This window comes from Triturus cristatus, chromosome 3_1 (genome assembly GCF_964204655.1).
Source record: "Triturus cristatus chromosome 3_1, aTriCri1.1, whole genome shotgun sequence".
NCBI classification, from domain to species: Eukaryota; Metazoa; Chordata; class Amphibia; order Caudata; family Salamandridae; genus Triturus; species Triturus cristatus.
Genome location: NC_140583.1, coordinates 301,940,863 through 302,012,951, shown reverse-complemented (window position 1 = coordinate 302,012,951; position 72,089 = coordinate 301,940,863). Strand labels below are relative to the sequence as shown.

General features: G+C 43.7%; 1 long non-coding RNA gene across 2 annotated transcripts; it reads left to right on the top strand.

Moving 5' to 3' along the window:
- The first annotated feature begins 22,168 nt into the window (after positions 1-22,168).
- Positions 22,169-70,643, top strand: LOC146860139 (uncharacterized). 2 transcript variants are annotated; one of them, XR_014979105.1, is made up of 4 exons: positions 22,221-22,343; positions 40,035-40,118; positions 63,555-63,614; positions 64,209-70,643. It is a non-coding gene; the product is annotated as an uncharacterized LOC146860139 (long non-coding RNA). The 2 variants fall into 2 exon arrangements; XR_014979104.1 differs by lacking the exon at positions 63,555-63,614 and having other exon boundaries at positions 22,169-22,343; positions 64,209-66,251.
- Positions 70,644-72,089: the final 1,446 nt, after the last annotated feature.

The following is a 72,089-nucleotide window of genomic DNA, read 5'->3' as shown; positions in this document are numbered from 1 at the left end:
GCTGACAGCAGGAGTCCATTGCAGTAATCCAGGCGACTCAACACTAGTGCCTGAACCAAAGTTTTTCTAGTGGAATCAGATAATAGTGGAAACACTTTGCGTAAGAGTCCAATAACATGAAAGCATTGGCCGATAACCCAGTTGCCATGTTGTTTATAGGTGAGCTCACGATCAAGACGGACCCCTAGGTTTTTTACGACCAATTTGGGTTCAGGTACTTGACCAAGCTCACATGGCCACCACTCTGAAGTCCACAGATTTCTAACCTCCCCAAAGAGCATTACTTCGGTCTTATTTACGTTGCATTGGAGGTAGTTAGATTTCATCCAATTTGCAACAGCTTTCATGCCATCTGAGAAAGCCACCCTCACTTCGTCGGTAAGATGTTTAAAAGGGAATAGGAGCTGCGTATCATCAGCATAGGAGACAGGGACAAACCCAAAGTCTCTCAATATGCTGGCCAGGGGTGCCACATAGATGTTGAACAAGGTAGGGCTTAGACAGGAGCCCTGTGGCACCCCCTTGTGATATGAGTTTCCGTTGACCGAAATGTGCCCATGCTGACAGTTTGGGTGCGGTCAGACAGAAAACTCTTTAGCCAGGTTAACGCTGTGCTCTCAATTCCAATTGCGGTCAGACGTTCGATTAAGATATTGTGAGATATTGTGTCGAACGCCGCCGATAAGTCCAACAGTACCAGGATCGCCGAATACCCTCGATCCTGATACATGTGAAGGTCATCTGTCACCGATAGCAGAGCGGATTCAGTACTGTGTTTGGGTCTAAAGCCAAACTGAGAACTGTCAAGCTTGCCAAACTGTTCTATGTACTGTGAAACCTGCTTGTTAACATGTTTCTCTATAACCTTCCCTAAAAAAGGGAGTAGTGAGATAGGCCTCAGATTGGATGTCAGTCCAGGGAATGGAAGAGTTTTTCCTAATGGGCCTTACCAGCGCTTTTTCCATTCCCTGGGAACTTGCCCCTCAGTCAGGGAAAGGTTAATGAGACTTTGAATCTGTGGACTCATACTTTTTCCTACAATCGGGATGATTCTGGCTGGAATAATATCTGAGGGACTTCCGCTTTTAATCTGACCCAGATAACATTCTGTATCAATCAAGGAGATAGGGGAGAAGGATTGCAGATGCGTGATTCCTGTCTCTTTTTCCTTTTCCACAGGTGGTAGAGTGTCATCAATGATGGGTAGATAGGAATTTAAAATATCATCATGAATCTTATTTATTTTATTTGTGAAAAACTGAGCAACTTCCTTACAGAGTTGTTGTGAAGCTAATTCAAGAGTTTCACAAGCTGCTGGTTTCACAAATGAGTGTAAAGTTTGATATAAGATCCTGGGAGTGTTTCCTGCAGCTAAAAGAAGGGCCTGTATATGGGATTTCCGGGCATTACGAATTTCCTTGTGATATTTAGAAAGAGCTGCCCAAAAGTGTTTCTTATCCATGTTGTCATGGGTCAATCTCCACACCTTTTCCAGTTTCCTCGCCTGCTGTTTAAGAGATCTCAGGTGTTCCGTAAACCATACTTCTTGTTTACGGGCTAGACGAGGTTTATAGGTTTTCATGGGAGCAATCCTGTTTACCACCTGGAGTATCGCCCGATTATAACGGTCCAATGCTTTATCAACATTCTCTCCAGGAAAAATGGGGCATCCAGCAAAGTGTTCCTGAAATATTTCTGGAGTAATCTTATGCCATGGTCTACGCCTAGTGGGAAGGGCTTGTGCCTGAAGGGGGCTTTACCTGAATGTAGGGTAGAAAATTCCAGGACAAAGTGATCTGTCCAATTGACCTGAGTGGAAGAGACACATAGCAGGGTATTAGGTTTATTTGAGAAAATGAGATCCAAAGTACGTCCTGCCAAATGAGTAGGACCAGTATTCATTAAAGTTAATCCCAGCACGGACATGTCAGTTAGTAAAGATTGTGCCTCGGCATTATCCTTGAGGTCACAGTGCATGTTAAAGTCTCCTGAAAGTAAAAACTCGTTCTCAGTGTCAATATGTCTGGTCAGTATCTCCAGCAACAAGATGTTAAAGCTGGTATAAGGTCTGGGAGGTCGATAAACCAGTGCCCCTTTATAGCAAATTTTCTTAGAAAAGCTGATTTTAAATACAAGAATTTCTAAGTCCGGAGTACTCATTTCCTCTAAGATGGTTACTAATAAATTATTTTTATACACAATGGCAATGCCTCCTCCTGTCTTGGCGGGCCGATCAAGTCTGGCTATTTTATAGCCCTCTGGGATCCCTAATGTGATGGCTGGGACAGAGTGCGGTTTTAGCCATGTTTCTGTCAGATAACAAAGTTCAGGCTGAGTTGAAGCAATCATATCCCACACTTCACTATGATGTTTAGACAGCGATCTAATATTGCAGAGAAGATTACAACTCTTACGGGAGTCATGTGGGGGAGTAGTTATGAATGGTGTTTCATGCGGTACAATTTGCAAGTGATCAGCAGAAGCTTGATATTGACATTTCCTGCTTGTGCAGTGCACACTCTGGAGGACACAGTTCTGCAGTTTTTGTGTGCCGCCCCCTCCCCACGGTGCACACTTCACCTGTCAGCATGAGCAGTGCTTTCTGCTTGTGCAGTGCACACTCTGGAGGACACAGTTCTGCAGTTTTTGTGTGCCGCCCCCCTCCCCGCGGTGCACACTTCATCCGTCAGCATGAGCAGTGCTTCCTGCTTGTGCAGTGCACACTCTGGAGGACACAGTTCTGCAGTTTTTGTGTGCCGCCCCCCTCCCCACGGTGCACACTTCATCCGTCAGCATGAGCAGTGCTTCCTGCTTGTGCAGTGCACACTCTGGAGGACACAGTTCTGCAGTTGTTGTGTGCCGCCCCCTCCCCGCGGTGCACACTTCATCCGTCAGCATGAACAGTGCTTCCTGCTTGTGCAGTGCACACTCTGGAGGACACAGTTCTGCAGTTTTTGTGTGCCGCCCCCTCCCCACGGTGCACACTTCATCCGTCAGCATGAGCAGTGCTTCCTGCTTGTGCAGTGCACACTCTGGAGGACACAGTTCTGCAGTTTTTGTGTGCCGCCCCCTCCCCGCGGTGCACACTTCATCCGTCAGCATGAGCAGTGCTTCCTGCTTGTGCAGTGCACACTCGGGAGGACACAGTTCTGCAGTTTTTGTGTGCCGCCCCCCTCCCCGCGGTGCACACTTCATCCGTCAGCATGAGCTGTGCTTCCTGCTTGTGCAGTGCACACTCTGGAGGACACAGTTCTGCAGTTTTTGTGTGCCGCCCCCCTCCCCACGGTGCACACTTCATACGTCAGCATGAGCAGTGCTTCCTGCTTGTGCAGTGCACACTCTGGAGGACACAGTTCTGCAGTTTTTGTGTGCCGCCCCCTCCCCGCGGTGCACACTTCATCCGTCAGCATGAGCAGTGCTTCCTGCTTGTGCAGTGCACACTCTGGAGGACACAGTTCTGCAGTTTTTGTGTGCCGCCCCCCTCCCCGCGGTGCACACTTCATCCGTCAGCATGAGCTGTGCTTCCTGCTTGTGCAGTGCACACTCTGGAGGACACAGTTCTGCAGTTTTTGTGTGCCGCCCCCCTCCCCACGGTGCACACTTCATACGTCAGCATGAGCAGTGCTTCCTGCTTGTGCAGTGCACACTCTGGAGGACACAGTTCTGCAGTTTTTGTGTGCCGCCCCCTCCCCGCGGTGCACACTTCATCCGTCAGCCTGCGCAGTGCTTCCTGCTTGTGCAGTGCACACTCTGGAGGACACAGTTCTGCAGTTTGTGTGTGCCGCCCCCCTCCCCGCGGTGCACACTTCATCCGTCAGCATGCGCAGTGCTTCCTGCTTGTGCAGTGCACACTCTGGAGGACACAGTTCTGCAGTTTTTGTGTGCCGCCCCCCACCCCACGGTGCACACTTCATACGTCAGCATGAGCAGTGCTTCCTGCTTGTGCAGTGCACGCTCAACGCTGTACATCTCCCGAGTCCGCTCTGGCTCCACTGCATTGTCATCGAACCCCGAGGCTGCCCGGGCATCCTTATGTCAGCGCCATCACCACGACTTGTCCGCGTGAGATCGATGAGCGTCGCGAGCACATTCTCTGAATGTCAGTGGCTGGATGTGCACAGCGCTGTGAATCAGCCGCCTGGCCTTGGCCTGCTGCTCTTCAGACTCCAGGAATGAAGCGAGTCAGCCTGGCTTCCCGTGGGGTTGTCCTGCCATTTTCAATAACAGAGACTCCGTGTGAAGCATCCAAACTGCAAGTGAGGACTCAGACCTTTGCTGAGTTTGTCCTTGAGTCCTTGGCACTTACAGGGCCCTTTGTTGCATGTTGCCTTCAGTCCAGCACAAATATGAAAACTATGCCAGGAATCTGCCTTCTCTGCTTATAACAGATTGTCTTTTATGGAAGTGTAGCATTTGGTCCTGAGTAAGACGTCTTCGGGGTGGTGCTGCTGCTGGCGGGGGTGTGTAGAGACCCCGGGGGAGCTCTCTAGTAGCGCCCGAGTGTTTCTCATGTGGGTAGGCACTTCGATTCAGAAGTTTGGTGGCACTTCAGAACTTTTTGCAGGACAATCATCACCAGATTAACACTAAGTGCTTAACATACAAAGTGATTTTTTCTGTGGGATGTGCTCCCCCGCAGATCTCTTACATCAACCCTCTTCCCAGCAGCCAGATTACCGTATCCATCCGAAAACACTCGTGAAGATGAGGAACTTGTTATTTAGGCTTCTATTGAGAGCAGCCTGTCCAGCTGCACACAGGCAGGTGTGATATCAAAATATAATCAATCACTCATCCAAGTGGATTTTTGTAGCACCCGAGAGGGTTTCCAGGCGCTTGAGGGTCATGATGGTTCAGGTGACTCAGTGGAACAGCCAGGTCTTCAGTGCTCTCGGGATTCCAGGAGAGAGGGGGAGGTCTGGAGCTGCAGGCGGAGGTCGTTCCAGGCTTTCTCTGCGAGGTAGGAGAAGCAGCGTCCTCCGCTGTTGCTTCGGTGGATGTGTTATTATATGCACTATTAGAGACAGGCACAAACTAGGAGGACTGAAAGCACAGCGCAGACTCAGCAACCAATCTAGACGTCGATGAATCTATTCATTTAGAGACGGACTAACATCAAAGGGCTCTCGGAGGCTCCTCGGTGGCGAGGGACGCGGCAGCATCCATGAACCCTTACCATGTCATTTGCACCAGGGTTTCTGGTTGAACTTGAATAGCCTGTCCGAGTCTGCTGTCGTTGTACCCTGCTCTGCCTAGTAATAGTTGCCCAAGCGCGTTTTATTCACAATGGCTTGGGGAAAGCAAACAGGTCCATCATAACTGCTAGATTCCTTTGTCGCGGTCCAATAAATACTCAACACAAAGAAGGTGGCAATTGTTTTTGCTCCAACCCACTCAAAGATTCGCTGTTTAACTCTACAGAGCATCCACCCAAGGATATTCAAACTGAGGCCAAGTCAATAAGCTATTATGAAGAAAGTGGTGGGGGACACTCGATAACAGTCCACTTATTTCTTACCCCAGTTCAAACCCAACAAGGGCATACCGAAAGAATAACAGCAGAAAGAAACTGGATGCCCACTAGGAACTGAGAAATAAACTTTTTTTTTATTCAAGTGGATTGAAGGGTTATACTTTGTCAGGTGGGAGGGCTCTTCTGTGCTTGATGATGCATGTGAGACTTCCAATGAGCTGCCTAGCTGTGAAGTGGATTTCAACTTTTTTTGGTGTCACTAAAAGCCATTGGTGAACTTTCCAGATGCAACCTAATGATGTTGCTATTCCAAGTAACGATGAGAGATGCACCAACTGAATCTCTCATAGAGACAACAAGTGATAAAAAAAACCTCTGTTTGTCAGACTTGGTTGTGATGTTTTTCTGGCCAGCACCTACTGGCCAACTCCAAAGACACCAGATGAGGGTAAAAATCCAGTCCAATGAAGTTGACCCTTAAGTCAGAAGAAAACTGATTGTAGAATAGGGGAGTGGGATGGATCAATAGGGACAAAGAATGTGTCATGGCCTTGTAATTTCCACCCCACTGACCCAATGCTTCTCAGTCATACACATGCTCTTTCTGTTCCTGGATGGTGGTTGGTCCAGCCTCACTGCTAAGGGTACTCAAAGCCATGTACTAAAAAGTCACTGCCTCAGTACAGGATTCACATTTAGAGCCTCATTACGAGTTAGGTGGTCTGCGAATTGCCGTACCAGTGGTCGCAGTCCGACCGCCGAGACCTCACCGGTCTGACCACCGTATTACGAGATGAGTGGATTGCATTTGGAAAGACTGCGGCTGAACTGCCGACACCACCAGCACACCACAGACCGCCGGGGTCGCAGTCGGACAAACGCAGCTGCCATAGGGCGGTACAAGGGAGTTTCACCACCGTCTGTATTATAAGTTGGCTTTTCGATGAGCTGACCGATGAGGGGTGAGTGCCAACTTGAGCGGACCACCAGCTTCAAGTCGGCACTCACCCCTTTCCTGTTCTTTCTGTCAGAGTTTGACGTGAATACCTTTCTTCAGCCTCCCCTTCACAGCAGCATCTTCACCCCGAGGATTATGACCCTGTTAGTGGCAATATACAGGTGAGTTCTTTCGTACCAACATAGGGGCCAGACTCCGGCAATGGGTAAGTGGTATATTTCCACATGTATCATGCATATGTGTGCATCCAACAAATATGTAGTCTAAATGCTCACACAGGCATCAATGCATATGGAAAAGTTATCACCACCGCTGCAAGATCTCCACAGATCTCCACAGCCACACTGTAGGCACTCCAGTAAATTCGTAATATGGCGGTCAGAAGACCGCTGGCGCTGCAGTCTCTTAGAGACCACGGCCATGGTGTTAGGGCGGTCGGTCTGCCAAACTCGTAACAAGGTCCTTAGAAGGGATAACAGACCAATATTAACACACGTTGCAAAGGCAATAGTTTCTGTGTTGCATATTGAAAAAGGGTTCTTCAAACTTCACAACTGCACACAATATAAGTGTAGTATTGATAGCTCCAGTGCAAGTGCGTCTCGCACATAAAAAAATTGTAGCATAGACAACAGCAATTCAAGTCCCTCATACCGAAAAGATATAGCAAGCGCAGAAGTCATGGAAGGTTACCTCTCGAAGAATAGTTATACTATGAAAATAATTAATATGTACTTGGTGAAACAAAGGACAGGTGCAGTACCGCCAGCAGCATTCAAGCCTCCCTGACATACATAATAACCCTGGCCGTAGTTCGGGTAGTAGCACTATGCGTAGCTACGCGAAGTGCACTTCGCACTACGTCAGATACGCGTAGCACTACGCGAACTGCGAAGTGCGCTGTTCGCGATGATTGCATAGTGCCAGATGCTTGTCCGCACTGTGCAATCATTAAAAACGGCATCTTGTACAGAGCGAGCTGTCGTTTTCTGCCGCTCGAGTAGATTTTTACTCGAGCGGCAGCTTTCTCAACGCGGACTTATAGTTTCTCATCGCGAGCGGTTGCGAGCATACGCGACCACTTGCAATGAGAAATGCGTTATCATAATTTTATTTTTCCTTTGTAAACTGCTCGCAGAGCAGTGGGACGCATCAAATCCGCTCCTCCACCTTAGCGGATGTGCCGTCGCTAAATGCAGGCAACAGCAATAATAATAATCCACATTTGCGTGATACACTCTTTGAATACTAGGACAAAACATAAAGCATACAGTACCTCTTGTCCTATACCTACCTCGTGTATTACCGATGCAATAGTTTTCTTATAGTAGAGCTAAACTGTCATCATGCCAAAAAGTATAAACAATGATTGGCTGGTGGCACTATAAATAAAACCATACTATATTCTGCAAGCTTCCACTGTACAAGTATAACTAAAGATCCTTCCAGTGACAAGCATTACAACTACAAGCATTGGCAAAGCCAAGAGTTCTAGCCTTGGCACACTGGTGCACTGGATATTCTCTATTTTTCTTACTGCAAGCATATGACACAACGGTAAAATGTATAAATAAAAACATGCTGCCTTCTAAACGTAGTGGCCATATGCTTGCAATAAAATTTTTACATTTAAAAATAAAGGACCAATAACGTACACTTTTCATGGAAAATACGGATGCTTCCTAGCAGACTTGCACTCAGATCAAGTATAGAACCTGTTTTTAGGTCGAAACCTACCTGTCTGGTTGCAAAGACATAATGGGGATATCAGGGGTGGCTCCTCCGCTAAGGTGGGGGAGCATCGACCCACTGCTCTCAGAGCAGGAAAAAGGAAAAAACGAAATGATAATAACGTTGTTATCATTATTTTTCATAGGTTCGGGGCTGCGTTTGAGCAGGGCTGGTGGCACAGGGAAGAGGAGTGGTTCATGCACTTAAGTGAGCATGACTGTTTAGCCAGCTGTCTTGGGCCGGCCAAACAGTCATGAGCACTTTGCTTATTCCCCACCAGACTGTAATGCACAGCATGGTGGAAAACATGCACAGGCTTACAGTCCCCGTCTGAGCGCTGAACCACGGAGCTCAGACCAATCACAACACTGCACTGCAGTGTTGTGATTGGCTATGGGGAGCCTGGGTGCTTCCTGCTTTCGGGACTCGCCCGAAAAGCAGAGAGGCGACGATGACGATGGTGGTGGAATGGTGGCTGTGAGGAGGTTAAGTGTTTCTTTTGGGGGGGTATTTTGTCCCTTCCATCCCTCGCCACCCCACTGCCCTGCTACACCAGTTCCCTGCCATCTGCTACTGGGTGATATGCTGAAAGCTTTCCTAGGAGTACATTCCACCCATTGATTACCATTGGAGGGTGTTTTGTAATTTATATTTGCTTTATTTCCATTTGCTGGCTTTATTTGTTTTAGGCTGTCCAGCATGTCTTTGTTCCTTCAGTGGAGCGTAGCTTGTTTACAAACTCTCTGAGTAGCTCCTTGTATTCTTCCTCAAGTGCAATTTCCGGGAGCTTTCTTTTCTTTGTCAGGCACTCCAGGAGAGTATATGTGTGTGTGTAAATATATCTATATCTATCTGTCTATACATATATATATTTTGTAGAACTCACTGACATCAGTTAACGAGTCTGTCTACAATGTCCTTTGACAGGGTTTTGTCTCAGTCATGAGTCATTAACATGTGACCCTCTGGGACCTGGTCAAAACTCACGTTGTGTTGAAAAAATGTAAACATGGTAGAAACACTTACCTGACTATTTAAGTTGTTACTTGCACGTAGCGCGTTGTGTGATCAAGGCTGCAGTCCGGCGTCCGAAACGCGTCATTTGGACCTTGTTCTGTTGGATTAAATAACTTACTTATCAACTTGGAGTCTGTGCCCGTGTTTTTCTCCAGTGTGGCTGAATCTTGGGATTTTCTTGATATATATATTTTTTTTTCTTCAGCTGTCTATTGTATGCTAGTTCACAGCAGTAAACATGCTATATTTCTTTGAAAAGTATTTCTGCATCCTGTCTTTCTACTTGACTGATTCTACTTATCTCTGACATTACATCATTCTTGCAGGCCCAATTTTCTGTCTGCAAGCTTGATCATTTTGGTGGGCTCTTTACTAATAGTGCAACATAAACAATCCTCTTCCTCAATTTCCCACCCATGCTGGAAGTAAGGGAGTGGGGGTCCTGAAGCACCGCCAAAATAACCTTGCTAGAGTTCAGAAGTGAATGAGCAATAAACAAGCCTTTACATTTTGTTTTCATCTTGTTACAGTTGCTGTGCAAAGACAGAAGTCAAAGGTTGTGCTTGGTCTTCCAGGAAGCTTGGTGTTTACTTTTCTTTTTCTGACTGCAAAATGAGAGAATTTGACAATCTTGTTGGGAACTGGGGATGTCAAAAGAAAGGCTTTAGTTTGGTATTGTTTTCTTGTATACAAAATTTAAATGCCAGTAAATGAACTGTACAAAAATTTCAGAATATATCAGAATTAGGAAAGCACAAATGAAGCACATTTTTTTGCAACTGTGAAGTGTGGTGGAAACAAATATTTTAATACGATCAAAACAAAGCAATGAACTAGGTGATTGTGATTGTGCACTGTACAGGCCTATCAGTAAAAGTGTATGAAGGCAAATGTAATTTGATTGAAAATGTGTTGTTTGTAATGGCAGTGCACTACCACACCATGCATACTCCACTCTATGCAACTGTACACCATTCCACTCTACAACACTCCACTCAATGCCCCACCACTTTACACAACTCCACTCTACGCCACTAAATGTCACTCCACTATAAGCAGCACCACTCTATGCAACTTCACTCTGGGCAGCTTCACTCTGCCAACTTCACTCTACACCACTCCACAATCTATGCCACTCCACTCTATGCCATGCCACTCTAGCTGCCAGCGGTTTTGCCCAGGTTTATTTATAGCACTTATGAGTTGGGCCAGAAATGATTTTGGACTTATTGCTGTGTAAGAACCTGCAGACTATGGAATACACCTTGTACCTGAAAAAGGAATATTTTTTGTCATCAAAGGATGAGCAGTCGTAGACTGAATGTCCAGGTGGAAGCTGTAGTGGTACAAAGCCAGTCGTATCCAGAATGCATGTAAAAGAAAACATTCTATTTGGCTGCATGGAAATAGCATTAAACAACAGAGAAAAAACACAACACTATAAAGACAATACTAATACATAGAATTATTGATTAGTAACAGTGAATTAGAGGGGTGTTTTTCACCAGAGGGTTCTAAGTGACTTGAAATATACAATTAGAGTGAAGCCTGTGTTCTCTATGTTGACAACCAGAATCAAATTTTACTCATTTATAATTTTTTAAGTTATGTATCCCCTCCAAATCATCTGTCCCTACTTTTAAAATCTATGCAGGGCAAAAGGAGTAATTGGGGAGCTACACAAAACATGGCCTCCCCTCCCAAATATAAAAAATGTGTCTCCTGCTAACCACCAATGAACAAAGAGAGAGGGGCCCCACAAACCAAGGGGACGGAGCACCGTTTTAAACAGTAAAATAAAATCTCCCCTTGGGGGGCCAATGATTCCCACTCACATACCACTCAACCAATTGCTCACCATCAAACGTACAGCCCAGCTCAACCTACAATCAAAACCAGTACTACATGAGTATCAGAAATGCATAGAATTTTAATGACTTGTTCGCTAACAAGGTGCCCAATTTGCAGATTAAAATATATTTCAACATTGAAGTGGTAATCCTACTGACATAAACAGGTTAAAAACATTTGACTTTGCATCACTTCAAAACATAAAAATTTAGCCCAACAATACGGCGTAAAGAATATGGAAAGATAAAAAACTCAAGAAATAAGAAGGGAGAAACAGGTAAGACAACACACATAAGTCTATTCAAATGATTCTAATTTGTTATGAATATTTAAGCAAGATATGTGTTTTAAAATAAAAATCATCAGTTGTATCGCATTGTTGAACAGATTTAATACACAGAGTACGTCAACACATTTCGGTGGAATGTGTAGATAGTTGCCACATTCTTCAGAACTATACATAAAATACTGTCTCCCACAAGTATTCAGAATAGACATTGTTGAAAAATTATATGGAGAATAACAATAATTATTACAATGCCCTATAATCCCAACAGGGGTTCAAAAACATTGAATCAAATCTCAGCGCATACAGCGCTACAGTGGTACTGTGGAAAATCAATACTATCTCCTCATTTCATTTTATGGCACTCAATCTACATGCCCATCCTATTTTGGGATGGCATCTCCATTCAAGCTATTCACCTCAACATTCTGGCCACTATCACAAGTATCATCGTTGTATAAAACCCAAGACACCAATCTTCTAGGTGTCCTTATTCAGATATAACCATTACCAAACATATCCACTCAAAACATGAATGTATCTCACTCGCCAACTGATGTGGGAAGAAATTCCTAAACAGGACCCATTTGGAAATATTTGAGTCCTGCGAGGAATAGATGTTAATTATACTTAAGATTAGGAGGCACAAGTATAGGGCCAGGAGTCAAAGGACCACTATAAAGAGAGAGAAAAAATCAAGGTTTGCAGGAGGACCTTGAACAGATATGATTATAAATACATAACCTGCCAACATTCCACTACTCTTCTAGGTTACATTCAGCACCATTGCTCAATTTCTTACCTCTTGCATGTGATTCACCTTAATTCATACAAATTTAACTACCCATGGACTGATATCCTGGTAGGGTTCTAGACCAAGGTAAATCAATCCTCCTTGGATGTTAAAATTGTTGAGTCCAATGTTTAGAAAATCTAAACATAAGAGAGGAAAATAAATTATACTTAACTTTATAAGAGTCTCTACCCCTTGTTAAATAGGGACACTTATATTCAAGGATTCGGCCTATTAGGCATCTTACCTATAAACAGAGGTACATCAAGAGCCTTGTCTAATAACTACATTGATGGTAGAGTGGCATGTGCAATAGCTTCTCGCCTCAAAATGAAAGAACAAATGTACGGGTGGCTATTTTTTACCTGTCTGGCCATGAACTAACACTCAAAATATTATCCGCCATGATCACAGCCTAAAGGATTCTACCTCATTTGGTTTATGCCAAACCTGAGTGCCACAAGTCTGTATGGTTTTTAATAGTTTAGATCAGTGGTCTCAAACCTTTTCTGTAACAAGAGCTACTAATGTCCAATGAAAATGATCATGAGCTACTAATATCATTAGTGTTGTAATAGTAACATCATCAAACAATATTATAATCAGTGGCCATCTTTTGCACGTTTACCAGCAGTGATCACTGAAGTGCATCAGGAAGTGTTACCAGCAGCAAATGTAACCAAGCATGTGCAATGCAAACGGTCTCGCCTTTGGGACCTTATATGTTTTTAGCTGTGCAGCACATTAGCCTAGGTGCTGAAACATCTACTGTTCTTTAACATGGAGGGAAAGTAAGCACCAAACTGCGTAACACACCAGGTATAGGAACACATGGAGAGAAATATTGCCTTTTAGCGGGAAATGGTATAGTCCAAAGCTGTTTTTAATATAAAATCAGGGCCTCCGGTGGTGATATCACTGAAAATACAAGATTTGAAAAAAATGTTGTGTACGGGTGCTTGTGGAAGACAATTTCTATGGACTGGAATCTAGAGAATGCTAAAGTGATTCTGGTATTTTACTGACCTCTGCTGGTCGTTTTCTATCAAGACAGTTAAACAGAAAAAAAAGTCGCTAAGCTGAAGCAGACAAGTCCTAGGGCTGATCTCCAGAGCCCACAAAGTACATACACATATAAGTATATACTAAAGTATATACAAGAGGTCTCGAATACTTCACCTAAAAAGGTGCTGTTAATTTGGAATGTCTTTACAAAGGTAATATTTAGCTGCAATGCACGTGGACCAAGGTAATATTCGTAATAAAAATCTCCCCAACACCACAAGATTTATCACTCAAATATCAGCTTTAAAATTATTTTGTAAATTCAAACATTTTTGATAAACACATTTTTATCTGCAATACATACTTTCAAATGTTGGTATAAATATATTAATTCTCTCAACAAAACCTTCTAATTTAGTACCCTGCCCACAAACAGGAGAGCTACTCCAAGTTATATGGAGAGCTACCAGTAGCTCAGGAGCTACTCGTTGAAGAAGCCTGGTTTAGATGGTTCCAATATCGCACCAAAAAGCTGTTAAAGACTGGAGCCCAACAATTAGAATAAAGAGCTTCTGCTATTTGGCCTTACTTATTTAGCTGCCTTATATCGCCTCACATGTTGATTGAAGATAGAAAAACCAGTTGGAGTTAAAAAGCAGATGTCGTACAGTCATACTGATGCAACGGTCTTCTATAGGCACATAATGTTTATGTTTAGCCACATGGGCATACTCTTGGAGTAAAAAGCAGCTGCTGTTCTGCCATCCTCACATCACGGTCTTCTATGTGGGCATTAAATCGTTGTTAAGCCACATAGGCACAATATTGGAAAAAAACTGCCACAGTACGGCCATACTAATATAACAGTCTTCTGTATACGCATTATTTCGTGGCATAGCCAAATAGGCACAATGTTGCTTGGGCCTCTCACGAGAGCCCTCTCCTAAGGGCCATTACGACGACAATGCAGCCTGGTTTCTGTTAAACCACAGATATTGCCTTCCTGCTAAGGCCAATTCTATTCAGTGCAAACTAAGCCCTCACTGGTCCTGACACCACTTATTTATATGGCCTTAGCGAATAACATACCAGCGAGAAAAGCACAAAGTGGTTAGTCTTACCTTCCTGCTAAATGGCGTACGGACGCTAATGTGAGTTCTATAAACAAACAATTACCTGTGGCTTTACCTATAATTAGGGTAACTTAAGAATGGGGTTTTCTATGCTTTCACATTTGTACTGGGGAGTTTCTTAAATTTTTATTGCACTAAAAGGCAAAGAGGGGTTTCTCTAATCTGACCTGTTTGCTGGCATTAAGGATGATCCAGTTCCAAAAACAATCCTATTTGTAATTTTGTCTTTCTTAGGTTAGTTGAACATACATATAGACTCTATCATAAAAACGGGCCCTTTTGAAGGAGTGGTTAATTAACTTTCTTGGATAGCCCCCATCCTTCACAGGGATTTGGAATTCCTATAGCCTGAGGGCAATACGTTTTCATGTGTATTTTGTCCTTGGGACAAGTGGGCCCAACCCCTGCAGCACAAACCCTTTGGCTGCCAGTTTGCATTACCACATTATGGATCAGGGAAGGGCACTGTGTGCAGTTAAGGTAATATTTGTGTCCATATGTTAATGCTGTTCAAACTTGTATTTATGGTTCATTAATTGAAAGCCATTATTATTAGGGTGATCGCTCTAAGTAAATGTGGTAAGCTCTGACTGCACTAAGTTTAGCAATATGAGGTTATGTATAATGCTACCAGAATGCTCTCTGATTTGATGCAAATATTTGCAGAAGCTTGAAAGCAAGATTGATGATTCTTTGCTTTCAAAATAAAATGTTCATAAAAAATGAAAGGATAATTTTTTTTGTGATAAACTACTGTAAAATTTCAGGTACCATTTCTTTGCAGCATCATTTAGTAACATGTGTTTATGCATGCTAGTATTTCCCAAAAATATGCATAATGGAAAATCAGTGTAACCAGTTTCAATAAGATTATGGCAAACAAAAGTAAACAAGCATTGACAAAGCCCGTAGGTTTGAAATTGATGGTCAGATTTTTAGTTTTGTCAATGTGTGATTTTTTTGCATGGTTTTGTAAAACCTTAATGGTGTGGGAGCTGCCGGGCCCTCACCATTATAACAAACATTGGCAAAAGCGCAAAATTGTTTTTGGTCTCAAAAAGCTAACACTGCCACAGTAGTTACTGGCACTGAACAAAACTACTTTGTGTGCCAATATGCTCCTTGTGAAAGAGAAGAATGGAGTCACTCACAGTGAAGCCAGCTGTTAGAGAGAGAGAGAGAGAGAGAGAGACATCATTTTAATAAAAGCAAAAGGTCATGGTCTATGCCAGACCAAATTTGGGGCACAATTTTTAAAGTCTCAAAAGTGCACCCATGGTATATGTCCTTGGATTGAGTGCAGCTATACGGCTTTCATGAATTCCCAAGAATTAACAAAAGTAGGACAAGAAATAGTACCCCATGCAAATATTTGTGAACTGCATTTTAGCTTGAGCAAATGTGCATGTGGAGATTTCATCATGCGAAAATATGAGTGTTTGCAAGTTCACTTTCCCTCCAATCACTTTCTTTCTAACTCTGGAAGAAGGTTTACGTCTGCCATTGTCAGGAGTAAATTTCCAACATTTCTCAGTATTGGAAAGATTAGAGAAGAGTTGTTGAAAACCCTTAAAACATGCAAGTTAGTAGGTTTGCACAGACCCAAAAGGGCATTCTAACCCCGGAACTATTGCTTACCACTACCTTCAGCCCCAGTATGTAGATCTGCGGAAACGTGGTAACATAAGAGGATTGCAAGTATTCAAACACTACTATGGTATGAGCCCTTGCATAATCAGAGAGACTATGTCAGAGCTCTTATATAATGAGATTGCTGCCATAATTTGTCGCTGCATAACATGGCACCAAAGGGACAAGTGGATTTTATTACAGGACAAGTAGATTTATGAAGCAACCTGCCCCAAGGACAAGTAGATATTTTTATTAATTTCCACCCTTTGCTTCAACTTCTTTTTGAGGTTTTCAGAGTGTTTATAGAAATCTTCATTGGATGAACAATTTCTCCGAAGCCAGAGGAACATACCGAACAGGATATTGTCTTTCTATGCTTTGGGGTGGTGACTAGAATAATGGAGCTTGGTATTTTTTTGTATCGGTTGGTTTGGTGAAAAGTTCCACCTCAAGATGTCTCAATACTTCCTTAATGGAAATATCTCAAAAATCGACTTTTTCGTTGCTCACATGAGCTTTAACTTTTAAATTAGCATTATATAAATTTAGCCATTCCAGGAATTCATCCAGTTGTTGTTTGGGGTCCTCCCATACCAAAAAAATATAATCGATAAATCTGTTGTTCTTATAAAAAGGAGCCATCTCTTTATACATATGTTTATTTTCGAATTCACCTTCATAAAGACTTGGTGCACAGGTGGCTCCCATGCTGGTCCCTTTCATTTGAAGAAACAGTTTGTTCCTGCTAACTACCTCCACTACCCTCTGTGTCTTCTCTCCCCCTCCCCACCTGAAGAAGTACTTTCCTCTCGCCATGGTTGCGCTGACAGGCTCTCAGACAGCCCTGTCACAACAGCCTGGAATTCCTTTATAACGTAGCAACAGTGGGATATAAACGTTGTTTCCCACTGTTGTTACGTCATAACAGTGAATTACAAGGTTTAGAATATGATTATTCATGCTAAAGGCTTCCAATGGAAGGTATACCTAGCCTATACCATTGGTGGTGGTGATTATGGTGTCTCAGTTGTTGTGAACTTGAATATTTAGTGATTTCATCCCTCAGGGATCCAAGTGTCAACTTCAGTTTCACTCTCGTCTATCTGAAGTTATCAGAAGCCCTTGGTGAATAACATCAGCGTTAATCACTTTTACCCACCTATAATTTTATGTCTGTCCCTCAAAATCATTTGCGTCTTTTTCCAACTATTATACAGCGAAAGAGGAGCAATGGGGAGCCATACAAAACACAGCTTCTCCCCCCTGTACCAAATATAAAAAAAGAACTGTCCTTCAGTCACCCAACCCGCCACCATCGGTGCCATTCCACTCCCTCCGCCTCCTGAAGCTGTGTCCTCTGCCTTCCATCAGAGGGGAGAGCCAGTTTTGATCTCACAGGCAAATAGAGAGGCCTGTCAGAGCAGCATGGAATTCCTTTATGAGCTAATCAATGTGGGTAACAATTTTTGTAACCCCTTTTGTTATGTCATAGCAGTGTACAGCCAGATTTGGAATCTGGTGTATGTGCTACTGCCTCTCAGTGAAAGCCAGGGATAACACACTTATTGTACTACAGGGTTCCACGTAGGTGAAGTAACCCGAGTAAAGACCAGTCAGCTTTGGTCAGGAGCTCATAAATCCATCACCAGATGAACCAAGTGCAGTAACAGCAGCTGAAGCCACATACCTACATAATACTCATTGCGTAGCCCACCTTTAGCTGGCAGCAAACAGCATTGCTTACGGCCACATAGCCAGCCAACACTTACTTGCAAGCCCAGGAGCAACCAAAATCTCAGAGAAACCCAGATTTCAAAATCACCCAACGTATATTGAGCAGCCAAGCAGCAGCCAGCAACTCCTGATTCCTTGAAAAACGCAGAGCAGGAAGTATGAAGAAAACAATGTGAATTGTTTGCCAGACTACTAACTTGCCAAGGAGACATTTTTCAGACATCTGCTTGTTTGCTCAGTGTCTGTAACTGTGGTCGCATGAGATGCAAGACGACACAAATGGGAAGGTAAGAGACAGCACTTGCAGGTAGCCATTTTGATGACTAGAGCCAAGCCCAGTGACAATAAACAGGACATAAAGGGATTCATGTAACTGCCAGAAATATGCCTGTGTATTTTGTTGTGAAACTTATTGTAGTTCCATATTTGGTTTACATAAGCTGTATTGTGTGGTCTTTGGGATCTTTAAAAAACACTTGTGTCAGGCACAGAGTATTTTACTGACTGACTAGGATCCATCCCAAACTACTCTTATGTCCTGTTGCTAAAATGTATGGTAAATCTGACACACATGCTTAAAAATCATTAGCGCAAAACCCATTAAATGGGAAGAGCCTGGATCTGCAGCTGTATTTCGTGCTGCCCCCAGCGCTGGGACAGCAGCTAGGCTAAACAGAACTAGAGGTGGAGGCAGGTCACAAGAGGGGAAGCAATGGGGCGAAGATACTACACAGCTCCGTGCCCAATAAACAGCACCTATGTAAATACCACACTGCACCATCAAATTCTTAACCCTAACCCACAACAAACTTACATACACCAAAGCATACTCTTTTCAAATCATCTTTCACATCTAAGTTCAAATCATGCCCAAATCCTAACACCCCACCACCAAGTTGTCACAAGTCAACATGGGTGTGTTTTCTGGGCAAGACAATCATTTCCCCCCAATGAGTGGTAACAGCACAATGTCCTCTCATAGGGGGGTAAAGAAATGCTTGTATGAGGGTTTGGTAGCTCCTCCCGAGGGTCTGATGTCATCAACGGCATTAACGTTAGCCTTCTCTCTTGCCATACACTCAGACAAGGCACCATTACCATACTCCTCCCCATTTCTTAAAATGCCACAGAAAACCGTGCATATTCTATTAAAGTGCTACCATTTAACATACTCAGCACATGCAGACTTCTTTCCAATCTTTACTACCTTCAGGGCCAGATGTATCAAAATTGCATTTTGCGAGTCCATAATAGCGAATTTTACAGATTCGCTATTAAGGATTCGCAAAATGCAATGTATGTAGGTTTCACATTTAAAATAGCGATTCCTATGCAGTCCTTATTTGCGACTCGCAAATTGCGAGTCGCAAATAAGGAATGGCTTTCCATTCATTTCTATGGGCCAAGAGGCCCAAAGGAATGAATGGGAATTGCATGTGCAATTTGCGAGTACCCAATAGGTACTCCCAAAATGCGCATGCAATTTCAAGGGTGCAAGGTCTTCCAAAAGGACACCATGTTGCAGCCCTGAAATGTGCATGTGTGCACATGTGGTACACATACATGCCCTATGGGCATGTATGTGCGCCACATGGCACTTTGAAAAATGCAAAAAAAGTGAATTTTTCTAGGAAATGGCAAATTTGCGATTCCTTACAGCAATATAGCGATGGCTACAAGAATAGCATTTAGGGAATTGCAAATTGCGATTCCCTAACTGCAGTAGCAATTTAGGTAATCGCAAATAATTGCGATTACCCATATTGCGAATTCTTAAAGATTGATACATTGTAAAACGCTTTTTGGAGATCGCAAACAGGCCGATTCTGCGAATCGGCCTATTTGCAATCAGAAAATGCGTCGATACATCTGGCCCTAAATGAATTTGTGTCAACCTTGAGTGCATGTGTTCAGGAGATCTCATCTTGAACAATTCGCCTAACTGACTTTTTGGTTTTACACAATCCTTGTGTAAATCGGGGATCATGGTCTCGTATGTTTTTTTTCCTAACTTCACTTTATGTGAGCATTTACCAACGTCCTGAAATCGTTCTTTACTGGAGTATCCTGTTTACACTCGCACTACATGTCGATCCAGGCAGTGGCGTAGCAAGGTCAGGTGCTACCCGGTGCAGAAAATGTCACACATATTTTTGCCATTTTGTCACCCCCTCAGTGATTTCTTGACAACCCCAGCTTGACAAAATGACGAAAATATGTGTTTAAACACATATTTTTGCCATTTTATTACCCCCCTCAGTGATGACACCCGGGGCGGCCTGCACCGACCGCACCCACCACTGGCTCCAGGCTGGACTCAGTCGGAGGAGGTTTGCCTCCCCTACAAAACAAAGAAGGGTGTTTCATGTGAGACTGAGTGTGGTGTCGGTCTATGCTCCCAGGTCATGGTTTGCACCTCATACTTGTTTGCTAGAGCTGACATTATGCAATCCGTGACTATATGACTTTTTTTTTCTGCCTGCTTGCAGGGGCGGTGCGTCCATTAGGGCGCTGGGGCGTTGCCCCCCCGCCCACAGCTCCCTCGGCGTCTCTGAACTTAAGTAAACTGTCAGTTTACTTAAGTTCAAAGACGCTGAGGGAGAACTGACAATCATGTCAGTCAGCATGACGTCGGACCGCCCACCCCCTTCAGAGTCTGAAGGGGGTGGGCGGTCCTGCCTCATGTTGACTGACATGCATTGTCAGAACAGGGGCAGCAGGCAGCAGCACAAGTGCGCATGAGTGGGGAAGGTCGGCTAATTTTTCAGCCGTGCCCAGTCATGCGCACTTGTGTCTGCTCTGGTTGGCGCATGCCCATTAGGAGAGCGAGGGTTGAGCAAAGGCTAAAACCTCGGTCTCGTAATGGGCTGCGGGGCAGAGAGTAACCATGCCCTGAGTCAATCCTGGCGCTGCTCCAGCTCCAGTATTGGCTGAGGAGGGCGGGGTTGCCACTCCAGTGAAGGCGCCAAGGGCCCAGAAGATGCGGCGCGGACCGGCGGTCAGGTAAGTTTTCTTTCTTTTTCTTTTATTTCTTTTTATTCATTCCCCGGCCCCCACCCCCGCTCGACTCCTCCCTTGCCCCCCCCCACGAGTTTTGCGATGCAAGCCGCGATTGCTCAGTTCAATCGCACACTCGTGTTGTTGTCAACATCCAATACCACCATGCTCTGTTAGTTACAGTAGATAACCTGTGTGTCGCAACACATATTTGTGAAAGTTTGTGATGACAAGTACGCTAATGCGGTATGACTCACGAAGTGGTTTGTAGACAGGAAGTCATGTTTTGTAGAATTATGAGAATGACTGACAAAAGAGGAAATCTCAGCATGTTTTTTTACTTTTCACTGTCCGGGTCCGGAGGTGCTAGAAAGTTAATTATGAAGGCCTGTGTCGTACTTTACACACATCACGTGGCATCTCCCGCTCTTCCGGTGAACAACACCTATGAATCCTGATGAGACGCCGTGACTTTTAGAACACACGGGGTAGGCTTGGTGACATCAGTGTATGGTTTTACTATTTCAAAGAAAATGGTTCACTTAAACTAGTAGGGTCGGTCCCCTTTATACGTTTTAAAAGTGATATTTGTATGGCGCATTGTGACGTCTCAAGGTTGTCTTCAAAGCACTGTACATGTTGAATATAATGGCACGGAGCGTAACCTTGCAGTTTGGTAAAGCGATCTTTGACCAGGATAGTAAGCAGTGTTCTAGGTTGAATGGGAAGAGAACACCCCACATGTTAAACGGGGGCCTGTAGGAGCGGAGTCTTTTCCACCTGAAAAGGTGTTTTTCACTTTGCGAGGGTGAAAAAAGGGGAAATATATACGAACACTCATAAATGTTTTATTTTGTAGGTAGAGATTCTGCTTGTGTGCTTTGACGTTTTTCAGGTGTGCTCTTGTTTTTTTCTAGGCATCAGTAGATGAAGTGACTTACCCTGAATCCCACAATGTTAAGTCGGGTGCTAAGGCCTGGGCTTGAATCTAAGTCCCCACAGTCTACAGCCAGCAGCTGTAGCCAGTAGGCCACATCTCTTTAGGAGGACTGAACATTTTTGCATCTACAGCGAGAAGTGCATATTAACAAATTTCAGTTGTATGTTTATCAATGAGATATCCATTCGGTTTTTTAGTTCATTAGATTCCTTTACTGGTAATAATTAAAGTCTGCAAACTCAGGGTTGGACTGAGAGTGAAAGCAGGCCCAGACACCAAGTGCCTCTCATTAACAATCCACATAGCTAAAAAGCGGCACACATTTTCAAATTGGGGCAGTTGTGAAATAACTTGAAATCAACAAATTCACACCTGCATCCTGGACACTTCCTTAGAACTGTTTTTTTTCCCTGCAAGCCCTTGAACTCGAAGAGTGTACAAAGTTTGAAAGGGAGTCTGGCAACTTGCAAACCTCTCCCTGGCAAGGAGACTTTTGAATTCGTGATGTCACCTCTATGAAGCTGATGACCTTCAAGATTATCCATTGTCAAGTGTGGAGACTTGCGCTGTGAACACCCATCCAGGTGTGTACTGTGACCTCAGCTCTAATCGGGAAGTGCATTCCTGCAGTTTACAGTCGCCACGTGGCCAGGCTCCCGAAAGCCTTTGCGCCAATCTGTCCCTTTGCTGAAAGCCATTTGTTTTTCCTTCCGACGCTCCAGAGAAACAAAAGAAATGCATCTCTGGGGCTTTGAAGAATAATTGAAGGTGCACGCTTCACTGCAGCTCACCAGTAAGTGCTTTTTAATTAACTGCTGAAAGCATAAAGTGCTGTTCATATGTGCGGGTCCTTGGGCCAGCATTAAGGAGCTGTCAAAGTGTTTGTTCGTGTTTTAAGTGTGTGTGGGATATTCCATTGATGTTGGTGGGCGTATGAGCTATGTTTGCTGTCTGTTTCACGTTTATTGTGAGTGTTCGGGATGTTCCATTGGTGTTGGTGGACATGTGAATTCTGTGATTGCTGTCTGGATCACGTGTTGCTTTAAACCACTCTTAGCACCACAGTTTATTTGATTGCGCAGATCCACGGAGTCGGCAAATCCATTGCATGAACGCCCTGGCCACTTCCCTTTATCAGGGTTTGTTAATCTGCTCATACCTGGTAGCTTGGGAGCCTCTGTTGACTACATGGGATGACCTTTCTACCGAGAATTTTGGAAAATGATAACATGGGAAGCCTTTGCTGGTACATGCAGGCATTTTTTTACTGAGAGTACTACTTGAAATGCATTCATATTTTCTGCACTTTTTTTTAAATGGCATTTCTTGCATGAAAACAGAAAATTAATTTAAGGAAATAGTGTCATATTGATGTACAGCACTGCACAGTCAATGAATGTATTTATTGTATAGTTAAAACCATTACAAGTGTATCAGTGTGTTCAAAAGTTAATATGGGTAAATGATAACATCAGCATACACAAAGATTGTCCTCCATAGCTCATAAAAATTGGCAATTTCTTAAATGATAAGTAATTAAATCGTATAGCTTTATTAACCTTCCTACTTCTTCAAATGTGCTTAAAAATGCATCATTTGTCCACTCTTTTTGAAAAAATTTCTCGGGCGGAGAACCCCCGAACCTCCTGTAGGGTGCTCAGGCGCGCATGCAACGCTCACTCACCGCAGTGCACAGCGGCAATAATTTTACGCCTCTCCACTTTCAAATGTCACCAGCCGCCACTGCCTGCTTGAAACCCATTATGTATAATTAAGGTTGCATGAAAGCTGAGCCTACTAAAATATCTTTATGGAAGCTCACAATATTCTGCGTGGTCAGATCCTCTACAAATAGCCACTTGAATAACTTTGAGTAATAATCAGTAATGCATATAAGCCAACCATGTTCCCTACTAAGTTTGGATAATCAATTGACTGTAGAGGTGCTTTGTGCGTTTGTACTTATAAGCAACATTATAGACACTGCAGGACTGAACAAGCAGTTCTTTATCTGAGCCCATGGCGGGACACCGGAACATATACCTTAGCTTTTGTTTGGTAACTGTCCGCCCTAAGTCACTTGGGTGAGCTAACTTAACTAAATTATACCTGAACATCGCCGGGAAAATCAACTTGAATTATCTACACGGTAATACATCCTATACGGAAATCTCTCCCTGGCCTTCTAAAAAGATTAGGGTCAATTTTCCCTGGGCCAGCTGTGCCTCACTACTTTAATCACCTCTCTTTCTACTTTGCCAGTGGATAATTCTTTAACCTGTGGCACCGTGTTTATACTCCTCCCTGTGCTCTCTTCTCTGTCTGCCTTGCAAATCATGCAATCTTGCCACACATCTGGCTTCACAATATTTTCCACCAGTGGGGATAATCTAGAAAGACAATCAGCACTAGCATTTATTTGGCCTGGAAAATAACTAATCTCAAACTCATTAATGGGTGATGCTAGCCTACTCAACCCCACAGAATAATGTATTTATGACCAGAGAAAATGTGTACCGATTGCTTGTGGTTGGTTTGCAGGATAAAAATGCTCCCCCAAACAAGCTGACAGGATTTCTTAATGGCCCAAGAACAGACAAAGATTGGCTTTTCTATCATAGAAAAGTTGAATTTAGGTGGCCTGTGCATCCTGTTCCAATACCATACTGGCTGGCATCAACTGTTAAAAACCACAAGGAATGACTGAAACAATGGAGAGTTTTACCAGATGCAATATTCCCCTTGATGTCCTCAAAACACCGCTGTCTGTCCCATTAAAATGCACAGCTTTTCTTAAGCAGCATTTCTAATGAATCAGTCTTTTTTTGCAAAAGTGCATATAAACTAGGCACAGTATTTAAACAAGCTTAAGAAAGAAATAAGTTGCTAATTGTTACTTTGTGATGGTGGTTTGGGTATGGCCTCTACTAAGGTAGGTTTTTGGTAAATTGCAACCTCTGATATAACATGACAGAAGTACCCAACTTGCTTCCGTCTAAAGACGCTGGTCTTTTTTAACATTAAGCCCTTGTCCCTCAAGCTTTGGCCAGAGCTTCATCATGCTCTTTTTATCAGAACCAAACACAAGGATATCATCTTGGAGCACCGTGCTACCTTGAATGTTCCCAAACAACCTGTGCATAAGCTGTTGAAATACCACTACCACTGAGGCTAGGCTGAAAGGCACTATTAAATTGGAATGCACATTCTGGGGTTATGAAAGCAGAAAGGTCACACACATTTCCCTCTAATTCTAATGGTAAGTGTGGTTAAGATCTAATGTGTAAAAGGCAAATACCAAAGACAGTGCAACCAACTCATTCATTTTAGACAAGGGGAAACAATCTGCCTACATATTGTTGTTTAAGGCACAGAGGTTGACACACCACCTAACTTCACTATTCCTCTTGCTAGCCACATTGAGCAGGGACAGCCATAAGGATGATTCGATGAGTTGTATTAGTCTTTGTAGACACATTTTGTTTAATATATCATTGACCTCCTGTCTTGCAAAAGAAGAACATGTCTAATGTTATCCTTAACTAGCATGGCATTAGGTTTGACTTTGATAACCTAGTGGAACCTCTTCAACTTTAACAACTTGTCCACAAACACCTGTCTAAAACTTTTGAAAATTAATCAACAGTGCTGAACACATCAACAATAGATACTTGGGGATCCGAGCATAGATTCAATTTCACATGTAAAGCCTTGAGGTTTTATCTGCCTATAACACTGTTCCCACCTATGGCTATATAAAACTTCATATGTGCTTCCTTTCTTAAAAAAATATTTTTGCCGAAAAGCATCCAAGATACTGTTCTTTTGGTAAGCCTCAGGCCTGATGTAGCACTCCTTCAGTCTAATGTCAGGCAACTCCATATCCGCCTAATTCGTGAGCTTCACACAACAGAGAAAAAAGAAACAGTACCTTAACCCTGTGCTATATGCTATTCATTGCGTGTGGTTTGTGGTGGACGAACACCACAGATTAGCAGCCTCCTCGCAATAGCGACATGCTTCTGGAATGGGATCACAACGGGCGATGCACAGTGTTCCAGCCTCCAACATGGCCATCACTCCTGAACGTGAGGCTTTGAACACAACCGCCAAGGCCTGGAGCACTAGGCCACAGTCAGGAGATAGTAGTCACAAGGTGTACATCACACACAGAAAGTCTCACGATTGGCAGTGGCGCTGCCTTCCAACATGTGCAATTGCCCCAAACAGCTACTGCCAGAATCGAATACAATTACACAGAGTAACGATGTGTGCATGCTTGGGCTGGAGACAGGAAGGTACGGAGTTCCTTGGTGGGATATTGGCCACCTTGTGCATACTCTAGGTGGTGAGGAGGTGGGGAATACCTCCTGTCGGAACTAGGACCCTCACACACCCAGCAAGCTGACAGGAGGTATTCCCCACCTCCTCAGCACCTAGAGTATTCACAAATTGGCCAATATCCCACCAAGGAACTCCGTACCTTCCTGTCTCTTGGCTTAATTTAGGGTATGTACTTTGAACCTTTATCAAGCCCTTCTTGTCCCTCCCTTTGTTGATATGCTTGGTCTGGTCAGAATGATAATTCAGCACTGTTTTCGATCCTTTCCTTGGCAACCACCGAGAACTCTACGGCTGCACTGTCTGAGATGTATGGTAACCAACAACCAGAGCTGCCAGACTCTGCAAGACTTCCCTCTACCCCGTTCTCATTGCGAGTAAAATGGGGAAAGCAGGCTGTGATGCTTTCAAGTAGTAGATTCTGTAAGTATAATGCTGCAGCAGCATTAGGAGTGATCTTTTAACTGCCACAAGAATTATATATATAGTGTGCACGTGTCTCATAACATTCCCTCAGAGATGCAAGGCAGTATGACATCACCACAGATTGCCCTTGACCTAGAAAGGTACCCTTGCCTGTGCAGTCCCAAGGCAACTGAAGCTCCCAACTTACTCAATATCATGACAAATGAGATGCGAGACCTGTGATTGAATCAAAGGCTGGGAATGGAATTTCTTTTTAAAAACTTCATAGTCCTAAAATGTTTGGAATTGTAAATAGGAATAGTTAAATATCTATTTTTTTTATTTAGAAATATGAAGGGTTTAGGTGTTTTCTATATCTAATATGTAGCTAGAAAATGGAACAAGCTCCATCAGGCCGACAGAGACAATGAGCAAAAAGAAATAATAATAGTAAAAAGAAAAAAAGCAGGCCTTGGCGGCAGAGAGGTAGGTGGACATGGGAAGCAGGGGAGCAAAGCATCTTGTGTGGGTACTGGGCCACATAGGGACCAAGAGGCAAGGGAAGGGACAAAAATATAATAAAAGGAGGGAACCACATACGAGAGATGGAATCACCCACCCTCAGAAAAAAATGAATTAATAAAACAACACACTAGATCTCGAATCCATCCCTTAACCGTTGGGACTGATGTGTCACCCCAGTGTAATCACAATTACATTCTAAATCCACAAACAACAATATGCTCATTAAATTGTCCCCTTCTCACACCAACACCAAACCCTCTCACTATCAAATTAAAAACAAATCATAGCTCAAACAATATCTCTAATTTTTTGCGGCATCCTCTGTAAACTATATTAGCCCAAGGCCAAGAGCATTGATAAACCACATTCACACACGGCTGTCACTTCATCATGTCCCTTTTAATACCACAACACCAACCCTTTTATTTCACAACAAATATGCCATTATCCTCAATCCTAACTATTCCATGCCTCGTGTTACTCAACGCTTTTAACACCTCATCATCATACATTATTCCACTGAACATAGGAATTCAATCCAAACTGGACTATCTACAACACACTACACCCGCATCAAAAACAACACACCCCTTGGACACCTTACCCAAATGACAAAAGGCATCAATATCACACTAACAAGAAAAATACAAAACTGTGGCACTCAAGTCATATTGTCTCACATATAATTTTCAACACACACAGATTCTCTCTCTCTCTCTCTCTCTCTCTCTCTCTCTCTCTCTCTCTCCCCTACTCCCTCTGCACTGTAGCTCCACCCATCCAAGCACATCCATCAAATTAACTAGTGATCACACACATTACAAAATAGCCCACTCAACCTAACAGATACCACTGATCAGACACAAAGACTGACCAAACAGCGCCTACACAACTCTTAACCAGCATGTTAATAAGACACACATAACACTATGCACCTACTCAAGCAGTTCAGCCTAATATAGCCAAACATCTTTCTATGAAATCACTAAATACTCAGCTTCAAACCAATCAAGACGACAAAATGACCACCACAAATGTCAAAGCCTTTTCTAATGTGCAATTTTGAGTGACCATTTATTTACAATGTATTCATTTTAATGATGTATATAGTAATAACTGATGAAGTCATAATATTGCACTGGAACCAATTTGATTATTTTGTTCAGAAATGTGATTAATAATGTAGACTAAATATACCACATTTTCATTTAAAAATGGATGCAGTTCCTGGTGTTCTGGTCATCTTGCTCCTGCTCATTTCCCCCTCCTAATCAGTAACCCGCTGCAAGTCATCTCTTCCTATAGTATCTGCAGAGCACAAAATGTTATGCCGTAAAAGGGGACTATTGTATTAGAAAGTAAGTATTGTGAAAGAAGCTCTCCATCATGTACCTAATGTATCATTTAGAGGGATTCAGGCAAGGGGTCGGAACGATCGATCAGGTTTTCAGATTTTGCACTATTTACTGGAAATCTGTTACCATTGAAAAGGGCAGCTTATACCTGGCTTTTATCGACCTCAAAACTGCTTTTGACCTGGTACCCCGGCCAAAGTGGTGGCAAGTCCTGGCCGATTTGGGCATTCCCCCCCTTAATTTTGGACCTTCTTAAAAGGCTCCACGAAGGCAACTTTGCGAGAGTAAGATGGGGGCATCAGGGTCAGTTGACTGAGAGAATAGCAGTGAGGCGAGGGGTCCGCCAGGGCTGTGTTTTGGCGCCGACCCTGTTCTCTCTCTTTATAAATGGGGTGGCAGACTATTTGAGAGACAATGGGGTCGACGCCCCAGCCTTGGGCGGTGAAAAATCACCCTCTCTGCTTTTTGCAGACGACACGCTGCTGATCTCAAAGAGCCCCATGGGTCTTCAAAAATTGCTGTCCCGCTTTACCGAGTTTTGTAACATCAGGGGCTTGAAGATCAATACATCAAAGACCAAGCTAATGGCCATGTCCCCTTCTAAAAGATTTAAAAATAACATCAAGGTCGACAATTGTAATCTGGAGCTTGTGTCAGCCTTCGATTATCTTGGGGTGAGGATTAATAATAAGTTGAAATGGGCACCTCACATATCCAAAATGCTCCTAAATCACAAGCGAGCCGCAGGAGCTATTGCTAGACACCAGAGGCTGTCATATAGTCGGCCTATAGCTGCAGCAACCAAGGTATACCAGGGGAAGGCGCTATCTGCATCTCTCTATGGGGCGGAACTTTGGGGATTTGAAAATCTAACAGAGATGACCAAATCCGAAAATAAGTTTTTTAGAGACATAGTCTCGCTCCCTCTGTCTACCCCACTTGTTCCTCTCCATAGCGATCTTGGCAGACATCCCATAAATGATGTGGCTAGGCTGCGCCCCCTATTGTAATGGGTAAGGCTCAGGAGGTCCCTGGACCTATGCCGATATGCCGCCGCTCTGGCTGATATATTACATCTTGGAGCCTGTCATAAGATCCCGTGGGTATCCAATTTACAAAAACCGGTGCTGGAGCTGGGCTTGGGCGACTCCTGGGAGAATCAGCAACCACCTTCTAAGCCCATTGTCAAAATTTTTTATTGGGATTGGGTCACCGCTATTACTCTGCGGTCCCAGAGAGGTATCCTCACTGAAAAATTTTTGGATGCCAAACCTGCCCCCAGATTAGAGGCTTTTTTAGACATCATTGAATCGCCCAGCGACAGGTCACTCTACCTTAAATTAAGATATGGCACATTACCACTTCATGATTTTCAAACTGGGTGGAAAGGTGGGAAGTGGGTGATATAGGTTGTCCAGGTTGTGCCTCCCCCTCGGAATCCATCGGCCACTTCTTGTTTGCATGCCAGGCCTACAAACAACCCAGATCTAGATGGTTGAAACCCGTATGTGTTAAACTGGGCTGTAGGTCACATAGGGTGGCCTTGCGCATTCTAACTTACGAGATGACAGTCCCTAGCGTTATAATCGGGACCGCAAAGTTTCTGGGGGGAGCCTGGAGGATAAGGCAGAGACTTCTTAAGAAGCATTAAATAATTACTGAGAATAATTTTTATCCTTTTAGCTTATTCCCTAGCTTTTAGCTTGTAAAGTAACATCATCTACAGCCCTAATTCCCCCCCTCTTCATGACACTTTTATCTTTCGTACCCTGTCCCTTGATGTAAATGAACTTTGCTGTATTAGATACTGTTAAAATGTTATGCTGTACTCATGGGGAACCCAATGTTGTAGTGGGTTCTTGTTTCTTTTTATTCATTTTTTTACAAAAATTGTTTTTATAATGTTTCTACATTTATGTTATTTTTATATTGAATAAAGTTACTACAACAACATTTAGAGGGATTTCCGTTGAAATTCCGATGCAGGCGTGCAAAGAACATAATTCTATGAGCTGCTGTTTGAGAAAATGTTTCATATTATATTGTACATGTCCGGAGTGCAGTTGCTGAGGAAGCAAACAGAAGATTTCTTTTACCTTACGAAATGGATCAGTGCTGAAAAACTTTTTAATTACTGCGTAGTTGTTTTGACCTAAACATGATCAAACAATGATGAATTTTGCAGTTTTATTCATTATTATGCATTAATTGTGTATAAAACCCCCTGGTTTTGTGGGTGATTCTCCATTGCCCCACACCTCCCCCTTCTCCGCCGAGACTCTGTCCAATTGTTCTGAGACTTTTTCTCTCTTGGGATGCTGATAGTACTCTTTATGAGTTTGACACTTACAATTTTTAGATTTATTTGCCTAGATAGGGATTTACTAAGGTTTGTGATTCTGTATTTCTGTATATGAGCCTTCATTGCAGAATCTTGCTTTCCTCTTTATCGTTTCATTAACAATTCCGTTATAAATTCATTTTCACTATTTTTCATCTGAAACTCAGTTATTAAATAGTCCCGGTTTTTATTTTTATTTTTACTCTGTTAAATTAATGTTCTGTTGATGAGGCGGGTATTCATCCTACACACATGCTGTTCACCCCAAGCACAGCTCACTACAATCCAAGGACTCAAAGTTAAAACAGCAAACCAACAGAAACCACAACCAAAGCCATATGTATAAATTTGCTTGCTACAATCACAAAGCACACCTGGAACACCAAACGACCTGTGCACCAAACCTGTCACAAATCGACAAGTAGTCAATACAGCTATTAGCAAAGCCATAGACAACCCCACCCCCACACCACCCATAAAATACCCCCAACACATGAACACCTATTGTTGCAATTCATGATATTCACTGTATGAACACTTTCAACACACCAAACCCGTACAACTTAAAAATATCCATCGGCAGACAATGTAAAATGATTTACTCTTAAAGCAAGCTGGGATCAAATGGCTCACTGTCTCTATCATATCTCTAACAATGGAACTATACTAATTCAGGCCACAGATCGCAACCTGCTCATTTCGATGACGGACCCACCCTCATAAAAAAATTGACAGACCAAAGCGACACCCCTAGTCACTCTAGACACGTCCTTCCCCTACCTTCAACTCAGGCCCACCATGATCCCTCTCTAGAGGGCCACAGCCACCTGATGACTGACCCACCTTCCTCGAGCAACACTCACAGGGCTGCCCGGGCTCTACCAAACCTAGGCAGCCGAGACTCACCCGCCGTGCCCCGACCAGAACTTACTCATGCCCGCATTGACGGGGCAATTGTTATACCTAGAACCGTCCTCCCAAACCCACCTCCCCCACTCCCACGATCACTAGCTCTAGCCCACATAATTCCATCTCCCCACAGAAGACTCGCCCACTCTCCACCAGGACTTCAGCTCCCACTAACACCCCCTCCAACACCCATTCAAAGTGCTCTCCCATCCATCAAAGATGGACCTCTACCTCTGTTGTTGGCCCCCTTCCCTGCATCCCCTGCCCTTGAACTTGCCCACGCTCTCCCCAGTGAATAACCACCCCCTTTCCCCTCAAGACCCACTATCCACATCGGGACCCTGCTGCTAAGCTCAAGGAAATAAACCAGGAACTTCTAAATCTCAAAATTCTCATTCAAAATCTCATTAACTCCACTGAGGAGCTGGCCCTCGATCTTTCCTCCAACAAGTTCTCGCAGGAGATCCAGCATATGTGCCAACTCCACCTTACTCCCCTACCTCCACCCACTTGGTTACTGAGTGGCTCCGGGCCGAAACCTCCAGCCCAGACCAGGATTACCACGCCTACCCGAATGCCCCTTCTAAACCCCCCAGATCCAAAAATCAATTATAAGAAACAGACATTCTCTCCCTCCTCCGAGCTAACAACACCCTGCCCACACTTACACCAGTCCCTCCTAGAACCTCACTAACCGTCCCTCTAAATGCCCCTAGCTCGGCCCATCCCAAGCAAGGGAACTCGCAGGCCATCCAAAGCATCACTTCTAATCCATATAGAGCGCCCAGACTCAATGCCAATGCCTTAAACCTCAATCACCTCATGCAGATCCCCACGATGCAGCCCTTGACCTCTGACAACAAAAAACACCTGAAATGCATGTTACTCAACTGTAGATCAGCGGTGAAACATGCCTCGGACCTTGCAGATATCATCCTTGCTCAAGAACCTGACCTCCTTATCCTTACCAAAATTTGGCTTACTGACATCTCAGGCCCCGTCCTGGACATTCTAGCCCCCCAAGCCACAACATTATTAGACTCGATAGAGGTAAGAAAATTGGCAGGGGCATAGCTTGCATCTACCTCAACTCCCTGTCTGCAAAACAGTCCACCTCACCTAATCTCTCATCCTATATATATTTATGCATTGACATCACTATCACACATAGACCTCTATGCACCCTGCACATCTTCTACCACCCACCTGGAGACAACCTCCATCTCATTGAACAAACTATGGAGACCATCTCCTCCAACCTGTGCCGACACTGTCCCCAGATCTTCCTTGGGGACTTCAACCTCCATTGGAATGACCAGCACGATCAGGCAGTTAACACTTTAAAAAACTTCCTAACCGACCTCTCTCTGATTCAAATCTGTGACAGTCCCACCCAGAACTAAGGCTCCACCCTTGATCTAATTATCTCCAACCCTAACACCATTCACCTCGAATCTATTCACCCCTGTGAATGGTCGGACCATCACTATATCAACTTCCCCATCCTTGAAAGCTGGAATCCCAAAAGATCACAACCAATAAAACAAAAACAGTGGAAAAGGTCACTCCATAATACAAATGTTAATGAGCTCATATCGCACTGTAATATCTACCTACCGCCACCTAATAACATGACCGACGTCCACGACCTCACTGAACACTATAATAACGCCATGATGTCTGCCCTAAATGCAACTGCCCCCCTCCAACTAAAAAGAATACCCATCAAAGACTCCAAACCATGGTTCAAGGACAGCCTAAATGCGGACAGATGCTGCCTGAGTCTAGCAGAATGCGCTTGGAGATCCTCACCATCCATGGCTCGCCTAAAATCGCTAAGACTAAAAAGAAGCCGATACAACAAACTCATCAGAACCACAAAAGAAACCTTCTTCAAAGCTCAACTGGACAAAGCCAAAAAAGTGCCCGAAACGGCTTTTTGAGCTTATTAAGTCACAATCCAATAACACCTCTATCCAATGTCTGCATGTCTCCTGCCCGCAACCAAACTGTGATGCGGTTGCGGACTTCTTCCTCTGTAAAGCGAGCAAGATTGAATCGAATCAGATATTAAGTCTGCTCTACTTGAACTCACACTCTCCCCTGGCCCCTCTTTACCCATGACACAGACCACACCGCCATGTCTCTCCCCCAAAAACAATGCCTCCTGGAATCAATTCACAGACATCCTCAACATACTCTCGACCCTGAAACCCTCTAATCACTTCAATGACCCAATTCCCCCTAACTTCTTCAAAGAAATGTTAGGATCACTTGTCCCGCTTTGGTCCAAGATCATCAATGCCTCCCTTCAAGGTGAAATCCCTTAATGCCTGAAGGCGGGCCTTGTGCTCCCTATTCTCAAAAAACCCTTGGCGGACCCTGAAGACCATAATAACTTCCGACCAATCACAAACATCCCTACCCTTGCAAAACTCCTGGAGAAATGTGTTCATGAACAACTGCGCAATCACATTGAGGAATTCCAACTCCTCGACCAATTTCAATCAGGCTTCCGCTTCGGCCACAGCACTGAAACGGCCATCACCCACATTGTGGATGATGCCCTAACTCTGCTTGACCAGAAGGAAACATGTCTACTAATACTACTTGATCTCTCTTCTGCTTTTGACACTGTCAAACATGACAATCTACTTAACCTACTGGAACGCAGTATGGGGCTCTCAGGCATGGTCATTAAATGGTTTGCCTCTTTTCTCACCAACAGAAAGCAAAGAGTCAAATCCAACCAGTCTTTATCCAAATCCAGCCCCTGCACTCTGGGTGCCCCTCAAGGATCCTCTCTCTCCCCCACTCTTTTTAACCTTTTCATTGAACCACTAACTGTAATCCTCAAAGCATCCAACATACAATACCACGTATATGCATGCGGATGACACCCAACTGTATATGAAAATTTCCTCCCCCGATGACATCAAGTCCCTCAACGGAACCCTGCTCAAAACCCTCAACTGGCTAACCACCAACCACCTCAAACTAAACGCCCTCAAAACGGAATTCCTACTCATCTCACCCACTAAGCAAACCCCCACTGGTGTGAAATTTTTAAGTAACCTCACCGCTCTCAACTGTACACCACACATAACTGACTCCACAAAATCACTGGCAGTGGTGCTAGACAAGAACCTTAACATGCAAGACTACATCAGAGCTTCTACCAAAGGAGCGAACCTCCCACTGAGCATCCTAAAAAAACTCAAACTCTACGTTACTCAAGAGGACTGCCAAATCTCAGCCTTGCGCCCCTCAGAGCATCACTCAATACGGCGACCAGACTCATCACTGGTTCCAAGAAATCCAACCACATCTCTCCTGACCTGAAATCGCTCAATTGGCTTCCATTTGAAGCAAGGATCCACTTAAAAATTGCTTGTAGGACTCATAGAGCCCCACACTTCAATACCCCACTCTACCTGAAAAACAAGCTAGAACTCTCCGGCAGCAACCAGCCCTCAAAGAGCACCAGCACACTGATACTTAAGCCAAAGAAATTTTAAAAATGGAAAACTTACAATCGCACATTCTCTGGCATTGCCCCGACAATTTGGAATTCCTTACCAGCGGAAACAAGACAGATTCCCTCAACATTTGCCTTCAAAAGGGAAGTTAAGACCATCCTAATGAACAATGCGCTGATCTAGAACTTTTTCTCCTCCTGCCTCTGCTCCGGTCTAGCTACTTTAGCTACAACCTAATTTAATTTAATCCATTTGTAAAGCGCATGGTTACACCGCCGGTGTGTTCCCGTGCTCAAACAGACCACTAAAAGAGGAACAGAGACAAGTAAGCTAATAAGACCTAAGTTCTATGCAGTGGACTAGTATGCTGAAGAGACCAACCAAGTCTTCAGATGTTTGCGAAACCTGGTTTCGCAAGGCTCCATTCTTAGATCTTCTGGTAGAGTGTTCCATGTTCTAGCAGCGAGGTATCTGAATGAGCATGCCCCATTCTGACACCTGACATCTTTTACGACCAGCGTCGCCCTCCAATTTGTCATTGTGTTCCTGTTGCATATTGCTTCTCTTGTTCCTATGTATTTGATTTTGGTCATGGTGTTCCTGTTGCATATTACTTCTCTTGTTCCTGTTGTATTTGGTTTTTTCCCTATTCTTGTCTACAGCTATTTGCTTATGTCTCCCTCAACCCATATGTAAAGCGCTCTGATACCCGCTTGGGTCTTGTTTGAGCTATACAAAACTTTTAAAATAAATAAAATATCATATATGTTCCTTCAATCAATCAAATCAATCAGGCGTTTGTTAAGCGCGACTACTCACCAGTAAGGGTCTCAAGGCGCTTGGGGGGGGAGAGGGTTAGCAGGCTCCAGTCCATCAAGGGGGGTGGGGGGTGCCGAGGAGCCAGGTTTTGAGGTTTCTTGCGAAGATTGGGAACGATGTCTGTCTGAGGTGGAGCGGCAGGGCTTTCCAGGCTCCGGCCACGAGGAAGGAGAAGGAACGGCCTCCCGATCTGGTCTTTCTGGTGCGGGGGACCACAGCGTCGGAGAGCTGGGCAGATCGTAGGGTCCTCTGGGGTGCGTGGAATTTGAGTCGGCTGTTCAGGTATGCTGGTCCGGTGTTGTGGAGGGTCTTGTGGGTGTGGGTGAGCATCTTGAAGGTGACTCTAGCTTCGATGGAGAGCCAGTGGAGTGTGCGCAGGTGCTGGGAGATGTGGCAGTGTCTTGGCAGGTCAAGGACCAGTCTTGCTGCGGCGTTCTGGATGTTCTGAAGCTTGCGGGTGATGTTTTTGTTTATTTCTGCGTAGAGTGCGTTGCCGTAGTCGAATCTGCTTGTGACCAGGGCGTGAGTGACGGTCTTTCTGTGTTCGAGGGGTATCCATTTGAAGGTCTTACGTAGGAGGCGGAGGGTGTGGAAGCAGGAGGACAAGACGGAGTTGATCTGGCGGTCCATTTTGAGCTCGGAGTCCAGGATGATTCCCAGGTTGCGTGCGTGGTCCGTGGGGGTGGGCGGGCTTCCGAGGACGGGGGGCCACCAGGTGTCATTCCATGTGTTGGGGATTGGGCCCATGATGAGTACTTCTGTTTTGTTGGTGTTTAGTTGTAGGCAGCTGTTTTTTATCCATTTGGCAACGTCTTCCATGCCTTCTCGAAAATTGTGTCTGGCGTTATTGGGTTCGTTGGATAGGGAGAGGATGAGTTGGGTGTCGTCTGCGTATGACATAATGGGGCATATGTATCAAGCGAATTTTTAGTCGCAAACGCTGCGATTCGCAAAATACAGCGTTTGCGATTAAAAATTCGCAAAACGGGATGTATTAGGCAAATTCCCAACGCAAATTTAAGGAATCGCTAATTTAGCGATTTCTTAAGTTTGCGTAAGCATTTAAGAAATCGCAAATTGCGATTTCTTAAATGAAATGTAACACTCACCAAAGGATTGCGATTAATCCTTAAGAAATCGCAAATTACCACCAACTACTAGTTGGTGTTAATTTGCAATTTCTTTTAAAAATGCACGTTTTGTAATTTTACAAAGTGCCACGTGACGCACATACATGCCCTTAGGGCATGTATGTGCGCCATATGACCACACATGCTAATTTCAGGGGTGTATCAGGGTGTCATCTTGACACCCTTGCACCTTTGAAATTATTCTCAAATTGCGATTAGCAAATTGCGATTCGCAAATTGAGAATTACTTCCCATACATTCCTATGGGTCTCCTGGCCCATAGGAATGAATGGGCAGGTATTCCTTAATTGCGATTTCGCAATTTGCTAATCGCAATTAAGGAATTTTAAGAAATCGCAAAAAGTTTGCAATTTTTTAAATACATCCCGTTTTGCAATTCTCAAATAGCGATTCCTTAAAAATCGCTATTTGAGATTCGCAAATGGTGATGTTGATACATATGCCCCAATGTTCCTTAACAACTGTTGTCCAGGTCAGAACACCAGAATAAAAAGTAACTTAATTAGAGATCTAAACCGGAAACTAGACATCAAAGCTAAACACTGGAGCAACATTTTCAAAGCTCCATTCGATTCATTAATGGTTATGTGAAGTGCTCAATCCATCACCAACTTAACCACATTAAGAAATTCAAACTGGACCTTACAGATGCTAAAGTATGAAGAAATTGTTAATCTGCCAAAGCCACCCTGATACATATTTTTGAGTGAGGCAAAATGAGTGTGAAAACCTGAAAAGAAATGAAAAGGCATTTTCATTCATAAGATTACAATATGACCTGCGTAAACCCCCTTAGATGTGGTTGCCAAACCTTCAGAAGCACAACTTTAAAAAATAAGAATGACCTACTCCTTCTCAACCATTCAATAGTAATTGCACTGGAAACATGTTGATAAATCATCTCACCATTTATGGAGGTCGTGGTTTGCTATGCATAGATGTGATTCAAACATCAATAATATTTCCCACTTTAACTCCAGAGTAAAAAAACTGTGGAACAAAATGGACCTACACTTCCAGCAATGTCATTTGTAATCGTCAGCAGCAAGCTAGCAAGATAGCTTAATGCTAAATATCTCCCCATAACATAGAAAATTATCATGCAGTTCATGCCTGTAGCCTAACAATTTCCCAAAACACAAACAGGTCAGCTATGGTAAGTCGCATGTTTCCTATTTCTACCTTGAACTCCCTTTCTCATTGTGGTCTTTTTACTCTAGACCAGTCTTTTCTCTTTTAATCTGTTCTCTTCTTTCATTCGCCATGTTTTCCTCTTCTACAGTTCATACTTCTCCTTCTAAATGCAATGTATCTATAAATATATTATAATTATATTTGTTACTAGCTCTCCTTATTCCAAACTGAGGTCCAATTCTTGCTGTAAAGACCTTATCACCGTATTACTCTTGCCTCCAGACATCAGGATAACCATGCATACGCCTTTAGTCTACTGCTTAATTGTATGTAACGAGCAACTAACAATATACAGATGCTATTCTGGAAATATATAGCATCATTTTTTAAGCCTGCCTGTGCCTATTGTGCAAATTAAAGGTTTGAAACGAAAACATATGGCTCTTTGTAACTTAGTTGTAACTGAAGTCCGATATTCTTAATCGAGATCTGATCAAATTAGTTTTCTTCAATCAATCATAAACAAAGCCACCACCCATTCTTCCATAGGCTCTACCCCCCTGCATACAAGTTAGTCCCAAATAAACTCATATAAAAGAGGCTGTGAGAATTGCTGCAGTGTTGTAATAACATACTTACTTATGCTTGAAAACAAGCATTAATCGATAAAAAGACATCATACTTTGCAAACAATGAAAACAATTTCCTTTCTTTTAAAAACAGTAACACAAATATCCCTAAAAGCAATGAATCGTTCATTACCTTTAGTGCATTTAAGTTCGATGTTACATACAATACTATATAGTTTAAGAGGAAGAGCCACCAACCAATGTACCCTTTCAAACTATACTCCCTTACTTCTTAAATCCATGTGCAAACTACAATAAAGCGAATTCATGCAGAAACAGCAGAATTCAGAAAAGGGACAGTCCTTTTTATAGAAATACTTATCACAAGCAGAACTACATTCATCACATTAAGTAAATTGTATGTCAATAACTTCTCCAAAACATACTTTGGTAACAACATCTTCTAGCAAATCTGTTCAACCAGGTTATTCATGTATCTATTTCTCTAATTCTGGTGCAAAAAATGCTATACAATACAATTATATAATATTTAAAAAAAAATCCATAAAGAGAAATCCCTAATTTAATTAGCTTCCGTTTCTCTTTTTTCCTTTAAAATATTTCAAAATCACCAAGAGGGATATTATGATGCTGTTCCTGCTTTATACCTTTATTTACATTGTTTAAATATTTTCCCATACTATAGCATAGTCTCACGTTTTCACATTTCATAATAAATGCAAGCAATTCATCAACTTTTTGTATCTGCAGTTGCCCAAAATCCGCATCTGCAGTTGTCTAAAAAGTGGGAGTAAAAGGCCCCTTTTAGCTATTAAAAAATATCTGCAATATATGATTTTAAATAAAGTAATAGGGAAGGTAGGGATGGTTTTAGGAAAGGGACAGTTTAGGGAAGATTTAATCGCCTCTGTTTTGTTGGTTTTTATTAATCTTCAGTTTAATATTTGTAGGGACTTGACTCCCAGTCGATCATTTCCGAGGAAACATCCTCCATCAAGGGTTTAGCAATTCTGTTTCTTTTTATACTTGTAAACTCACATGGATTTACTGCATCAGAAGGATCAATTTTCACCAAAATATGTTTTATATTGTCGTATCATGCTACTGTATTTGAACACTGTAAGAAGGTTTGTATTGTATGACTCAATGAACCCCCAGCAGCTTCAATTGTACTATACCAATAGTTCATGGCTCTTTTATAGTAATTGAATATTATGCTTGTCAGGACCAATTCCAGCCTTATTGGGCAGTGGGCAGTATCCACCGAGAGTCCTAACCAGCTCTTCCATATTCTAATTTTAGTCAATTGAGTCCACCAGATGTCTTTCTGCTCTTAAAATTTACTTCAATATAACAAGTTAACAATGTTGATGTTATGAGATTCTCTGAAAACCTCATTCAATGTTTGACACAACTCATAATCCATTTGTTTCAGTACTCCAGCTATTGCTTTGGCAGTTACCTCCAGTCATACCATATGTCTCTTGAAGTTGAGATTACTTTTAAAAATCATTCCGAGGTATGTGCTCTTGGTCACAGTCTTACGTTTTTGAAAATAATGCACCTAGTTCAGTTTTTTACATGTTTTTTCTTTGTATAAACCATGGCTTTTGTTTTTGCAAAATTAATTATGAATTAGATTGTAATTGAATTATCAATTTTTAAAGTCATATGGGGTTCCACCATTGTTCCCCCCAGTCTAGTTCTATTACAATGTCAAATGCTGTGGTCTGATTGATGTAGGCCACATAAAGCAGTTGTCTTTTTCTTATAGCATATATCTGATAGAGACTTCTAGCCACAGATTCCTTACCTTAGAACATTCCCAAGGCGTCAGACTGGATGTGAATTTTTTTTTGCAATCCCCTTGCATGCAGGTAGGTGGAGTCGTTCAGCTCCGCGTGGTGCCATCAGCGTGTCCGCACCGGAAGTGACGTGTGCGGTGCCTTTATAGGCGCTACCCCAGCGCGCTGACCTCAGTTCCTTCCTTACCGTGCCATCAGTGCAGATCCGGACAAGCTTCACTCAGTCGTTGACAAAATTTTTCGACCGTTCGTTAAATTCGCCAAGTGTGCCTTTTTTTACAGTTTTTGGAGTATGTCTTCCATGGAACTGACTGGTTTCAAGCCATGTGGTGCCTGTCACAGACAAAACATCTGTGACAGACCCCCATTTGATGTGTCTCTGGTGCCTGGATGGGACCATGACTCCAAAGCCTGCGTGGAATACAGGACCATGAATTGGAAGGCCATCTGCGAGTGGGACATGACATTTCTAGCTACTCACCACGTGACTCCGCACAGCTTCAGGTCCCATTCACGAGGAAGGTACCGGGACTGCTCTATGAGTTGCTCACGCCGGTCATCGCTGCGATCTTGGACTTCTTCAGCCCACAAGACGTTCCAAGAAGTCTAAGCACTCTTTGACTTCTTGGCGCCGGTCTCACTCATCAAATGAGGCATTGGAATGATGCCACAAGTTCAGGCCTCTCAGCCAGGTCATCCTTGTGGAGCTCGTGACTGACACTGGGTGTTCTTCGGCCCTGGCCGCCACTTCACGGCCTCCTCTGGGGACCATTCCGGTGGTGCTGTTCTCAGTGTCACTGATGCCAATCCCATCGTGATTCCCAACTCTGATACGGATTCAGACCGGTGTTTACCAGGTCCACATGGCCCTGAACTGGAAATGGGAGCCATATTTCCCTGAAAGGCCCTCCAAAGAACACGAACAGAGGGCAAATGAGGATCCGTAGTGCTACTCCAAACCTCTATTACAGTGCATGGCCCCCAACACCTGAGGACCTGGCTGATGCCAGTGACCTGGACACCTCACCAGACAGTGGCCACCTCTCTCCTCCCACAGTAGCTACGAAGGAAGAGGGTTCCTTTACGATTGTCCAGAGAGTGGTTGAGGTCCTAGACCTTCTGCTCCCCACGGTTTGGGTCAAGACCAATGTTTTACAGAGGTGCTCAGCCCAGGGTGTCTCCATCACAATAGCTACTCCCCAATAATTAAGACCTCATTGATGTCCTGCTTGAGGCCCGGGCCAATCCTGCACAGGCACTCCTGTGCATGAGACTATCTCTCGCCGCCATCGTGAGCTTGGTGGTCTATGCCTCAACCTCCTGTTGCAGGGATTCTGCGTATGCACAGAACTATGCGCAGGAAACCAGGACCTCAGAGAATTGTGGTGTACCAGAAACTCCCCTCAGAACCAAGAACCCCATATCCGACTAGCTTAGTGTGCCATTCGTTAGCCTAGATCTAGCTAGGCGGTCCCAATGTATAGACAACCCAGAACATGCAACTTAGATATTTCTCAGGAGTGGTGGGAATCCGAAATACCTGTTTGTACTTATTTAACAGTCCACAACAGAATAATACAGACACGGTAAAGTTTAAAGAGTTTATTTTATAAACCTCGTGTCCTAAGATGCAGTACTTTGGCTAACACTAGTAGACAAATGGTTAATATCAGAACCATCAGCATTGTTACAATACCATACACAATGAAAGGAGCAATCATAATAATAATGACAGTGGTAAACAGCCACACTCCTTTCTCTAGTAACTAATAAGTTTATTATATTAATAGAAGGTCTCTTAGGCTAACAGGGGGAACTCCATACCGTATAGATCAGCTTAATAGAATCACATTACACGATCAGCTAGGCTCTCTCATGCATCAGCTCTTCGGTTCGAATGAATCTAAAACATTCTGTCCTGCAATATTAAAAGCACTCGTCCTTCAGATATTGGCAGCTGCATGTATGATATGTCTAAAAAGTGGTACGATCAATCTGAACACAACACTCTGCACCGTCTAGTGTCCTAGACTTGTTCTTTACATGATGTACAGACGAAGGTCGCAGCACACTGTTAAGAATGTTAAACAATAAACTGTTATCCTGTATGGCAAAGTCGAGTAAGCATTTCTTAAAATGAATAACATATAACAACAGTGTCGCGTGCAAAGCAGCAGAAACGGCAAGCTGGCTTTCCTAACAGTTGTCTCGGTTATGCTAACTTAGTGTTGTAAATAGGGAGTGGCCAACCCATACTACACCCCCCCTTGATCGAATCACTAACCACTAGGGGCGCACTTATCAAGAACGCAGAGTTCAAGTGATATAGAACAGAACCAAGGGCATGAACTATAAGTCCATATAAGGTAAGTGTAAAGTTCGAGAAAAAAAAGAAGAGAAAAAAATTTGTGTAAAAAATAAAAACGATGTCCCAGAGAAAAAACCATTAAAATTTTTTTTTGATAATAAAATAAAATCCCGGCACGTTCCCTACCCCACATATGGAACCAAGAGGCAGGATACCTTTGGAAAGAGGATTTTCTCATCCATAAGCCTGGCACTGAGGTCCGTGAGCACTGCATGCTTTATTGGGCCGTTATTCCCATATTGTATTGGATACAGTTGTGCAAGTGCTGCCTATACTGGCTCTTGAAGGCGGGCTCACCCCAGGAAGTTGTCAACCACCTTCAGACTACAGCAGAGCTCCTGCATTCACTGGGATTCGCTATCAACATGCCGAAGTCACAATTGACTCCCTCTGAGACGCTTCCTTTCATCTGAGCTATTCTCAAAACAGTGCAGTTCTGGGCTTGTCCTACGAAACAGCGAGTCCAGAATCTTCAGGTTTGATTCCAATGTTTCAGCCTCTATCCTGGATTTCCTTGAGACTGACTGAGAGGCTGCTGTTCTTTTGGCTTCCTGTATTCTGCTGGTAAATATGCTCATTGGTTTATGCAAGCTCTGCAGAGGGACCTGTAGTCACAGTAGGCACAGCATCAGGGGAATATCTTGATCTGGTCCAGACATCGGAGGGAACTGCAAAACAGCTGCAGTGGTGGCTCATGGACCGCAATTGGGTCACCGGCAGATCACTTTCCCTTCTACATCCAGAGCTCACCATAGTGAGAGATGTGTCACTTCTGGGTTCGGGCCGCCATCTGGGAGAGCTGGAGATCAAAGGACTCTGGTCTGCAGCGGAATCTTAGCTCCACATCAACCTGTTGGTACTGATAGTGATTTGCCTGGCATTGAAAGCCTTTCTTCCATCCATCAAGGGAATGCTGTTTCAAGTGTTCACGGACAACACCACTGCCATGTGGTATTGCAACAAGCAGTGCAGCGTGGGGTCGTGGACCCTGTGTCAACATGCTCTGTGTCTTTGGACATGGCTGGAACCTCCTTTTTCTGGTGGTTCAATATCTGGCGGGCTGTCTGAGTGCCAGAGCAGACAAACTCAGCCGTCAATGCCTAGTGGATTATGATTGGCATCTCTATTTGGAGGTGGTGCAAGGTATCTTCAGAGATTAGGGAGAACCCTGGTTAAAACTATTCACCACGGGCGAGTATGTGCAATGTCAGTACTTCTGCGCATTGGAGTTTCCAAGTGTCACTCGCTCTGAGGTGCATTTCATCTCCAGTGGAGCTCAGGACTCCTATGTGCCCTTCCGCCGATATAACTCCTGCCCAGAGTTCTCTAGAAGATCAGGAATAGCAGGGCACAGGTCATATTTGTGGTTCTGATTGGGCAAGGAGAATCTGGTATCACGAACTACTGCGCATGAGCATCTGTCCTCCGACCAGGTTGCACCTTCGAGTGGATTTCCTGTTGCTGTAACAGGGCAGGATCCTGCACCCAACCCTGAACACTCTTCATCTTCATGCGTGGACTTAGAGTGGAGACAGTAGAGGGTGTTTGATCTCCCTTCTGTAGTGTGTGATGTTATCCTAGCAGTTGTGCTGCCATGAAGATGATTTACGCAGCTACGAGCTTTAATCACATTCTTCCAAATGTTTTAGCATATCTTTTACATATAATTTACCTGGAATATCCAAGAGGGCTATCATTCACATGTCGCCTCTCCATGTACCAGACATTTTATTTATGCCAATCAAGGCCTCGAAGAGAGGTGTTAGAACTTGACCCATATTGTTCAGTTTGCCTTCAAGATGTTTACTGATAGGCCATCTGGCTCTTGAGGATTTTAAAGACTAAAAAGCACCCTCAATTTCCTTTATAGATGGAATTTGCACTTCTGGTATAGTATTCAATAGTTTTAGCCTGCTTAAAATATTCCCATTACCTAAGTCTGAATGGTTGGACTTTAGACTTTTGCTGTACAACTTTGAAATATACTTAGCCCAGACGTCTTCTTCCACTGGGTTGACAACCATTCTGTTCTTGTTTCCCAGAGCATTAAATTTCAGATTCCAAAAATTGTTTGTTCTTCTGTCACTTAGAATGTATATTACTTGTATCCATTTGTTTCTTTTTGATCCAAATGTATTCTCCTAATTTCTTTTCGATATACTTTTCATTTTTTTAAAAAGTTGATCCCTTTCTCGTTCTAACTAATTTAAAAGCTTCTCTTATATTCATATTCAATGTTGCTCTTCTTTTTTCAATAAGAGTAATAGCCCTTTTATGTGTCAATTTCCCAGAGCCATGATTTATATTATTCTACACTAAGTCTTATATTTTATTATCAAATTATTGCAACCCACGAGTATTTCCACTGCTGAGTTATCCATATAAATAGTCAGCAATTCTATCATGGTTTTTTAGAGCCTGCTTTTTTCAGCCGTCAAAAACAAATTATCTTTATTTTACTCTTACAAAATAATTTTTGGCTTTGAATCCAAATTTCTCTGTGGCATGTGCCATAATCTAATGTGACCAAGACTGGTTTATGGTCACTTTTTGATTGTTTCCCAACCTCCATATGACTTACGATTGAAAAATTCTCGGGCGAAACTGCTACAAAATCAATAAATGATGTTGTCTTACCCTTGTCATACTTGCAGATTGCCACAAATCATTCTTCAATTCAGTATAGTTAAATTCAAAATTTTAAAGGTCATATAAATCTTTTTCCAGTTATTGCTGATTTAAAAGTATTCAATATTTTAGGTGGGATCCCTAACCGCTCTTGCAGGTCCAATTGATATGCAAATGTGACAGGATTTTAGAATTAAAATCCCCAAGAGTAATAAGGTCAATGAGGGAAATGTCCTTCTTATTTCCGAAATTATTTATGTCCGCTTTTTAAATGCTACATCATAATCCTGATTTGGTCAAAGATAAATATTTACCAGCATTAGATCTTTAGTATCTCTTGTAGCAAGGCCATTACTATTTCAATCCAGATATCGCTGCTGAAACAAATTCCTTGCGTTCCATTATTATTCTTTAACTTTTTAAGTTTTAACGATACTAACAAAAGCATTCCATCTTCCCCTTGAAGACTTTGTTGTCATAAACCCTATAATCCTCAAATTTAGTTTCCTTTGTTTCTTGCAAGCTAGCGATTGCAATTTGGTTTTCTACCAGTTCAGACTTCAAAACTGTTCATTTTCTTTTCTAGCCTGTGATATTCCTTGACATCAGTCATAAGGAATTGCAAGGTTTTGCTACTGCATTGCCTGGATGGATTGCTGCTGCTGCTGATATCCAGTTTCAGTCCTATTCATCTGTTATATCAGTTTTCATCATCGAGACATCTGTGAAAATATATCTCTGATTTCGTTTTCATAACACAGATCTGTGCCTTCGCCCCTGGGGCTGGAAAGCTGATTTACCACTGTTCTTCCTCTACCAAAGTGAGGTATCCCAATGCCCCAATTAAATAGAGTGCAGACGCAAGGACTTCATATTTTTGTATATTTTGTAGCCACAGGACCTTATTTCATCAATGGTTTTTAGTACTTGGTGAGTCTAAATAGTAGTGCACAATTTTGTTTTGTCATTCTATATTGTATTCCACTTTAGAAAGGAGAGAGAACAGGTGGTTATATCACTTAATAGTACTTGATGGTGCACTGCTCTTAAAATAGACAAGATTTTAGAAAGGTTTAGAAATAAACTAGATTCACAATCCACAAATATGTCAACAAATTGTAGTAAAAAGTGTTACCTTAGAGGCTCCAGTATATTCTAATTAGTCACTCATTCTTATTAGAGCTTCGTCTTGTTTATTAATCTTTGCTTCATTTTTCCTTAAATACTGGTAGTACACTGTCCTTTTTCTGATTTCATTCGGATCAATTCCCATCTATGGATTTCCCACCCATTTGGATAAATTCAATAAATGGTAGTCCCTCAGAGGCTTGCGTACCTTTATTCTTCCTTTTTTTTTCTCTCTCTAGATTTTCATCTTTTCATTTCTCATCTAATTGGCATAGGTTCAAAAGGTAGTAGATCCACTTTTAAGATAGCATCATTTGTATTTGTAGCAATGTCAATTCTAAATGCCAGAGGATTAAGTTGATATATTTCTTCTAACTCTCTCGAGCAAGTTTTGCAAAGAAGAACAATCTCGGAGCGCTTTTAGTAATTTTCCTTCTCCTTTCTCATTTTGTTTTGTAACTACAGATTTTTTGATACTTTGTATAGAAAATTGAGGAATACATCCTTGGGTTCTTTACTTCAGCCTTTATGCAACTTTTTGGTGTTCTCCTGTATTTCTTTTTTATCTTCGCCTTTTTCACCACCTGAAGGATGGTTATCATCTTCTGAACCTTACTGGCCTTATGGTCATCTTCAGAAATACAATTAACTTTATTACGCTCATGTATGCAAGGGATTAAATTTTCCTCATCTGCTGTCTCAGTATGGCCTTCTTTAGCAAGTCTTTCAATATTTGTAAAGTCCAGTACATTGTGAGTTTGCCATTCTTTTTCAAATCCTTGATCAGGAATATACATCTTCACAGCTATGTCTTTCCAACATATGTTCTACTAGTACTCAAGGTATAGCTGTAACCAAATCTATGCTGTTGTCAGAGATTTTTTACTACTCGGGCTAAGACATTCATAATAGATTCCAAAATATTTTGGATTGTCAACATCATTGAAGACCTTATTATTGGGTTAATTGTAGCTTGAGATGAATGGTTACTTGCTTTCCTCATTCTCTTATTTGGTGTAGGTGTGATCTCTTCCAGCAACGTATAACAGTTTTTGATTAGAGAAGCCGACATAAGCAGAAAGCAAAATCTTCTCTTCTCTGTTTTGGTGAGCATTTACTATAAGCATCACTGATCTTTTTGTGGCTTTATTGCAGCACTGGGATGTTTTTTCCTCTAAAAATTATAATTGCCCCGATCTCATTTAACACAGGAGCATATCCAAATGATCCTTTTATTCTAAGACTCTAGGATCGAGTACAAAATTGATTTATCGCTTACTATATTGTAATCAAGGTTTGGCTCAATGGCTACACCATCTTTTTTGCTTGGGCTGTATTCTCTTTGTTACGGTCATCGGTTTCTCCTCTGAGTTTATGTATATCTTTTACTTCATTTTTTAACATATGTGCCAAGTTCGTTTTGCTTTAGATGAGATCATTTCATGTCCGAGAGAAATAAACAGGGATTCAGTTTGAATATATCTAAGCTTGTACAGTGTGTTTAAATACATTTTCCTTTTCCAAGATCAGGGTTTATGCTCCTAGTTAAAGTACAAATCTCTTTATCTTCATTATTAATTATATTCTGATTCCTCTATTTAGACTTACCTTGCTCTACCAACCGGCCAGCAGCTAATCACTATCCCATCTGCAAATTTTGATATACTTCTCTTGTTAAACCATATATTTTTTCTTCTGCTTGTTTCCTTTCTAGATATTTTCCTTCTTACAATTCCCGATCGCAGGGTCTTTGGCAAGCTTTTTTTCAAGCCTCCTTTCCTTTCAAGACAATGATCAAATGGAGATTCCCGCAGCAGACTTTTTTTCACATTGGTACTGTCTTCATGGTTATATACTGTTTTTACATTTTGCTTAGTTAGGTTAATATTTATTGGCCAATTTACAGAAAAAAACTAGAAAAATGATAAGTCCACAAAAAACTCCAATATTCATTCTCTCAAATGAGCCTAAGTTAATCCTCTCCTTCCAGCTAACTCAATTTGACCAAATTCCTCTATATTCTATTGCTATACAATAGGTTCATTAATACTAATAGTATTATTAATAGATGGGTAGTAAAACAGTTGACTTTGTTATTTGTTATTTCACAAGAACTTCACTAGGGATCCACAAACGCACAGATAGGTCTTCACAAAGCTTCACGTTACTTTCAAATTCTTTTCTAGTCTCTGTCCAGTCGCTTTGGGAACTTCACAAGTAGTTTTTGCTTATTTTAAAATTCTTAACTGGCTCCTTTTAATTTTCATCCATGAAGGTCAAGAGCCTTATAAGCGGTACAAAAGGGGGTGGTGATGGACAGAGCATCAGAACCAATCAAACACTCACACCCAGTCAACAGATCTGGGTTTGATCCATCACCGTTCTTTAGCCCACTCTGCCACCCCAGTTCAGACATAGCCATATGCAAATCAGTCTGACCCTGTGCCTCATGGGAACAGTCCAGCCCGAATTGCCAAGCCATGCCTTCCCTGGACCGGAAACAAGCTTCCTAGGACCGGTTTCTGGCATTTCAGCCGTCTTCAGCCAGGCTTGCTTGAATCCAGTGGCAAAGTGAGCAAGGGACTCACGTCTGAGCATACCCTGCCAACTTATGGCGAACAAAGCGGTACAAAAGGGGGTGGTGATGGACAGAGCATCAGAACCAATCAAACACTCACACCAAGTCAACAGATCTGGGTTTGATCCATCACCGTTCTTTAGCCCACTCTGCCACCCCAGTTCAGACATAGCCATGTGCAAATCAGTCTGACCCTGTGCCTCATGGGAACAGTCCAGCCCGAGTTGCCAAGCCATGCCTTCCCTTGACCGGAAACAAGCTTCCTAGGACCGGTTTCTGGCATGTCAGCCGTCTTCATCCAGGCTTGCTTGAATCCAGTGGCAAAGTGAGCAAGGGACTCACGTCTGAGCATACCCTGCCAACTTATGGCGAACAAAGCGGTACAAAAGGGGGTGGTGATGGACAGAGCATCAGAACCAATCAAACACTCCCACCCAGTCAACAGATCTGGGTTTGATCCATCACCGTTCTTTAGCCCACTCTGCCACCCCAGTTCAGACATAGCCATGTGCAAATCAGTCTGACCCTGTGCCTCATGGGAACAGTCCAGCCCGAATTGCCAAGCCATGCCTTCCCTGGACCGGAAACAAGCTTCCTAGGACCGGTTTCTGGCATTTCAGCCATCTTCAGCCAGGCTTGCTTGAATCCAGTGGCAAAGTGAGCAAGGGACTCACGTCTGAGCATACCCTGCCAACTTATGGCGAACAAAGCGGTACAAAAGGGGGGTGGTGATGGACAGAGCATCAGAACCAATCAAACACTCACACCCAGTCAACAGATCTGGGTTTGATCCATCACCGTTCTTTAGCCCACTCTGCCACCCCAGTTCAGACATAGCCATATGCAAATCAGTCTGACCCTGTGCCTCATGGGAACAGTCCAGCCCGAATTGCCAAGCCATGCCTTCCCTGGACCGGAAAATAGCTTCCTAGGACAGGTTTCTGGCATTTCAGCCGTCTTCAGCCAGGCTTGCTTGAATCCAGTGGCAAAGTGAGCAAGGGACTCACGTCTGAGCATACCCTGCCAACTTATGGCGAACAAAGCGGTACAAAAGGGGGTGGTGATGGACAGAGCATCAGAACCAATCAAACACTCACACCCAGTCAACAGATCTGGGTTTGACCCATCACCGTTCTTTAGCCCACTCTGCCACCCCAGTTCAGACATAGCCATATGCAAATCAGTCTGACCCTGTGCCTCATGGGAACAGTCCAGCCCGAATTGCCAAGCCATGCCTTCACTGGACCGGAAACAAGCTTCCTAGGACCGGTTTCTGGCATTTCAGCCGTCTTCAGCCAGGCTTGCTTGAATCCAGTGGCAAAGTGAGCAAGGGACTCACGTCTGAGCATACCCTGCCAACTTATGGCGAACAAAGCGGTACAAAAGGGGGTGGTGATGGACAGAGCATCAGAACCAATCAAACACTCACACCCAGTCAACAGATCTGGGTTTGATCCATCACCGTTCTGTCCATCAACTGTTGTTTTTGCATTTGTTACCCCGAGTGGGACGGGTATGCTCAGACGTGAGTCCTGTGCTCTCCATGCCACTGGAATCAAGCTATCCTGGCTGAAGAGGGGTGAAACCCCGAAACCGTTCCTAGGATGCTTAGTTCCAGTCCAGGGAGGACCTGGCTTGGCAGTTCGGGCTGGACTGTTCCCATGAGGCACAGGGTCAAGACTGATTTGCATATGACTGGGGGCAAACTGGAATGGCATGGTGAGCAAAAAAACGATGGATTTAGGCCCAGATCTCTGTATGTTATGTTATGTTATGTTATATGCTTTTATATAGCGCACGGATGCCGCAGCAAAGTGGCGTCCCGGCGCTTATGGAGAATAGTAAACACAACACGACAAAGGATAAAAGAGATGGACCTAAATTGTGGTGAAAAGGAAAGTTTTAAGAGCCTTTCTAAAAGGAAGCAACTCAGGGATGGAGCGCAAAGGGGCAGGCAGAGAATTCCAAAGAGTGGCCGCCAAAACTGAGAAAGAGCGTCCGCCCATCCTAGATTTTTGGAAGCGTGGCACGATGGCCAAATTAGCTCCAGCAGAGCGGAGAGCTCTGTCAGGAACATAGTGCTGGATAGTCTGTGCAAGGATGGGTGGGGAGGCTGCTTTGAGAATCTTGAAAGTTAAGCAGAGAGCTTTAAACTTAATTCTCTGCCCCACCGGCAACCAATGGAGATCCTGAATAGTCCGACGGGCCGATACAAATTTGGGAAGGCCAACAAGCATCCTAGCTGCCGCATTCTGAACTCTCTGAAGGCGAGATAACTCGGCTTGATTCAGACCCAGGAACAGGGAGCTAGCATAATCCAGCCTGGTGAGAACCAGGGCTTGGACAATAATCTGTCTGGTCTCCGCATCGAAGAACTTAAAAATAGGTCGGAGACACTGCAGAGTACCAAAACAAGTGCCAGCCACACGTTTTGTGTGGGAAATAAAGGAAAGCTTAGGGTCGAACCATACCCCAAGGTTTCTAACCTCGGTAACAGGGGAAGGAACGGGGCCAAGATCGGACGGCCACCACTGATCACCCCATAATTCATTGTCCCTACCAAAAATAATGACCTCGGTCTTAGAGGCATTCAGTTGGAGTCTATTGTTCGCCATCCAGCCAGCCACAGCTTTTAGAGCTGACTGAAAGGTGGAGGCATCCATGCTGTGGTCACCATTAAGAGCCACCGCCAGCTGCGTGTCATCGGCGTATGACACTAAGGAGAGACCAAAACTATGGGCAACCTTCGCTAATGGCTGAACATAAAGATTAAACAAGGTGGGGCTCAGGGCCGACCCTTGGGGAACACCCTGGAGTATGGGGCGAGAAGCAGAAACAAAAGGGGGGGTGGAAACCTTAAAGGCACGGTCTTCAAGAAAAGAGCGAAACCACTCAAGTGCCACCTCTCCCACTCCTGCTTCCATCAGGCGGTGTAAAAGAATCTGGTGAGACACCGTATCGAAGGCGGCACTGAGATCCAACAGGATCAGTGCCGCCGTCTGGCCCCGGTCCAACAACTGCCTGATGTGCTCCACCACAGCCAGGAGGGCAGTTTCTGTGCTGTGGCCAGCACGAAACCCATTTTGGGAATTGTCCAATATACTAGCTTCCTGCAAGTGAGAGGATAAAATAGCGTTAGCATGAGCTTCAGCTAATTTAGCAGGCCAAGGCAGAAGGGAAATAGGTCGGTAGTGTTCGGGCTTGGTGGGATCAAGGGCGGGTTTTTTAAGTATTGGAATTACCGTCGCCTGTTTCCAAGCTTTAGGGACACTACCCGTGCTGAAGGACAAATTAATGAGACCATGAAGAGCAGGGAAGCAGCTATCAGCAAATTCCCGGAATTGGGATGGTCTCATGGGATCATCCGGAGAACCGGATTTAACTTTAATCGTCAAGGCAGAGAATTCATCCAAGGTCGGACTAGGAATAATCAACAATGGTTTATGAACCGGTAACGTATGGCGAATCTCTACAATAGGAAGCTGGGCAAATGACTTATAAATAGCCTCCACTTTTTCGACGAAAAAAGAGGCTAAATCTTCACAATGCGTCATAGAGGATTGAAGGGCAGCAGTGTCAGTCCTTATACTGGTAAGGTCCTTACATATCCTAAAAATGATCTTGGTCGGATTAACACTATTCTTAATCTCCTGGGAGTAAAAAGCCGCCCTGGCCGCACATATAGCCCGATGATACACTCTAGTGCAAGCCCTATAGGCTGCCTTGAGGTCAGTATCATACGTTTTGCGCCACGCGCGTTCTGCCTTTTTACAGGAGATTTTAAGAGTTGTAAGAGCATCATTGTACCAGGGTTTAGAAGGGCTAGATCTGGTCTTACTCCACTTAGCCGGAATAAGAGAATCCAATGCATTATTTAGCCACTCGCAAAAGCAGTCATAGCCGCGGGAGACTTCAGAAGGGGGTAGGGGATGAAATTTCATCAAGAGCTGATGGAAATGCTCTAGATTTAAGTTTCTCCAAGGGCGTCTAAGACTGGCTGAGGGATTGTTTTTAGGTGGAGAACAAGAAGTTGTAATACGAAATTCAATGAGATGGTGATCAGTCCATGCCATGGGTCTGGGATGGAGCACTGAAATATTCGTAGCAAGGTTTGTCAACACAGGATCCAATAGATGGCCACCTATATGAGTAGAGGATTGGACCATTTGAGTCAATTGGAACGCTTCGAGATCAGCGAGCAGGCTAAGGATCGAATTGGAAAGTGGCACGTCCATATGCAGATTGAGGTCGCCAACAATCGTAAAATTAGCAGATTTTAAAGCTAAGGCAGAAATTACCTCCGGAAGACTTTGACGGAAGGCGGCCTCAGGCCCAGGAGGTCTGTAAATTAGAAGTCCCGTGAAAGTAAAATGGGGGTTCACTGAGATGCTAAATAGAGCGCTCTCACAACCGGCTATGGCGATAGATTTCCATATGCAGGAATAGCAGGATTTTACTGCAACTGCGATGCCGCCACCTCTGGTGTTGCGAGGAAGAGAGTGCATAATGTAGCCTACAGGAAGGGCTAGATTAATGACTGCCATGGACTGATCGTGCAACCATGTTTCCGTAAAGAAAAAAATATCCGGATTCTCATCAGAAATCAACGAAAGGACTTCTTGGGAGTGACAAGACAAAGATCTAACATTCAGATGCATGACTTTGAGAGAGGATTGATTTACTGTGCCTATGGTAGGAGTTGGTTGGATAGCCACCGAGGGCCTCACCTGGAGACTATTAATACACATTGGTGTTGGGAGTTTAAAAAGACAAGTGGAGCATTGAAAGGGACCACTGAGGGGATCCAGGCTGCCGGGACAGCAGTCGCCTACCTGATGGCGTAAAAGACGCAAATTCGCAGCAGTAATCATCCTGGAAAGTCCGCAGCCCCCTGCCAGACCCTGCCTAGCGCGGACGAGCGCAGACGGGCAGGACTCTGGCTGGACTCTGGCTGGACTCTGGCTGGACTCTGGCTGGACTCTGGCTGGACTCTGGCTGGACTCAGGCGCGATGAGGGCGCTCCGCTGCGCGTCACCGCTGCGCGGCCAACATAAGGCTCAAATAGGCTCAGGATGCCGAAATCTCGCGATAATACGCGAGAGTAGCCGCGCCCAATCCAAAATGGCGCTAGAATTCTTCCCCAGGTACCCCGTGTTCCCGGACCCGCCAAAGGCAGTGGTGGTAGTCCCCAAGGGGGGTTTTAAGGTGCAGTATGAGGCCAGGGGGATCGCAGCATTAAAAACAAGGTAAAGAACAAAGTATAAATAAAATACAAAAACGGGTAGTTTTAAAACTAGTAAGCCAATAGAAAAGCGCAACTAGCGCTAGCGAGGTCTGCATATAGTGGTCACCTTCTCCAGGCTGACCTCCGTCTCTCGCTGCCTCAAATAGGCTCAGGATGCCGAAATCTCGCGATAATACGCGGATAGTACTGGGGTGAATGTATGACATTGTTCTGCATTCTGTCCATCAACTTTTGTTTTTGCAAGAGCCTTATAAGCACATCCCTCCCTGAGTTCTAAGCCATCTCCACTTCAATCAATATCCAAGTTCAAGGGATTAGGTATGTGCACTTAGCCAACATTATTATTGCAATAACATGCTATACTTTATTAGGTTGAGTACCTTTACGAGCACCATTAAAAGCACCTTAGTCTTACTGGGTTCCACCCAGTAATACCGAATGTTGCTAGATGCTAAGTCATTGTAAGAGATTAAAGGTGTAATAAGGAGTAGAAATGAAGGCAGGCCAGCTCAAAAGGCCCCAAGCCACTCACATAAGCTAAGAGAGTAAGTGAATCACTAACCTGCAAGCTGCACTCGGCCGCCACAGCCTGCATACTAAAGCCATCCAGTCCTGCCTCCTCCTGACACCAGCACAGAACCTCAACACATCAGCCACCAACACCTCTACTCCACCTCCCCATGCCTATTACCTACACAGAGCAGGCCCCCACCTGCTTCCTAGTGCTGTCCTGTCAAGGAAGGAGGAAAGCATGGGTTGGGTAGGAGCAGAGGGCCACCATTTGCTGGGTATGCAGGTGATCTAGGATGGCGAGAAGGCTAAGGAAAAGCATGTAGGTGTGGGTTGGCATGAGCACCCTGATGCTTCCGCAGGGGTTCTGCAGAGCCACATACTTTTCACACTACTGCCAACAACAAACTTCCATGGATTTTCCAATGAGTTGCTGTAATCGGATAATATCATTTTAATGGCTATTATTTCAAGCCCTGACTGTCGAAGAAAACTAATCCGCTGTATCATTTCCCTAACCATATTCCACTGCATCCTTCTAAAAGATAGCTCTCTGGACCTAATCCCCCCTTTGCAGATTCACTTTGCCACTCAAAATTCAACTTCAACCTCGACCAGAATCTCAACAGCATCTGATCCTCATACGAATAGTAAAATGACCAATGTATCTTTGCATATAAAAATCATTATCCCATTTCATGATCCATCCAAAGGCTACAATGCCCATAAAGACTGACCAAAATGGAAAATGGAGCAGTAACACAACTCTGAACAATCATCACCCCAACAACACTTGAACTGCTCTTCAAATCCGTTCTCAAAGAAACAATGGATTGCACATGTACTAGAACTCTGCAACTCAAGGTCATGCATCTTTTACCCAAAAGCATACCCAGATCAATCACCCCCTCTCTGGCAGTAGGAAAACACACAAATCACTAATCTTAAAAGAAATTGCTGCTACTGTTACAATCACATTACAAACTTAAATGCAAAGATCAATCACCCCCTCTCTGCCAGTAGAAAAACACACAAATCACTAACTAATGCCAAAATGACTGACATTATTGAGTATTGGTGCAAACCATTCACTTGAATTAACTCTTATGGGGCAAAAGAATATTCCCAATAGAGACTAGGTACAATTATGCTAAAAACATAGGAGATTCAACGGGGCAATTATTTTGTGATGATTTTCGTCCATCATCCCCTTTGGTTTTGCTTTGTTCGCTCTAAGTTGGCAGGGTATGCCCAGACGTGGGTCCCTTGCTCACCTTGACACTGGTTTCAAGCTAGCCTGGCTGATGTCGGCTGATTAGCCAGAAACCGGTCCCAGGATGCTTGTTTCCGGTCCAGGGAACACATGGCTTGGCAGTTCGGGCTGGACTGTTCCCATGAGGCACAGGGTCAGACTGATTTGCATATGGCCATGTCTGAACTGGGGTGGCGGAGTGAGCTAAAGAATGATGATGGATTAAACCCAAATCAGTTGACTGGGGGTGAGGGCTTGCAATGTTCAACACTCCGTCCATCATCCCCTTTGGTTTTGCTTTGTTCGCTCTAAGTTGGCAGGGTATGCCCAGACGTGGGTCCCTTGCTCACTCTGCCACTGGATTCAAGCTAGCCTGGCTGATGACGGCTGATTAGCCAGAAACCGGTCCCAGGGTGCTTGTTTCCGGTCCAGGGAAGACATGGCTTGGCAGTTCGGGCTGGACTGTTCCCATGAGGCACAGGGTCAGATTGATTTGAATATGGCCATGTCTGAACTGGGGTGGCGGAGTGAGCTAAAGAATGATGGTCCGCACCAGAGAAGGCTCGGTGACAAGTTCTCTTTTTGCTAAGGATGACAGGTTTCAGGAGGTAAGTTGTGGTGCTACTTGAAGCTCTCTCCCCACAGGATAGTTCAAGTTTTTACGCCAGGTACCTGGGAGTTTTGAAGTGGATGGCTTTGTGCGCCAGAACTGCAATCTTTAGGTGAATTCGTGCTTCAAAGGGTAGCCAATTGAGAGATTTTAAGACTGGGGATATGTGCTCGTTTTGTTTGGAACCTGTCACCAGTCTAGCCGCGGTGTTCAGTGAGGCCCTTAGTGGAGCCAGAACGTATTTGGGACGGCCACAGAGGGTAGCACTGCCATAGTCTAGTCTCATGAAGGATTACTATAAAGAAATGGCCAGCCTTACGGCAGATATGGGTGCAACAGATGCCATTAAAATGTCAGGAATTGCAACCACATTGCTATGAATTGCAACAATATGCCAGTAACTACCACCATTGTGCCTTGGCACACATTATGCCAGAGTTGGGCGTTAATGTGCAGTGGTTGCTCACATTATGGTAGACGGCCATTAATCCATGGTTGGAAACGACTGAGCTAAAGATGCAGACAATATGTCAAGAATGATCACTATTGTGTCAGGACCACCATTATGCCAGAGATAGACACCATCATACCAAGGATGACACAATATAGAAGTGATTACCACTACAGCTCCAGGTGCAGCATTTTACCAGTGGCGGGAATCGTCTCATGGATACCCACAATATACTACCAATTTTCTGGCCCATCATTTTTAGAAAGGTGGCAATGGGCAGCATATCTCTGAATACCCACAGATCACCAAGAACTACCACCATTATGCTATGGCCTACATTTTATAATGGGTGGAAAATGAGTGTGATCCAAGGGATGCCCAAAAGGTGCCAAACTCATTCGCATTGTGCCAGCACCAGCGTTTTACAATGGGTGGGTAATGGACATGAGCCCATGGATACTCATAAGTTGCCAAAAATGACCACCGTTGTTCCAGAGCCATCATTTTTCCTGATGTGGGGTTCATCCCATGGATACCCACAAATTACCAAATGTTACCACCATTTTCCCAAGACTAATATTTTATTAGAACAGACAGTAGGCACAACAGAGCCCACATCCCTCAACCACCTCCGATGCATCCTACTGAACACACGCTCCGCACGCAAACACGCCGTCGAGCTCTGGGACCTGCTCGACACATCATCCCCGGACGTCGCCTTCCTAACAGAGACCTGGATGAACGACTCCTCCGCACCCGACATCGCCATAGCCATCCCAGACGGCTACAAGATCACCTGCAGAGGCTGCACCAACGGAGTCGGAGGAGGAATCGCCATCGTCCACAAGAACAGCATCAGGGTCTCGACCAGCACCGATGACACTCTCAGCACCGCCGAACACATGCATTTCCAGATCCACACAGACCCCAACTCCACCCTCAGAGACACCCTCATCTACAGACCCCCCCCTGACCCTGACCCCAGTTCTGCAACTCCATCGCTGACTTCATCAGCACGCATGCCCTGACCCCCACCGACTACATCCTCCTCGGAGACCTGAACTTTCACCTGGAGAACAACAACGACAGCTACTCGACAACTCTGATCGATAACATCGCCAACCTCAGACTGAGGCAACTCGTCACAAAGCCTACCCACTCCGCCGGCCAGACGCTTTACCCCATCTTCTCCGCAAGCCCCCACGTTGCCTTCAGCCAAACCACTGAACTCCTCTGGACCGACCACCGCTGCATCCACTTCTTCTTCCAGAAACCCACCACACACCACCTCACCCAACAGATCCCTCGCCGCTGCTGGAGAAAAATCACTGAAGACCAACTACACACAAACCTCGCTCTCAGCCCACCCACCGAACCCTCCTACACCGACTACGCTGCCCACAGCCTCAGACGCTGGATCGACAACTGCGCTAACACCCTCGCCCCACTGAAGAAACCCCCCACAGAGACACCAGCAAGAGGGCCGGCTGGTTCACCCCAGAACTCCTAGCCTCCAAGCGAGCCTGCCGGAATCTTGAGAAGAAATGGCACAGCGAACAGACTTCGGACAGCCACGCAGCCCACAAGGACGTCACCCGCAAACACCATCACCTCATCAGGACTGCCAAGAGGACCTCCTTCAAAGACCGCCTCGACAACAATGCACACAATAGCAAGGAGCTCTTCAACATCGTGAAGCAACTCTCCAACCCCAGCTCCAATACCAACGACATCCCGCCGTTGCAAGCCCTGTGCGACTCCCTCACCACTTTCTTCCACAGCAAGATAGCAGACATCCACGACAGCTTCAACACCCAGACAGCCCCAACAGACAGCAACACAACAGACTCTCCACACACCATCGACCACGACCCCCTGCTAGCCTGGACCAGCAAGAGCATCGATGACACCATTAAGACCATGAGCACAATCCACTCCGGCTCCCTGTCAGACCCATTCCCGCACCACATCTTCAACAAAGCCAGCAGCTCCATCGCACCCCACCTGCGCAACGCCATCAATCTCTCCCTCGAGACCGCGACCTTCCCAGAGAGCTGGAAACACGCTGAGATCAACGCCATACTCAAAAAACCCAAGGCAGACCCTAGAGACCTCAAGAACTTCCGGCCCATCTCGCTGCTCCAGTTCCCGGCTAAGATCATCGAGAAGATCATCAACAGACAGCTAACCCGATGCCTCGAAGAAAACAGAATCCTGGACCCTTCCCAGTCAGGGTTCCGCAGCAACCACAGCACCGAGACCGCCCTCATCGCCGCCACCGACGACATCAGGACCCTGCTGGACAACAGTGAGACCGCAGCCCTCATCCTCCAGGACCTCTCCGCCGCCTTCGACACCGTCTGCCACCGCACACTACGCGCACACCTCCACGCCATAGGGATCCGAGACAAAGCCCTGGAATGGACCACCTCCTTCCTCTCCGGCAGAACCCAGAGCGTCCGTCTCCCCCCATTCCGATCCCAAGCCTCCGAGATCATCTGCGGCGTACCCCAGGGTTCCTACCTCAGCCCGACACTGTTCAACATTTACATGGCCCCGCTCGCAAACGTCGCCCGACAGCACGACCTCAACATAGTCTCCTACGCCAACGACACTCAACTGATCCTCTCCCTCACCAAGGACCCCATCACTGCCAAAGCCAACCTCCACGAAGGAATGAAGGCCGTCGCCGACTGGATGAAGACCAGTCGTCTGAAGCTGAACACGGACAAAACGGAGGTCCTCATCCTCGGCTCCAACCCTTCAGCCTGGGACGACTCCTGGTGGCCAACGGCACTGGGGGCAGCCCCGACACCCACCGACCACGCACGCAACCTGGGAATCATCCTCGACTCAACGCTCTCCATGACCAAGAGAGTCAACGCCGTCTCCTCCTCCTGCTTCAACACCCTCCGCATGCTCAGCAAGATCTACAGGTGGATCCCGACAGATTCAAGAAGAACAGTCACCCAGGCCCTCGTCAGCAGCAGACTCGACTACGGAAACACCCTCTACGCGGGAGCCCCGACCAAGCTCATCAAACGACTGCAACGCATCCAAAACGCCTCGGCACGACTGATCCTCGTCGTACCACGCCACGGCCACATCACCCCCCACCTGAGAAACCTGCACTGGCTGACCGTCAACAAGAGGATATCCTTCAAGCTCCTCATCCACGCACACAAGGCACTCCACAAGACCGGCCCAGCCTGTTGCAGGGATTCTGCTCATGCACAGAACTATGCGCAGGAAACCAGGACCTCAGAGAATTGCGTTGTACCAAAAACTCACCTCAGTACCCAGAACCCCTATCCGACTAGCATCAGTGTCTCATTCGTTCTCTGTATCATCTCGAAGCTACCCATGATTAGACAACCCAGAACAAGTGACTTAGAGAACTCTCAGGAATGGTGGGAATCAGAAACACCTTTTCGTTATTATTCTCATATCAGTCCACAACAAGAGTAATCAGAGACACAATAAAGTTTTAAATGTTTATTTTTAACTACGTGCCCTAAGGTGCAGTACTTTGGCTAACATAAGCAGACAAATGATTAAAAATAAAACCATCAGCATTGTTACAATACCATATAAAATGAAGGGAGAAATCATGTTATAAATGATAGTGGAGTATAGTCACCCTCCCTTCACAAGAAAGCTAGTATTATTAAACTAATAGAAGGTCTCTAGGTTTGAATGGGGAACCCCATACCGTAAAGATCAGCTTAGGTGAATCACATCACAGGATCGGCTGTGCTCTGTGTCGGGAAAAGGTCTTCTCCAAAGTGTCTGAATCATGCATGCGAAATGCAATATTAAAGGCACTCGAGTTTCAGATATTTGCAGCTGTGTGCGTGTTATGGCTAGAGCGTGGGCCGATCAACATGAATTCAAAAGCATACATTGTTATTTGGCCCTGACGGCTTCTGCACACAGTGTTCAGACCAAGGTTGCGGTGCACGTCTAGGGATGTGAACAACAGACCGTTCTCATGTGAAGAACAAGCAAGCAAGCAGTTTTTCTTATAATAACAGCTACCTGCAGTGTAGTGTGCAAAAGCAGCAAAAGTGGCAAGATGGCGTTTTAAATCTAAGATGCTTATGCTAACATAGCAATGTGTGTACCTGGAACTCCGTCTCCACTACAAGCCTACCTCAACAAATGACTTTCCGTCCCACGCATCCGAAGAACAACCACCGGCGGGAGGTCCTTTTCCCACCTCGCCGCCAAGACCTGGAACACCTTCCCACTGAGCCTACGACAGACCCAAGACCTGCTGACCTTCAGGAGGCTGCTCAAGACCTGGCTGTTCGATCAGTAGCGCCCCCCCCCCCCCAGTGCCTTGAGACCCTCACGGGTATGTAGTGCGCTTTACAAATGTTTGATTGATTGATTGATATATATATATTTATGGATTTATTACTTACCTCCCAGTGATGAGCTCTAACTGCCGCTCGAGGTTTCTACTCCTCTCCATTTTCACAGCTGGATGGTGATCCCAAACAGTGCTCCTGGGTTTGAGGGGGAGCTGCCAAGAGCATCTAGGGTAGCCACAGGGAAGGGACACTGAACTGCCTGAAGGAGGCAAGCAATAGTGCCTTGGAAATATCAGGAGTATCCCTTGGAAGCATCAGAAATTAAGTTAAGGGAAAGAGGAACTTCATCTTCTCCCGTTCCCTTCTACGCAGCCAAAATTCTTGAGAGAGCTATCAGCCAACAGCTCACCGAATACCTGGAACAAAACCACCTACTCAGCGTCTTACAATCAGAATACCGTGCCAACTACAGCACTGAAACCGTGCTGATCGCCGCCACAGACGACATCAGAACTTTCCTCTAGAGCAGAGAAACTATAACCCTGAACATCCTCGACCTCTCTACTTCGTTCGACATTGTCTCCCACCACACCCTCATCGACTGACTCTACAACATTGGTAAATGCAAAAAGAACAATTGATGGACAGAATGCAGAACAATGTCATACATTCACCCCAGTACAGAGATCTGGGCCTAAATCCATTGTTTTTTTTGCTTACCATACCATTCCAGTTTGAACCTAGCCATATGCAAATCAGTCTTGACCCTGCACCCAATGGGAACAGTCCAGCCCGAACTGCCAGGCCAGGTCCTCCCTGGACTGGAAACAAGCATCCCAGGACCGCTTTTGGGGTTTCACCCCTCATCAGCCAGGATAGCTTGACTTCAGTAGCATGGAGAGCACGGGACCCACGTCTGGGCATACCCGTACCACTCGGGGTGACAAATGCAAAAAGAACAATTGATGGACAGAATGCAGAACAATGTCATACATTCACCCCAGTACAGAGATCTGGGCCTAAATCCATTGTTTTTTTCGCTTACCATACCATTCCAGTTTGAACCTAGCCATATGCAACTCAGTCTTGACCCTAGACCCAATTGGAACAGTCCAGCCCGAACTGCCACGCAAGTTCCTCCCTGGACTGGAAACAAGCATCCCAGGACCGGTTTCGGGGTTTCACCCCTCATCAGCCAGGATAGCTTGACTCCAGTGACTTGGAGAGCACAGGACCCGCGTCTGGGCAAACCCGTCCCACTCGGGGTGACAAATGCAAAAAGAATAATTGATGGACAGAATGCAGAGCAATGTCATACATTCACCCCAGATGAAGTATATCCTATAAATCTGTGTTATTCGGCCATTTACCGAGGAGAACATAACCAGGATAAGATGGAGCTCATGTTCGCGTTATTTCTCAATACGTTACATACAGATCCATTTCGCGTCATGAGACGTCACGCTACTTGATTGGGTACGTACACGTATATACAGCCAATCATTTACATCCTGCTGTTTTCCCGAATATTGGCGCTAAAACCTTGGAAGAACTTGGTCCGTAACGATCAGACCTGGCAACATTAGTGCGGTGTTCGTTTTGGGCAGCTACGCATTGAAAAAGATCCTTATTGTATCAGCAAACCCAACGCGTTAAACTTCAGAATCCCTACAAAGATAATAATCGTCTTATATCAGGTTTGTTCATACCCGCCTCGTTTATACGTGCCTAGTCTAATATTGATTTGTAAGCAGACAATATTATGGAAACCTGGTAGACACATAGACTCGACATAAAATGCACCTTGCATAATGATTTACTGATGTTGAATGAGTTTATTCATATTAATTTGAGACACAGTTTGATTCATATTTTGGCCACGTTATTTATTATTATAACTCTAACTTGGGCCATATCAGGTCTCTTATTATAATTAGTTTTCTATTTTTGTAAACTATATCAAAAATTGCGTATTATGAGCTCCGCAAATAGGCACCAGATAGATAGTACATACCAGGGCGTCATCAATGGTAACATATGGATATATACATTATATCATTTCAGAATTCTCTACCACGCCAAGTTAATACGTACTTTATTTCCATAATCTGTCGCAAATACAGGGTAAGTGTCCCTATATCTCTATTTTCATGCCCGTATTTAATGTATAGCTTACATAGCACATTTAAGATCTTGTAGCAGACCGTTTTCCTAAATCAGATTTGTTTTGGGTTTTGCTTCATAATCAGAATATATTGACTTTTCATCGCTCTGATTCCACGAGCATCCTTAGAATTTTCATCCTCTGTAACAGCTAGATGTGTGGTTGTTCAGGACAAGGTAAATGGCTCTCCGTAAACTACCTATGCACCATGTATTTTAAACTGATCCCCATGATAAGCAGCACTGTTTGTACGATTTATAAACAGTCTATACAGGTGGCTATCTGTGATACCTACTTGGGATTACAACTGAAAACTATTTTCTATCTCTCCCCAAAAAATTGGTTGGTTTTTGTAAGGGTGAAATCGTTGGGAATGATCTCCCCATAGCTTACTGTGACATCACAACTCATGTACAGATGAAATATGTATATTTGTATATTTGCACATATTGTATAGAGAGTAGGTCTATATACATGTGAATTCTAGTCAGTTGACCTTCTGAGTGTGTATGGATACTGTAGGTAATTTGTGTTTGTTTCTTATTATTTTTTAGGAATTGTGAAAACATGGCTACCTGATGAAGGCAGAACGCCGAAACGCGCGTAGACTATGTCTAGCCATGCCAGATAATTAGATTGAGTATCTGCTGTTTCACCCTTCTTTTTGTTTTCCTTTGTGTCTATCATCAATTTGAGCACACTTATACATTATATGTAATGAATTACAAATGTATGAATGCATGTACAATTGAATATGCATAAAACTGAATCAATAGGACATGTATCCTTATGTGTATAAAAAGGAAAATAGATACATTATAAATATGTGCACCATTTTGTAGATTTATATAATAAATGAAAATATTACTACTGCACTCTTAAGTTGTTTTTGGTCTTTTGACTGTCACATGTATTTTTATTAATTAGCCTACCAAAGAAAAGTTTCCTATATATTTTTCGCACAAAGGCTTTGTAGACCCTGATATAGGAAACTACATTAGGGGTGCCCCTGTTATAATGCATATTGTTTTTCTCCATGGCTAGTCCATGTGGGGTTATTGTTTGTTTGTTATTCACCTTTTATCACCATAGCTAGCTTGATGATCACAGAATTGCATCTTGTTTTTTCTTGGTCCCATAGCCCATTGGTAGTAGGACTATATAGTTGTTTCAGTAAGCTACATTGATTTTGAATTTTGACCACTCAAGAGTAATATCAGATAGTTGTTCCTACATCACCAAGTACACGGATATCTAGAGAGTAAATTCAAAGGAGAGAGCAAATCTTCCATTGCTCCTCCTCCCCTTAGATATCTAGGTTTGTTTGTCCATCTTTCCCTACCGCTGATTGTTGGCGAACCTGAGTCATTTGCCTTGTCATGGATAAATTACAAACATTTGGTTTTACGGATGAAGATCTTGCCTCACTATTGGGAGAATCATCTCACACCAGTAACATCATTCATACTACGAACACCATAGGTAATGATGACCTTAACAAATTAACATCTCTTAAGAAAAAAGCAAAACGGATTGAATTACATGGACATTTTATGTTGGAATACCTTAAAGCCGGGATAATTCCACAAGGATTAAGAGTTAGGAATATCCCTGGACTCTTTGTAAAAATCCGAAAATTTCTAGAACGTTGGTCACACATTGCCAATAGATGCTCCCGGGATTTAATGATCCTAATAGTGGAGACAGCCAAAGAACTGGTTCAAACATTGGCAGATGAAATACAGGAGCTAGAAAATAAGATTAAAAGTAGCCAGGTGATTGAGGAAGCTAAAAAGAAGTTAGAAGAGGTAGAAATGGAAATGTCTTCTTACCATGAGTACTTAATGAAAAGAAAAACAGAAAAATTTAAAAAAGATGTGAGATATACAAGCCAAGAGAAATCTTATTCATATTTGGCTGATAATTTTTTACCAGCAAGAACCCATTCAAGAGGATCAATATCAACCCTCATCTGATAAATTTTCTAAAAAAGTTGTCACCTTCTCCGATACATCGGATTCTGAAGGGGAGAGTTATAATCAGTATCATTCACGTACCCCTGGACGACAGATGCCAGGTAATAACAGAGGTGAACGTTCTGGTTTTTTAGCCAGACGAGGTACACAGAGAACCAGATGGCACCCGAGATACCAACAACGTCAGCGAGGCAATTACCAGCAATCACACAATTACCCACAAGGACAGAATTTTTATCAGGACGAGCCTCAATTTCTGATCACGAGACATGCTCAATATTGGCGCGAGTAAGCCAAATACCCATTTTCAATCTTAGTTCCCATGAGACTGACTGTCAGACAGAATCTTTGTTAACAAAGGGTCTTTCCTTCGTTCCACACACCAAAGCAAATAGGTTTGAACTTTTCCAAGATCTAATATCCTTTTTCCGTAAAATCAGACTTCATGTCTTTTTTGAAGGACAAATAAATCAGGAACCACAGACTTTAAATAGATCAGGTCTGTCACCCCCTTCCACATTTCTCCCCACCCTTGAACAAGTAGGACCGGAGATTGCTATTTTTGAGCATGTGGTCTTCAATAAATTCACTACTGCTTTAAAATACATTCCCGTACCCAACTACAATCTCACACAGGATGAACATAAAGCCCTACAAAACTTGATTAACAACAAAGATATTACCGTCAAAGGATGTGCCAAGGGAGGAGGAATTGTACTTATGGAAACCGATCAATATGTTGCCAATATGGAACAGATGCTCTCTAATACAGATCATTATACCCCTATTCAATTAGATCCTACAAAGAGGGAATCCAAACTCATTTGTGAAATGACTAATAAAGCCTTAGAAGACAATCTTATTTGTGATAAGGAATGGCAATATCTTAATGTTCCCAAACCTAGAATGGCATCGATATATGGGGTTCCTAAAATTCATAAGAGCACTACTAATCCCCCGTATAGACCAATTGTAACTACCATCGGTTCAACTACTGAAACCTTGTCTAAATATGTAGATGCCATCCTACGACCACATGTCCCTAAAATAAAATCAAATATAAGGGACACCACAGATATCATTAATAAAATAGAACAACAAGTCTTCAATGATGCAACACAAATCTTGGTCACTATGGACATAGAGGCCCAGTATAGTAACATCCCACAGACAGCGGTATTAGAAGCCGTGGCTTGGTTCCAACGAGATATTCAATATAGACTGCCCAAAATTTTTTATTCGGTCTTGTTTAACCGTTGTCTTACAGGAAAACACTTTTGAATTCAACGGTTCGTTGTTTCAACAGACAAAAGGAGTCAGTATGGGGGCCTCTTGTGACCGCACAGTAGCGAATATCTTCATGGCACACTATGAACATAAATATGTCCACAATGACATAGCGCCATTTAGTGAGTCTGTCACCAGTTGGTCCAGATTTATAGACGATGTCTTTTTTGTTTGGAATGGAACTGAAGAAGGACTTCTAGAGTTTGTTTCATGGTTAAATCTGTGTGATCCGAATATCTTTTTTACATCAACTAGTAACAAACACAGTGTAGAATTTTTGGATATTACTATCAAAACCAATGAACAAAGACTGACTGTTGACCTCTTTACGAAACCAACGGCACGTAACACTTTGTTACATTTTACTAGTTACCATCCCAAGGCACAAAAAACTACCATTCCATTTGGTCAGTTCCTACGTTTACGTAGGAACTGTACTAATTTGATTGACTATGACAAACAGGCTATCATTATGAAGGCCAAATTCATCACTAGGGGGTACCCAAAAAGATTGATACGTGACTCGTACAAAAGAGCACGATATTATGATCGGCAACACTTACTTGCACCCAAAAATCCTAGACAGCATAATCGTCTTGTATTTATTACCCGTCATTCTACCATGAATGACACAATACGTCATATTGTCAATTCCAACTGGCACATTTTGAATGCTACAAGAAATAGATCGGAACATATAGCAAAACCCATGTTTGCATATCGCAAAAATAAGAATCTAAAAGATCTCATCACACAGTCTCGTATGACGAAAGCCCCGATAGAAATGGCTCAAACAACTTTGAGTGGATTACCCACGCTGAAAGGCAATTACAAATGTATGTCATGTGTAGCCTGCACATTCGTCATAGAAACTAAACAGTATTCTGTGAATGGCATAAGTGGAGATCTGCAAAGCTTTACTAACTGCAAAACTACTAACATAGTTTATGCCATTACATGCCCATGCAATAAGACCTATATATGAGAGACTTTGCGCTCAATGGTAACTCGCCTCACTGAGCATAGGTCTGCCATTAGAACCAAAAAACTACAAGCTCCCTTGGTACAACATTATGTCGATATGAATCACACCTCAAACGACATACAATGGCTAATTCTGGAAAAAATCCATACCAATGGTCCCATAGGTACAGAGATTCGCAAACGCAGGGAGGTATTTTGGATATTTTCTTTAGACACCTATAAAAGAGGTCTGAACAATGAAATCCCTTGGGGTCAAGCAATACGATACAATAATAATTAGCAGTATCTATTGCAATATAATATCTATTAGTAATATACTTTTCCACCTGCATATTCTATCACGGTCTATTTTTACGCTTAGGATCTCATTGATGGACATGATTAATATACTCTTGTTCCATAAGCACAAGGATGGTAATTTACTACTGGATACCCAGCAATGGACACCCAGCTTGTTCAATAACATGGAAGTTGGCCATGAAATATCATTCATTTGGTAAATAGCTAAACATACTAATGAGTTCCTTCTTCTTCTTTCTTTTAAACGACTTGACTACATTTATAACAGCATTTTAAGGGATGGGGCGCCATGAGAGATTTTGCCTCAACATTTGGAAATACAACATCATACATATTATTATGCAGGTTAGTAACGGCACATTTCAGCATTTCATGCCGACGTGCCGTGATGCAGTAAGTTCTATCCACTGCAGTTCCCCTCTTAAAGAAGGGATATTTGTATAGATTGAGTGTTTATAGCACATTACACCTGGAGGAACGATATTGAGTATTCATTAGGGTTATGACGGCATGCATATTTATGCTGCGGTTGACACCCTTTAGGCAATTACCATTTTTATTTCATAAACGCCACACAGGCCAGGTATTAAACGGGAGATACCCATACATGTAAACTCATCACTTATGGTCTATACATTTAATCGAGGTCATGGATATCTATAAATGTACTGAGATAAATAGTGCCTTTATAGCAGCCCCATCCATAATATTCGAAGATTTGGTAATAAAACAGATCAGTATATCATATAAATCTGTGTTATTCGGCCATTTACCAAGGAGAATATAACCAGGATAAGATGGCGCTCATGTTCGCGTTATTTCTCAATACGTCACATACGGACCCATTTCGCGTCATGAGACGTCACGCTACTTGATTGGGTACGTAACCGTATATACAGCCAATCATTTACATCCTGCTGTTTTCCCGAATATTGGCGCTAAAACCTTGGAAGAACGTGGTCCGTAACGATCAGACCTGGCAACATTAGTGCGGTGTTCGTTTTGGGCAGATACGCATTGGAACAAGATCCTTATTGTATCAGCGAACCCAACGCGTTAAACTTCAGAATCCCTACAAAGATAATAATCGTCTTATATCAGGTTTGTTCATACCCGCCTCGTTTATACGTGCCTAGTCTAATATTGATTTGTAAGCAGACAATATTATGAAAACCTGGTAGACACATAGACTCGACATAAAATGCACCTTGCATAATGATTTACTGATGTTGAATGAGTTTATTCATATTAATTTGAGACACAGTTTGATTCATATTTTGGCCGCGTTATTTATTATTATAACTCTAACTTGGGCCATATCAGGTCTCTTATTATAATTAGTTTTCTATTTTTGTAAACTATATCAAAAATTGCGTATTATGAGCTCCGCAAATAGGCACCAGATAGATAGTACATACCAGGGCGTCATCAATGGTAACATATGGATATATACATTATATCATTTCAGAATTCTCTACCACGCCAAGTAAATACGTACTTTATTTCCATAATCTGTCGCCAATACAGGGTAAGTGTCCCTATAGCTTTATTTTCATGCCCATATTTAATGTATAGCTTACATAGCACATTTAAGATCTTGTAGCAGACCGTTTTCCTAAATCAGATTTGTTTTGGGTTTTGCTTCATATTCAAATTATATTGACTTTTCATCGCTCTGATTCCACGAGCATACTTGGAATTTTCATCCACTGTAACAGCTAGATGTGTGGTTGTTCAGGACAAGGTAAATGGCTCTCCGTAAACTACCTATGCACCATGTATTTTAAACCGATCCCCATGATAAGCAGCACTGTTTGTACGATTTATAAACAGTCTATACAGGTGGCTATCTGTGATACCTACTTGGGATTACAACTGAAAACTATTTTCTATCTCTCCCCAAAAAATTGGTTGGTTTTTGTAAGGGTGAAATCGTTGGGAATGATCTCCCCATAGCTTACTGTGACATCACAACTCATGTACAGATGAAATATGTATATTTGTATATTTGCAAATATTGTATAGAGAGTAGGTCTATATACATGTGAATTCTAGTCAGTTGACCTTCTGAGTGTGTATGGATACTGTAGGTCATTTGTGTTTGTTTCTTATTATTTTTTAGGAATTGTGAAAACATGGCTACCTGATGAAGGCAGAACGCCGAAACGCGCGTAGACTATGTCTAGCCATGCCAGATAATTAGATTGAGTATCTGCTGTTTCACCCTTCTTTTTGTTTTCCTTTGTGTCTATCATCAATTTGAGCACACTTATACATTATATGTAATGAATTACAAATGTATGAATGCATGTACAATTGAATATGCATAAAACTGAATCAATAGGACATGTATCCTTATGTGCATAAAAAGGAAAATAGATACATTATAAATATGTGCACCATTTTGTAGATTTATATAATAAATGAAAAAATTACTACTGCACTCTTAAGTTGTTTTTGGTCTTTTGACAGTCACATGTATTTTTATTAATTAGCCTACCAAAGAGAAAGTGTCCTATATATTTTTCGCACAAATACATTCACCCCAGTACAGAATCTGGGTCTAAATCCATCGTTTTTTTCCCTCACCTTGTTGTAGTTACACATTTCGCCCTAAGTGGGACGGGTATGCCCAGACCTAGGTCCCTAGCTCACTCTGCCACTGGGTTCAAGCTAGCCTGGCTGATGAAGGGTGACGCACTCCGAAACCAGTCCCAGGATGCTTGTTTCCGGTCCAGGAAGGACCTGGCTTGACAGTTCGGTCTGGACTGTTCCCATGAGGCACAGGGTCAAGACTGATTTGCATATGGCTGGGTCCATACTGGGGTGGCGTAGTGGGCAAAAGAACGGTGGATTTAATCCAGATCTCTTGACTGGGGGAGAATGTTTGAATCATTCAGCATTCCGTCCATCATTTGTTGCAGTTACACTTTTTGCCCTAAGTGGGACGAGTATGCCCAGACGTGGGTCCCTAGCTTACTGTCCCACTGGATTCAAACTAGCCTGGCTGATGAAGGGAGACATACCCGAAACCGGTCCCATGATGCTTGTTTACGGTCCAGGGAGGACCTGGCTTGGCAGTTCGGTCTGGACTGTTCCCATGAGGCACAGGGTCAAGACTGATTTGCATATGGCTGGGTCCAAACTGGGGTGACATGGTGGGCAAAAGAACAATGGATTTAATCCAGATCTCTTGACTGGAGGAGACTGTTTGAATCATTCAGCATTCCGTCCATCATTTGTTGCAGTTGTTGCAGTTACACTTTTCACCCTAAGTGGGACTGGTATACCCAGATGTGGGTCCCTAGCTCACTGTGCCACTGGATTCAAGCTAGCCTGGCTGATGAAGGGTGACATACCCGAAACCGGTCCCAGGATGCTTGTTCCCGGTCCAGGGAGGACCTGGCTTGGCAGTTCAGTCTGGACTGTTCCCATGAGGTACAGGGTCAAGACTGATTTGCATATGGCTGGATCCAAACTGGGGTGGTGTAGTGGGCAAAAGAATGAATGAATATAAAATGTATAGAGCGCTAACTTAGCCCAAGGGCATCAAGACGCTAACAGCAGAGCAAAGTGCAGGCATGAGAAGACACACTCAGACCAACATCTAAGGGAACAACCCGGTCTTTAAAACCTTTCGAAAGAGCGTGTGTGATCGTTGTCCCACAATTTCGTCAGGGAGGGAATTCCACAATTTAGCTGCAGCATTTGAAAACACTGATTTGCATATGGCTGGGTCCAAACTGGGGTGGCGTAGTGGGCAAAAGAACAATGGATTTAAACCAGTTCTCTTGACTGGGGGAGGATGTTTGAATCATTCAGCATTCCGGCCATCATTTGTTGCATCTTCAACATTGGTATACTGCAGAACAACCTCAAGTGGATTGC